Source organism: Elaeis guineensis, chromosome 2, assembly GCF_000442705.2.
Source record: "Elaeis guineensis isolate ETL-2024a chromosome 2, EG11, whole genome shotgun sequence".
NCBI classification, from domain to species: domain Eukaryota; kingdom Viridiplantae; phylum Streptophyta; class Magnoliopsida; order Arecales; family Arecaceae; genus Elaeis; species Elaeis guineensis.
In genome coordinates this window covers 116,863,734-116,935,822 of record NC_025994.2, presented here as the reverse complement: position 1 = coordinate 116,935,822, position 72,089 = coordinate 116,863,734, and the positions used below count along the sequence as shown (strand labels likewise).

Sequence of the window (72,089 nt, the reverse complement as noted above, 5' to 3'; positions counted from 1 at the left end):
CAATAATGCTCAAACATATCTAATATAATATTTTAAAGGGAACCTAACAATACAATAGCAATAGAAGCGCCACTTCACATTTGTATTGAATCTTTTAGAAGATGAAAGCATTGATATTCTTTTCCTATCTCATTCTTTAGTCGTCTAACTGCACTATTCTCATCTTCGACTTAATTATTGACCACATTTTACCATATCTTATATGCATGATTACTTCATTTTGGTGCAAATCTTTTGTGAAAATCATACACCAAGAATTAAACACCATGTAGACACAATTTGATATGCCTCAATCTTGAGGATGTATATGCTAAAAACCACATAAAACACCAGAAACCAAAAGAATGTGACAATTCTCTTTATAGGTTCCTTAATCTGCCTCTAGAGTTGTTTCTAGCTTCCTGGATTCCAAATGTTCATATTCTGATAAGTGTAAGGAAAATATCTATAAGGAAAATATCGATCACTAACCACCAAGTAAGCAAGGTAGCTCTAAGTTCCTTCATATGTTTCTACAATTCTGTCATATGCATACATAAGATATGCATCAAAGTTCTATAAGTTTCATTAGAATCCTTGCCACCTCACAAAAGCTACAGTATGCTAGAAAAATCTAGATTTTTGGATTCTCTATTTAAAATCTCTATCATTTCTTTTCTCTTCCTTGGACTCCTCATATGGACATTATTTACATAAATAACTTAATTGTCATTGAGCTTCATGCATGTTGAAAAACAAGTTGATCTGTTACTTCATGACAAATTATAGTGAACAAACAGCTAAGCATCTCCCATGTATGAAAATCAATTGGGTCTCTAGACCTGGGTTTCTATTTGGAGATGCAATACATGTTCTGAATTTAACATGTTTTCTTTGTGATTTAGAGGATTATTTTGACCCACTATGGATCAATTTGGCCACTTTGGATAGGTCTGAATAGTTTTCAGGTGTAAAAGTCGCCATAGCCACTACTCAACTGAGTATTGAAATTTCAGAAAGCCATGACTTCTAATCCGAGAAAAATTTAACGATGTGATTGAAGACAGGATGTCTAAACACGCATCAGGAGCAAAAGTCACCACATCCAGGACTCAATCAAGTATTGAAATTTCAGAAAGCCATAACCTCTAATTCGGGAAGAATTTGACAATGCAACTAAAGACAAAATTGATGTTGGAATCAAGATCTAGTTTCCTATCAAATTCAAAAATTTTAAAATATTTTTATTGTTTTTGTAATTTATATCCTCTTTTTAAGGAATTTTGCTGGATTTGGGCCGGACTTCACTAGCATTAAAAGAAGAAAGTTTTCATCCTCTTCTAACTCGTAGGGAAATCCAATTCAAACAAAAACAGTGCATGTCTATACTCTATAGAATAGTAGAGAACTTTCAATTTCTCCTCTTTGAGCTAGAACAAAAATCCAATTCAAATAAGAAGGATCTCACTAATATAAGCTAAAGGATATATGCCACGGTTTTGGAAAAAGGGAATACATAGAGAAAAAATAAAGAGCATAGACTCTACTTTCCATCCTTGATATGCACCAAAATTTGTGGATCATGAAAAAATAATGAATATAAAAAAAAAAAAGCCTTGCTTTCTAAAATTTCTATTATTTATTATTCTATTCGAGAGATTCAAGTTGAGCAGGTGGAAGGAAATCCTTCCCTCTATCACATCGCTTCGGGCAACAATTAGTTATGGGCATCAAGATTTATTATCAAATGTGGAACAATTGTGCCTGAAGTGCAAAAAGTGCCTCCATGTGTTCGTACCACAAGGGTGTGGCAGCAGGATCATGCTGCCAGTGGTTACTTTTAAGTTCTCACTTCCAGACTTCATCTATCTAAATCATTACTAGCTTAAGTCTCAAAGTACCTCCATAAAGATATCAACTATTTTTTGAAGTTTAAACACATCTTGGAAGCATTAGAAAGCTCAACTGTAAATGAGAAGGTTGTCACCCTATCCGACTTGTTTTTCTAAATGTTAAGGGTCACACTGAATCCAACTCGCAAAAATCCAACTCACCAATGATCTTTTGTAGGAATTCTGACAACTTCCTCAAAAAAAAATCTGAAGAAAAGTTTTTGTGAGGTGGAAAAAAAAACTTTTTCTTCGGATGTTCATTTGAGGAAGTTATCAGAATTCCTGCAAAAGATCATTTGTGAATTTCTTTTCTATATTCCATTCTCTAGGTTAGCAAATATTTAGTTTACAGAATAGAGCATTCTCTTGATTTTGTACGTTTCTAATACTCGAAAATTTCACCCACAATCTCGCATTCATCCAAATTGCAGTTAGCTCTCAGCAAAGCTACTAATTGATGGATACAAATAGAACTCCAAAACTAATCATAAGAAAAACTGAAGTGAGAGATTTAAGAATTACCAATGGACGCAAAAATGGGTGACAAAAAGACCGCATCTTAGAGTTCTCCACCATCTGAAGAATTGTAAGAGAAGAAGACATCTCTGGCTATCCGAACCAGGCCCTCTAAATCGGCAGCACCCACCTCCAAGCAATCCCTAATGAGCCCCCCCTCCGCTGCCTCCTTCTGAATCACCAAAACCATCTCCTTCAAAGGCCCCTAAATTGAAAAGAAGTCAAGAACTAATCAGAGACTTCAAACCGTAATCGGAATATCGATCTGACCATGCTTACCGATCGAGAGAAGGTATGGAGAAGTTTTTGAAGGAGGGAATTGGAGAGAGCGAGCAGGTTACGGTAATTCCCGAGCGCCCACCGGGCCCTCTCCGCGGGCGAATCGATGCGAGAGAATTCGACGAGGGCGGCCAGGAGTTGAGAAGCGGCGCGGGACTCCTCGGTGCTGGGGAGTCCGCCGCGCCAGGCATAGTTCCGGGCGAAGTCCCAGCCCAGCGACCAGATACCTCTGCCTTCTCCTCCACCGAGGAGGCGTAGCTGGTCGGCGATCTTCCGTACCCGGGCGGCACCGGCGAGGTCACCACGGGCAGCGCGGGCGTTGGCGACGCGGGTCAGGAGGGAGCGGGAAAGGGAGAGGAGGGTCCCCAACTGCCCTAACCAGAGGCCACTCGCCGGCGGCGGTGGCGGCGCGAGGAGGAAGAGGAGGAAGAGGGGGAGCAGGAACGGTCGGCGGGTGGTCATGGAGGTGGTGACCAAAGATTTGTCTCATCGGGTGAGCAGCAAGACCAGGGAGTTCCGGAAAAGGGTAATGGAAACCGGATTCAGGTGGAGAGGCCTGAGCTTGACGGTTGAGGAATTGGGCTACAGCGGACCGAGCCTGAAGGTAGGGCCGGTTAGTCTTGGGCCAGGCTTGAGTTCTCGTCTCAGAGTTTCGGTCTGGGACTCATTGGCATTGTCTTGTGAATTCTGGGCTCAGAATTTCTGATTCACATTGGATAACATCGTATTGGGAGCGCTAGGCTGATAAAAAATAGGACAGATTATTTGAAGCTTTATATTTCATAGCTTTTTGATGACTATTTTTTAAGTTTAGTGGAAAAAAAAAACATGGTTCATAAAGTAGTTTATATGCATTTTTTCGAAGCCAGATGTCTGTATTACATGTGGTTAATTTGTGGAGCATATGACTAATGAGATGAACTAATGGCTATCATCTCATTAGTCAAAATTGTCTGCAGAATAAATTTCTCCGAAGGTGTCTTGAAAAGAAATAAAGTGAAAAGCATAGTGATGGAATAAGAGAAAGATAAGGAAGTTACATGGTTATGATTTTTTCTTGCAACAAAATTTTTTTTATGATTTCTTTTTTACGATATAACTTTTATGATGAATATATATATATATATATATATAATTAAAATATTTTGTGTTGTAATTAGTAGAGATAAATTACCTTATGATGAATATATATATATATATATATATATATATATATATATAATTAAAATATTTTGTGCTGTAATTAGTAGAGATAAATTACCTTTACGATGCAGTAAAAGTTTGAGTTCTGCAAAATATAGACTGTAAGATTTGCCTGATATGGGATGTAGACAATGTTGTTCACTAATGATAATAAATTGACGTTTGAGTCTTGAAGTTTCGTGTATATCATCCTTCTCCCTGCATCGAAGAAAAGTTTATACGGTATATGGGAAATGGTTTTTTTTTTTTTTTCCCCTTTTTCAAATGGCTTGAATGGTGACGACGAAGCTGCCGGAGTAATATTCGAGGGAGAAAGACAGCAGAGAAAGAGAAAAAGAAATGGATGAAATTACAGTAGACTCGTGCTCCCATGGCAATCTAAAGAAGCAACGGGAAAAAATGCAGCTTCCCTGCCACCAGCCCACTACTGCAGCCTAAAATACCCAAAAACTAATCGGCAAATAGAAACTCTTTATGCACCGCCCATTAAAAATCTGACATGGAATGCAGCATTTCATCCTATCAGACATTTACTTATTATTTTCTATATTATTTTTTTTATTTAAAATTTTAAATAATAAAAATATTTTTTAAAAAATTATAATATTTTTTAAAAAATTATGATACTCCTTCTTAAAAATTATGATATATTTTTTTTAAAAAAAAATTATGACACTCCTTCACAAGATATCATAATTTTTGTGAAGAAATGTCATATTATAATACTCCTTCACGGAATCATAATATCTCTTCATAAAAATTATGATACTCCTTCACAAAAATTATGACATTCTATGAATTGGTGTCATAATTTTTTCGAAAGAAAAGAGAAATTATAATTTTTGTGAAGGAGTGTCATAATTTTTAAGAAGGACATTTTCATCATTAAAAATTTCAAAGAAAAAAAAAACTGTGGATATTAAATATGCATTGAAAAATGATAACTATATGGTCCAATAAAGTGAAGCAGTGCACTCTACATCAGATTTTTTACACCGCAGACGATGCAAAAAGAATTTTCCGTAGACAAATAAAATATACCTCCTGGGCTATGGTTGTAGGCCCATCATTTGAGTGTAACGATCGTAGGCCCATTATTGGTCTCATTCTCCCATCAAAGGCCTATCAACAGCCACAGCCAGCAGTTTTGTTTGATAAAAAAAAATTTCAAAGTGACTTTTCTTTCAAAAATAAGATAAACTCCAATACTACCAAACAAAAATTTTTAGAAATGAAATATGCAGAGAAATTAGTTTTAAAATCCATGCCTCTCTGGCAATCACCATATTGTTGTTTTTGTTTGATATTTAGAGTATGCCACATCATCATCACACACCACAAAAGGCAAATGCTACAAAAATGAAGAATAAAATTTAGATTGTGTGATATGTTGGAGGGTGCTAGCTTAACCTATTAAATGTTTCATCAGATGTGTACTATAAAAAGTTGATGAACCAGGTTAGAAAACCTAGAGCAATTGCAATTTTTCAAATAGATTGAACTCTATGATCCTGCCTGAAATAATATATAAGTCTATAGACGTCTCTAGTTGATTGCGGACTCTAACTGAATCTTGCCCTCATCAAATTTTATTTCTAACAAAAAAAAAAACAGTAGAAGATGTATGTTAACTCTGCCTTCATTGAGGTTAGAATAGAGTTGTGTATGCTATCTCTCATTATGCAGTCAATTACCCAAAAAATAGAAAATATGGATATCAATACAAATATGATTTGTTCACCTTAAATGTAGCTATACTACTAGAGCCCAGACAAATCTGTGGTCCAGCCAAAAAAGGACATCAAAACTGGTCGATCGTAGAGTGCGACAGACGCAAATAGCAACTTGCAAGCTGTTCTCAACAAGAGTCCGGCCCACCCTTGTAATGGCCCATATCGTATAGCGACCATGGGACGGGCCATGGGGCCCAGCAAGTGATTCGAAGAAGCCAATACCGGAATTCGGAGGAGCCATCCAAATTAAGGATTCCGGTCGTATTCCCGCCAAAACCATTTTTTTTTCACAGTATATAACGGATCATCCAACAGCCACTACAAGATCTGTGTGGATAAATGAAAGGGAGAGTTTGGAAGGCTTCGAAAGCTATCTGAGGCATGGCTAATAGTTGATCTTGCGAAAAAATATTAAATAAAAGATACAACCCGAACTCTCAAATCAATCGCCATCCAATGATTCGACGTTATTTAAATGAACAGCAATCTAAGTGAACTGAGGTTTCATTTTCTTGGCATTCAAATATTTTTGGATTGAAATCTAAGCTGGCATATTTGTAATAATTTGGATCCATGTTATGATGGTATAAGCAGGTCTCTCTTTTTTTCTTTTTTCTTTTTTTTCCCTCCTTACAAATAAAATAACACTCTAACAAATATATATATATATATATATATAGAGAGAGAGAGAGAGAGAGTAGATCTTCATGCAGATTGGATCATGTCAAATCTATCGTATTTGTCAGAAGGTTCAAGAAGACATCAATATGTCAAAGTTTTTGTGATCACATCCTGTCCTCCGATATCCCTTGGAATAAATCACCTACGATCTTGGTCATTTCGCTCCTCCCACTTGCAGTTTGGTCACTTTGGTGGATGCGTTGCCCTTTTGCTTTTGGACAAAAAGGCCCCAAGAACACAGCTTTTTCCTTTTGCAAGTTGGCGACCGATTCAGGATCTTTTCCACTGGTCCGGACGAGACCAGGTGATGCCTCCGATAGCCTTTGGGCAAAAGGGTACACACCAACCATGGGTTCATGTCATGCCCCTCACTCATCCCCCAAGACGGATCTCCAATCCACCATTGGTACCGTCAAGGGATCGCGATCCTCCTTTATCAATGTTCCAAAGTCCTGCTTCATCAAAACAGAGAAAATTTTGCTGCAGTACTCCATGATATGTGACTCTGTAACTAAGTTGATATGACGTTTTTCTATTTATATGCCTAGAAAGAGGAGGGATGGCATGACAGTCCCTAGCTTTTGTTTGATATCCCAAACATCTATGGAAGTTAATCATGGCTCCCAAGTATTGCATCATGAAAATGGAGCAGTCCTGAAAGGATATTGAGATATGTGGCTCTAGATGCAGCTCCATTGATATGCCCTCCCTCTATTCATATAGAACTATGGAGAGGAGGAACATCATAAATAGCTAACTTGTGGAAATGCCTTTTCTTTTTTTTTTTTAATCTTCCAAATGCATACAAATACTTAGATATATCATAAATCTATTGACACAGTCCCCATCAGGCTCCCTCTTTTCGAGGAACAGTGCCTGCCAAACATGGGCAAGTGGATGATTCGAATGACAACCTATCAATCTTATAGGTAGATTTTTCCATGATCTTCTAGAAGATTAGATGTGCATTTATCCTTGGTGTCAAAAGCCATCATGGATTTAGTTTAAAATAATTAACATGCTGCAGCAATTGACATTCCCAGCATATCAAAGAATATTCTTTTTTTGATTGAAATCAAGGAATATTCTTAAATTATAATATTTTCTCAAAGAAATAAAGGTTTTATTTTCGGTCTTACTAAATTATACAAAATATTCTATGCAAAGCAAGGAAAAAAAAAAAAAAAACTGTACAAAACCAAAAGCAGGTTCGACAAAGTCAGCTACACTGTTAAATGTTCTCAGGAAGGCAGGTTCTTCCATCTTCGCTGCAGTGCTGCAAATCCCCACTAAGCACGGCCAGTGACGACCACACTTGTCTCCTTTCCAATCACCTGCCAAAATTTTGGATTCCAAAGCTAGACACAGGTTGTGCCCTGCTGGTATTTGGTCCACCTATTTGCTGAGCCATCGGGCCCCACCAGCGACATCACCTTCACCTACACCTACGTACCACTTTATGCTTCCGCTAAAACCTTAATGGAGAGGCTCCTTCGAATCCCTCGTTATTGAACGTTTTATATATTCTATGGGAAAGGTTTAGCTTTTTCCCACTAGGAACTGCGGCAGAGACCAACAGCTTTTACAAAAGGGAGTAAGCTAGGATTCGATCAAATATAATAGTGGCGTTCGTATGATATAATAGTAATAACTAACCTATGAGTAAGATTATATTATACATGCATGACGATAGTAGAGTTAGGGGCTTGCATGGACGTGGTCCAAAAGGAAGAATGCTTGCGCATTTATATATTTTTACCCAGCTAAAAGAGTAGAGGAATGGAATACCATCCAGCTTTCCACCTTTAGACCTAATGATAATAATTATGCATGTCGATGACCATAGAAGAATCGAGAGCGAGTGCCCATCTTAGTGCTAGAGTGACGGGTTTAAATTGTAGATCATCCAAAATATTACAAATTATGGCATCGACCATGAAAGAATTAGAATGTGGGTTGTGTCGACGCCATCATGACTGTAAATTTGGGTTATGTTGTAATTAACTACACGTAATTGCATATAAAGCTGGCAAAATATGATTCGATCCATATTTGATCTATCATAAGCAGGTTTGGCTTTAAGTTCAATGGACTCGGATCATAAACAAATTGACTCGTTTAACTGATTTAATATTTGAGTCAGATTTGAGTTTCAGATATATGATCCATTTAACATATTTAATATTCAGATTGAATTGAGTCAAATGACCTGTTCAATCCATTTAAGACATATTTAATTGGTTTAAAATCTATTTAACCTATTTCTGATCCATTTAACCCGATCTGTTTAATATATTTAATCCGTTAAAAATCTGTTTAATCTAACTTGACCGACGGTTTAATAAATAAGTTAAGCAGATTGAGTTGAATAATTACCAATTTAATAAATAGCTCAGACTCATATCTGAATTTTTTACCTATTTAATAAGTAAATCGGATCTGAATTGATAATTTTTTGATCCAATCCACATCGATCTAATTATCACCCCTAATTGCATGGAGTAATAATTCAAAAATCAAGAATAAATCATGAATATAGGTTACTAGATCCAGCGACTATCATCGATTGGACCACCTATAGCAAGCTAGGGCATCTAGCAATTTATGTGAATCAATGCCTCTTCAACTGTCCTGGATATGATAGCTAGAGCATAATTTTGTGTTTATATGGAATAATGCCCCAACATAAATCATGTTGCATGCATTGTGGTGACTTGCAATTACAAGCAAGCAAGCATATTTGCTATCTTTATCATTCGTGCCAGATCTTAGAAAATTCTAACAATTGTGACTCACAATCAGGTGTAACAAGATGTTACCTAAAAAGATTTGTCGAAAGATATTATTGGGATTTTTTAACCCTATATTACTGTACGAGATCTACACCATGGGTGAGTGGAAGGAAAAGAAAGGGGTGGATGAGTGGACTCCTGTGGGCGACATGCTAGAGCATGTTGTGTTGTTTGTGGGGCTTTGGCCTTAGTGGCTAAAACCCGTCTCATGCCCCCCTCGCTTTTGAATTGCAATACAAGGATGGGACCTCGTGGCTGCCGGGAGAAAAAAATACAAAAAATCCTAACCCCACGGAACATTGTCGTCAACGCAAGCAAGAAACCAAGATCGATTTCCTACGTGGAGGTAATTGGTGGGACATGAGAAAAAAATACAGAAAACATGTGATTTAGCTTCTATGATAACTTTGGTTTTTTTGAGTAATACTGCAGGGATATTACTACCAAATTTATACCCTAAACTACTACCCAAATATATATATATATATATATATATATATATATATATATATATATATATATATATATATATATATATATATATATATATATACACCCTAAACTTCTCTCGGACATCAAGGTATGCCAAATAAATGAGCTAAGGCAGTTAAATCTGTATTTATTTTTAAGCAATTTGTTTTACTTCATTGCTAAATTGCAGGGATTAAATATTTTTGATAATTATAAGAAATTAAAGGGTGTAATACTGGAATTAGTTTGTCGATTAGATCAAGGAAATCTGAAACAATGGTTGGGTGACAGATATGCTGCTTGCGCTGAATAGTCCTGTAAATTATCATGGCATGGTCCAAAACCTTTATCATCACCCAAAAGAAAAGGAATTAGAGGGAGAGAAAGGAAAAAGGCCACTCATGCATGCCTGGGTAAAGATACACTTGAATAAAGACAGTATCTTTATAACATAATGCTGAAGAGTAATCTCCGAAGGGACCCTACAAATGGAATCGCACTTAAAAAGGAATGAAAATTTTCATCTTGAGCGTGATGCGGTATATTTTATTGGAAGGGCATGTAGCATAAAGAATAAGAATTAATGTAGCCTGGAGCTTTAATGTGAAACATTACATTCTCATATTAGTTTAATTCTTGAGATATTGTACTAGTTTATTTTATTTGGTGATTAAGGCCGGTGATATTAATAGAGAATATAATTTAACACTGCCCATCGTATTTCTTTTTACGACATCTAGACAAATGGCTACTAATACAACAAAAGCTGGAAAATGTGTCCCTCTATGATGTTTCAGATCCTTTAGCTGCCATATGATGCACAGGTGTGATGGCATAAATTGCTCCAAGTTGACTAAAAGAAAAATTCCATCAAATATTGTGGTGATAGGATTGTCGATGCCCCCATTCTACATGTACATGTAATATCGTTAGTTTCAAAGCAAACATTCGAGCCTTCGTTTATCAAAACCTAAACTATGAACATTTAACCCTTGGTTTTTGCTAAATCAATAATTCTTCTTCTTTATCTCTCTTTTCTGAGTTCTAGTGCAAGTTCTTCTATGTTTGGATTACGACAGTAATTTCATTCAGATCAAGCTGTAGAATTGTTTACTAGCTAGGCTTGGAAAAAGATTGCTTGAACTACTTTTTCAGTCAATTTGTAAATACTTTGCTCATTAATTCAGTTTAGTATTTGTGATCTAATTATGTGGTCTTGATAAGTTATACTTGTGTTGCTTCCTTGCTACACCTGTACTTTCTCTAGCTGTCACCATTTGCTTGCGTTTTATCCTCTCATGCTTCAGCAACATACGGAAAAATTCTATCATGAAAACTCTCATTCCGAAAGGAGGCATCATGTGCTCGCAGTCCCGGTGGTGAAAGGATGACGATTCCTGAAAGAAAAAGGAGAGAATTTTAAGAAAAGCTTGGACATTTGGTGCAACCATAGCAATTCTCAAACATGCATTTCCTTTTTAGCAGAATGGCAAGTGCTATATATGTTCATGTGTCAGTGTTTTTTTTCCGACAAAGGATATATTTATATACCAGTCAAAGATTTGAATGCAACAAGTGCGCTTGATGGCTGGGAAATAATGCACTCCCTAATCTACTCAATAAATTGTAGACCTTTGATTAAAAGTCAAGATATTCTATTGCTCCTCAAAGTTGCCTTTGCAATCAACGTCACCTACAACCTTTTTACTCGTGGTTAGCACTGTGTAAAGCCTAGCGTTATAATATTAAGCATATTCAAACCAAATTTATCGAGGATAAAAAGAAATCCTTCACATGCTTACCGGTCTATTTCACATTTAATTGATGTTTAGTAATCTATTTGATCAAGGGACAAAGCTGAAGCTTTTTCAAAGGCAATCCAGTAAGCGCCTAGATACTCTGGCCCAGAACCTTTTTACAGCGTATTTACATGATAAAGCCTTAGGGCATCAGAGCCTTCTCGACAAAGGAGACAGCATTGAGGCTCCAACTTTTCACCCTTTATGGGGAGTAAAATAATACAAAGCAATCTTTAGTGCCTCTTGCTTACAGGATGACACATATACCATCGGATGCTCGCTATATTCTTGTTAACTTAGCTACCAAGGAATGGCTCTTAATCCATGTATTCTTAGGTGCATGCAGTGCCAAGTGCTTACACTAGAAAGCTTCCAATCGAATTCGATTTGATTTCAGATCATGGATCCATAGCAACATCAGAAGAGATTAGATCAAGGTTAGCAGCATGAGGCTTCATGGTGCATCTGTCAAGGTGTTGCCAAACTATCATTCATTCTTGTTATAGCTCAGCTACCGTGCGATGTGGAGCAAGAGTGGTTACATGGTGTTTTACGTCAGCCATGTTTGAGAGCCTGGATCCTCTCCAATTTTGGACTGAATTCGAAAGGTCCAGTCCCACGATTTCAATAGTCTATCCATTGCATGTTGTGTGGTTGAGTGGGCTTTATGTGGTTCATGCAGTGTTTTCCCATGTATTCTATGTGACCTACTCAATTATGAACCATGTAAAATGTATGGACGGCTATGGTTGGTAATTAGACCTGGATATAGAAAAGAGAGTTTCTATCCTAACAACAGTTTACTGAAGTAACTTCCCTTTTCACATTAGCATCATTACGAACACTTGAATGGCACCAGAATGGCCCTGGTTACAACTGATAAGCATTTTGGAGGTCAGCTGCAGGCCTTCGACAATGCCGGCTAGAGGGGGTCCCTCATTTAGAAGAAGTCATGGCATATAAATGTAGGGGGAGGAGGGTACTCTTAGCTAGTACTTTCTGTATACTGATTTGTAAGCAATATTAGTTGGCATCCAGGTAAGTCAAAAATGTGACAAAGGAAAGGCCTTTATGCATGTCTTTAATTGACTTTCCGACACTATCTACTAATTTGAAACTAGCAAAGGATTCCATTTCTAAGAAAAAAAAAAAAAAGAACAAGGAACATTTGAAATTACATCAAGAAAATGTAAAGATTACCTGCATGGTTGATGAATGAAAGATAATTTTTGGTTTATCTTTTCCACATGGCTTATCAACATATGGAGCATTTATTTATCTCTCAATTGAGGTCAAATTAGGAGAGTTTCAGTTTCAAGTCACATGTTGCTTGTGTTTAGTAATACGATCAAGGATTGAATACAAGCCCAAGATTTATGTATTGAGGATCATGGGAGCCTTGCTCAATCACTTGCAACACTGCAATATACAGAGATATATATGAGTTATTTAGAACTGGATCCCTCTAATTATCCATTGCAACCTTGAATTACATATGATCCCAAGAGTTCCATTGATATAATTATTGAAAACACAACTTTGGGACGTGTTATTTTCATTGGTGATTTGTTATCGTCAGCCATAAGCTGTAATATTTCATACACATCATCTACATTTAGAAGAATTAGCTGACTCTCGGAGCTAGCATGTGTCCTTGATTTCTGTCGTTCAAACCCCGTTAAATTAAAACTCCTCGCTAACCAATTATATCATTATATGGACAAATCAAACACTCATTATAAAAAAATTTATATAAACAAGGTAATGTGAATCTCTTGTCAATTTTTTCAGAAAAAAATAAGCTTGTGTCATATGCTAGAATTAATATATAGGAGTGTGATAGAGTCTCCTAAAGTAGTTTTAGTGTGCAAGCCACTGATGCATGCACAGAACGTACATTTTGATGATGGAAGATCATGATATTACATTGGCTCTTGAATAACTAGCTTTGATTATTGGATGCATTTTAGGTGTTTAATGTGATTTTTCTCTTTGATAAACTTCAATGAATAGTTCCATTCATGAGTATGGCTGTCTGACCCACAACCAAAGAACTCCCACGTCCAAATTTAGCTTAAGAAATGTTGATTTTCCTGATATGGTACTTTTAGCATGTTAACTTTCTTTGTAGTCAATTACTCACCAGTTTTCTTAATTTGTTTGCATGCTTCTTCTGAGCTGGAACGTTACATCAATGCTTCCCACCTTATCAACTACTGGGCGTCAAAGTAAAATCCGAGGACACACGGTAATACATGAAGGGTGTCAATTAATCTTCTAGAATCCTTGCTATAGAAAATTTATACATCATGGATGTATCCATACACCTTGTTGGTTGAGAATAGCTATCACTCCTAGGACTGAGCAAATAACCAAAATCTGAAGAAATCTATCTAATCCGATCCAATAAATATCAGTTTCAGTCAGTTGAAAAATATAAATCAAATGAAATCAGATGTGGATTTGTAAAAAAATCGATAATTTACGATCGGATTCGATTCCTACACTTTTAATCTATATAAAATCGAACCCAACTGATGTAATATTTCACAAACTCACTTTCATTTTGGAACGGCATCATTTAGACTTCAATACTTCATTCTAAAAAATATCGCGTCACCTATTTGAATTGATGAAAATATTAATATTAAATTATTGATGGAAGCACATTAATTTTAGATAATTCTAAAGTGAAAACTTTTAGAGCTTTCAGACGAGTAAATCTTTTTTTTTTTTATGCAGGTTAAAAAAATAAATTCAAAATTTGTAACTTATAAGATTTAGATTTTTTTGCATTAAACTGACTAAAAAAAAATAAATAAGCTTAAGTGGACTAATATTGGACTTAAAATCAATATTGGGTCAACATTAAAATTCAAACCACCACAATCCATCTGAACCCGCACAACCTATCTGAACCCACTACAAACCGTTTGTTTCGTTGAATATTTTTCAATTCAATTAGATTTAGTTGGATAATTTTTTTTTCTCAATCTGATCGAACTCGATTCGTACTCAACCTTAATCACTCCCATTTATTTGAACTGAATTATTTTACAATAAATGAAAAAGTGTGTCCAACAATACTGCCAAGTATAGGCTTGCATGCTAAAACATATCGAATACTCAAGTTGTAAGATTTATTATAGGCAAGATTTGCTATGTTGATCGATTTCAATGGATATGTACCAACCATATCGTACTGTATCAGTATTGATGTGATATATAATTTGAAAAATATACCAACACTCAGTACATCAAATCAGATATCATATTAGACATATCGATTAAAAGTGGCAATTGAGTTGAATCGAATTAGATACAGGCCGAATCGAAGCAAATGGGATTAAAAAATCATCAATTTGAATCTGATTTGTTAATTAAACAAATAAAAAATTTAGATTTGAGTCTGACCTATTTATTAAACAGGTAATCTGAGGGTCAGATCATATTTTATCAGCCTTAATATCGATACTATCGTAGAAGAGCATCGATATGGAGTCTGATATCAAGACGGTGAATCTTGTCACGAAATATCCATTGCCTAAAATTGAGATTTTGCTATCTTGTATAATCAGAGAAGCTTAAAAAATTACTTCTATTTATACAAAAAAAAAAAAGAAATGGGAATTTATTGCATCAATTCTATGATTCATAATCTCTGAGCATGGGATAGTTCAGAGGGATACAAGTCATGATCCATCAGTTTGGAACAGCGGGGGAACATGTAATCATGCATGCTATCGTTTTTATCCGGCATCAAATTCCTATCTCTCTCTTTTTCTCCTTTCCTCCTGTCTCGCAGCTCGGTTCCTTCAATATGAATCTTTGTCCCAATCAAGTAGGCATCTCTTTCTCTTATGTTCCATCTTAGCCTTTAAGGCTTTGGACATGCATCCCTTTCGCAGTCAACCGAGATATTTGATGTAAAAGAGGGGATAAGAAGCAAACATGTGGCGAATACACTTGCCCCCATCTTTATCTTTGATATGGTGGACGCAAACAAATCTTTCTCATCGTGGAGACCAGTACTAATGAAAGGTATGCCTCCGTTTCTTTTGTGGCCACTTTTCCATTTGGAAAAAGATGAGACCATCTTAATCCCTTCTCACACTATTCTAGCGTGGAAGGATGGTATCGAACCTCTAGAAACACTGTTTTGTTCTGAGAGCAAGTGGGACGCGAACGTGATGTCCAGGGGAAGATTTTTCCTGTGCATGTGTGGCCAGCGAACGTAGGAGCGTTCGCAAACGTGTTGCTCTACCATGCCATACCATCAAAATATAATTAAGTTAATGTGATATAATGACACATCACGTTGCATTGGATCATTTGTGACACAGGGGCATATGATAGTTGGAGTTAACAAGAGACTGCCATTAACTAATGATTAGATTTGATTGCCATGCTTTTTTTAAACCTTTTTTTTTTTTTTTTCCCTTCTGTTATTGTAATGCATATTTCATGCTTTTGTCGGACATTCTAGAAATAAGAATTTAAAAGTAGCGAAGTCAAAAATTAATTGTAGGATACCTATTAAGCTATGCAAATACTATAAAACTCTAATCTGATTATAGATTTTCCAACCATTCATTCTTATTCTCATGTACGTATATCGCACGTGTTAAACATTGATATTTTGTCACCAGCTATCACTATTATGGAACATATGTGAAACATCGCTGTCCGGTATCTGTGTCCCGTCTAAATCATTTATGTCTAGGTAAAATGTTCAAAAATACCTAGAACCATCATTAAGGATTCAAACTCATGGTTACCTCATAAGGAGGTAGGATAATGACTTGGAGTTATTAGTTCATTCATTATATGAATCAAATGAAAGCAATTGGTTCCTGACTTAAAAAGAACATATTTTATTTGATTTCCCCTTCTACAAATCACATGTTTAAGGATTTCTATTTTGGATACAATAATTTAAAAAATGTAAATGATATAATTCAAGTTCTTGCCTAAAAAAAAAAAAAAAAAAAAAAATCCCTTCTTGACTAGCATGCTATAAGATGTCAATTTATATTAAACGGGGAAGGGCTACCATAGCTAAGTGATTTTTATTGGTAGCCCTTCACTTATCCTAAAACACCATGTTGGCACCTCTTTCTTTGTGTGTCGTATTCTTTTATTTGCCATCTACCCAGTGACTCTTGGATCGCGTTTCCAAAAATTAAATAGATGCATGCTACTGTATTTTTTTAAAGGATTGCCAACTATGAATCCTTATCCCCTAGCTTTGATCTGCCATGTGTTTAAAAACCAATTTCACAAATACCTTAGTTTGGCAAAGCATTTTAAAAAAGTTATGGGAGTCAAGGAACATCTTGTGTATCAGGATGCTCTTAGGTGGTATACTTCTTTCAACTAAATATCTTTAATACAATAACCTAGCCATTCCTAATGATGGCGAATATAAAAATGGTAGACATGAAAGAGTTACTGGATCCGTCGGTATTTATTGTCCCCTTTTTTTTGCGAATGACAAGTGCATTTATTGGAAGTTTAAGGATCATCGCAGTGTGAAAGTCATGATAATTTACAAAATGTTCACATATTTTTTTCTACAGAGCAACTTTGGAACTTATTTCCTACTCAGTCTTTTTTTTTTTTCTTTAGATGATTTTTGCCGTCTGATAATTTATTTATGTTTTAATCCATTTTCTCATTATAAAAATATAAAGAGCAAGGATTTTGTATTATCCAAAATCATATTAAACATGGGTCACTATATTACCTTCAAAACAAAAATATTTTCCTTAAACATAAACTTTTATTTTATTTAATATATTTTTAATTTTAAAATAGTGCTTTACATTGAATGAAATCTCTTTACTTATATTGTGTAAATGTATTTGTACCAAAATAAATAGCACCGGCTTTCTTTCGCTCATCATGTCTTAGAACCCGATCCAATCATACAGATTTTTTAAAATGAATCAGATTGGATCTAAATATATCGGATTGATTTGGATTCTGTGCCAATCCGACCCATACATAGTTTTATAGGGCATGATAACAAAAATTTTGTTATTTATTTAAAATAATACTTTGCATTGAGTGAAATCTTTTTATCTATATTATATGTATTTATATCAAAATAAATAGCACCGGCTTTCACTCACCATGTCTTAGAATCCGATCTAGCTATATGGATCTTTTAAAATATGTTGAATTATATCTAAATAGGTCAGGTTGGTTCGGATCGTATGACAACCTAATCTATTTGCAGCCTTAGGGGGCATAACAACAAAAATTCTGTAATTTATATGGGACCCACTTGATTCGGCGCTTGACATCCACAAAACAAATGGGCTGTGCTGTATAACAACAAGCCCCGCACGTGTTTCCCCATTATACACTGCAACAACTTCTCGAGCATATCTGCTAAGATTTTTCGTTCCCAAAATTAAATCTGCATAGATTTCCTGCTGATGGGTCAAATAAAGCAATCAGGCTAGCATGCATCCTGTGGTACTGTCACTTTTCCAGGGGACTAACGGGCCCAGGATTAAGACCCTTTGGAAATATCTAAAAACTCAACAATTATCACGAGTTTCTCGTGCCATTGCGCCCACCCAGTTAAACTGCCCTTCCTAACCCACTGTTCTCTCTCACACGATCTCATGCAAAGTTCGCAGGTGTATACCGGCAGCCGGACCATTTGCGTTATCCGGCAGTCTTAGTGGCTGAGTCATGGTATTTCTGATACTTATGAAACCATTTGATGGTCTCACAAAGATACATCAAGATGTGCTATCTAAAGATTTTTTTTTATCAAAAAAAAAAAAAAAGCTGCGATCGGATAAGTTCTATGTCATTTACATAGGTCCGCATGTTGATGGAGCCCATTCGAGCATGAACATTCCGTCCATCTTAGATGATTTTGCTCGGAGAATTAGTCCTCTCTAGCTCCTGTACATGATGTAATTAAAAAAAGATTCAAACTTTTGAAGTTCTTTTTAAAATCATTGCATATAATTAGATGTTAATGCGCACGACATTTACTCAAATTTTCTAACCTTCGTGATATTTTTTACATGCACACCAAATTTGTGTTCACCACGTGACAAGAGAAAATTAGGATAACCCAAAAGAGTTTTATGCAGTACAAATGAGGTGATCAGGTTTAGATTGCCAAGCCAATAAAGGTTGGGCCCCAAGAGTTTTCATATGCATCACTCCAAAATAATTCCCCTTCTTGATTGTACAAATATACTATCTGTGCACACACGATTCTATTTGTATCTTGTTACTAGAAGAGCTGTTCTTTTTTTACAATATTAACCATTGAATTGCACGTCTCATGGATCTCTATGCATTATTATGAACTTTTTATTGATCTCTACATGAATATTGGGACCAACCAAATGTTGGACTTGTGCAAAAGAAGATAAATTTCTTTTTCACATCGAAGGTACATATCCATCTCTATCGTATGGATATTTACATAGAATAACTCAACTTCGAATCATGGACTCTAAGATAAATATGGATTCAAATTGTACCTTTTTGTACAAAAGAATGATTGATCTCATTTTAAGACAGCAATCATTAGACATGGCATTCAAAATATAATGGATCACTTTCTTCCATCTATGGCTGATATATTGCATTTTGAAGACCGTACAAAACATAATTTAATAGTTAAAATTTTTAAGATTGTGAAAGAAGATGAATCATTCTCTTAGGTGAAATGTACGACTTAGATTAGATAAATATTTGTGTCAATGGGTTATTAAAAGAAAGATTGATCCTTTTTTGTAATGTTAACTATTGAATTGCACGTCTCATGGACCTCTAAGTATTATGAACTTTTTATTGATCTCTGCATGGGTATTGGGACCAACCAAATGTTGGACTTGTGCAAAAGAAGATGAAATTTTTTTTTTCGCATCGAAGTTATATCCCCATCTCTACCATATGAATATTTATATAAAATAACTCAACATCGGACTATGTGCTCTAAGATAAATATAGATTCAGATTGTACTTTTTTTTGTATGAAAAAAAATTGATCTTATTTTATGACAATAATTATTAAGTTGTATTTGACATAGATTTCAAAATATAATGAATTATTTTTTTCATTCACAGTTTCAGTTCAGATATTATATTTTGAAGATAATGCAAAATATAATTTAATAATTAAAATTTTTAAAATTGTGAAAGAAGATCAACCATCCTTTTAGGTGAAATATTCAACCCAGATCGGATAAATATTTGTGCCAGTGGGTGTCGTGTCCTCCCTAAAGGATCACGCAGTTCCCATGAAGCGCTTGGGCTTAGTGGGTCCGTGGGGTCACAACAAGCGCATTCCCCTGCTCGCCGACCCCAGCATCCTATACCCTTTGCCACTCCATTTGTTTCCCAAGCATATCCGTCGTTCTATTTCGGGCTATTTCATGTTTGGAGTACAGCTAATAATCATTTACCCCCTTTTTTTTTTTTTTTTCTGATCCCCCGTAAATTCATTTCTATCCCCACTCCCACTCCCACATCCTCATCCCCACCCTCCCTTCCACCTTCTATAGCAGGTATCCTTCGTATCCCCAAACGATCACATTCTTGCCCCAAAACCCGGAACTTAAAGTTCTAATATTGATGTTATTCCATCATCATGGATCTTACTTATATTAATCTAAAAACTTATCCATTTCATCGTATAAGATTCAAAAATATTTATTATTGAAATAAATAATTATAATTTTTTATTTTCTTAATAATAATTATTTTGATAACTTTATGGTTATATTATAATAAAATAATAATAGCATTCAGGTCCACTTGACATAAAAATTTTTCATAAAGATACTATTTTTTTTTTGAAAAAAATATTTCCTAAGGATTATATAATTTTTAGAAGAAATATAATAAAACAAAAATTCTATAAAAATATTATTCTATGCAGAAGAACAATACAAGCCATAAATAATGACACCATTATTTTCATTATACGCAGCCACTCTAGGTCATCAGGTTGACATATGACTGATTCAAATATTCATAATTTCTTTACACAGCATATATTCGTTATTTTAAATGAAGTCTCAGATATCGTTTACCGGATATCACCGGTTAGAGTGCAGTTTTCTTTACCTGGTATTGTCAGGTCAGGAGATAAAGAGCGGAGCGAGAAAGAGGTTGGAGGATGGTTATCGTGATTCGAGGTGGGTACATATATCAGCGTGCGCCGTGCGGCGAGCTTCTGCATGCGTCGGTGGGTTATATAAGGACTCAAGGGGTGGGGGAGGAGAGAGATGGGGAGCGGAGAAGGACAGCGCGTCCTCGGGTCTCGCTATCGCCGCTCCGCTGGACGGATAGCGATCGGTGGCGTTATCCCAGCTTTCCACACGGTGAATCACTTCTTCCCCCCACCACTCCTCTCCCTCCTCTTCTTCTCATCGTCTTTCTTCTTCCGTCTCTTTGTCCCCCCAAAACCGGCGTCCAAACCCTTCTGGAATAGACCGCCCCCCTCCGTACCCATCACCCACCTCATTGCGATCCAAATCCAGGTGATCCGCTTTCTTTCTTTCTTTCTCCAGCCGATTATTCCTGCCCCAATCTTGATTTTCTTGTTCCACGTTTCTTTATTACCGCGTTTCTTGCTGTTATTTTTCGAATGCCGGTGGGAGGCGTTGCAACTTTCTTTGTTTTTTTACCTCTACTTTCCTTACTTTATTATAGTTTTTTATGCACATTTTTATCACATCGATGGTGGGAGTGTATGATTTGGGTTCTTGGTTCGATCTGCGAATCACCATTGATTTGTGTGATCTACGACAAAAATAACAAAAAGATATAGGGACCACCGCCTCTCTATCTCTCTCGCGCCCGCACCATTCATCTCTCTCTACCTTCTATTTATTCCATTTATTCGTTCTTTCTCTCGTCTCAAATCTTAATAGACCCACCCAAGAACGAATTTCTTGCTCGTTAAGAAGAACCTGCTGGAGTTCTTGGTGATAACTGTAGCACTGCGGTGGCCACTGAGTTTGTGTTAGAGTTGGCCATGAGAACAAGAAAGCACCGTTCTTTAACCCAGGCTGAGGCTATTCCTCCTTTCTATCTTCTTGTTATTCTTTGATTTTGTTTTTCTTGGTGATTTGTTTGTATTTGTGTGGCGTGCCAGCTGATGGGCCGGGGCGCTGTTCGAATGCAGGGGAGCGGCGCCGCGGGTAGTTAAGCCGGTGTACAAAGGTTGCCTCCGGGCCGCCGGCCGAGCACATGCTGGGGAACAAGTACAACAGCCGCAACCCCACCAGGGTCGAGCGGCTGGTGTGGGACCGGGAACAGCGGAAGTCCAACCGGGCCTCCCACCAGAACGATGCCGGCCGCAGCAGCGATGGTGGCGGCGGTGATGATGATGCTGGGAGCTGCGGGAGGGAGCCCAGAGTGTTGCAGCGGGAGGCCGAGGAAGCAAGGGAGGTGAACTGCGAGCGCAGCGCCGTCTCCAATGGAGAGGTGGTGGATGCTGGCTTGGCGGTGGGCAAGACGGCCGGGAAGGGATGCAAGAGGTCTAATGGGAAGGCCATGAAGCAGAGGCTGCTGGTCGTGGCTAATAGGCTGCCGGTGTCGGCGGTCAGACGTGGTGAGGACTCATGGTCGCTGGAGATCAGTGCTGGTGGGCTGGTCAGTGCTCTTCTTGGTAAGTGGATTCCTCTGATGATGTCCAGATGATGTTTTTTTTTTTTTTTGTTCACTGGTCTTTGCTAGTCATAAAGTATTTTATACATGGACTGGTAGGTTAGTTGTTTTAAATTTTTGAGCTTATATTAACGTTTCTACAACAAAGAAATAGTCCATAATATCTGTATATGTTTTTTGTTCATGCATGGGTATAACAGGAATCTTTTCAATCGTAACTTGGTACTTTCTGCAGCAAAAGGAATGTTGGCCAGGGAAAAAAAATGTTTATGCTTGTTCGTTTCTTCACTGTTGTAGGTGTGAAGGATGTTGATGCAAAATGGATTGGATGGGCTGGCGTAAATGTGCCAGATGAAGTGGGACAAAGGGCACTAACAAAAGCTTTGGATGAGAAGGTCTGTTAAATTTTCTTTCTTCATCTATTTTTGTTTGTGAAGTTGTTTCTGTTTCATAGCTTGATAGTATAGCCTGGTAGATTTGTTATGGATTTCTCTCTCAACAATTGTCGTTGCGTTTTGAAATGCCTCCTGGAATGCCGTTATTTCGTTTGAAAACAGAGATGCATTCCAGTATTTCTTGATGAAGAAATTGTACATCAGTACTATAACGGCTACTGCAACAATATCTTGTGGCCACTCTTTCACTATCTTGGGCTTCCTCAAGAAGATCGGCTTGCAACAACTCGCAGCTTCCAGTCCCAGTTTGATGCTTACAAACGGGCGAACCAGATGTTTGCTGATGTCGTGAACCAGCATTATCAAGAGGGAGATGTTGTTTGGTGCCATGATTACCATTTAATGTTCCTTCCTAAATGCCTCAAGGAGTACAACAGCAGTATGAAAGTTGGTTGGTTTCTTCACACGCCGTTCCCTTCCTCAGAAATTCACAGGACCCTGCCATCCCGCTCGGAGCTGTTGAGATCTGTTCTTGCAGCTGATCTAGTCGGGTGAGCAGATATATTCTTTTGATACTTTAGGTAGCATGTTTTTGTCACACATCGCTTTCCACTCTTTGACATGGTATTCCATTATAAATTTAGATTTTCTGTTACATGACCCACTTTCAGAAGAATCTGCATGTTTGTCAAATTGAATGTGGACAGCAAACACACATGCACATATACACACTCTTTCCTTCTTATACACATATAGTATGGTTGTATGGAATTATACAGATACTCTATTCTGGTTTGTTTGACCTTATTATGGTACGTGACTTAGAGGATTGCAAAAAGAGTATTGGTACTGCATGGTGAGTGCTGTTGTCAATGGGATTTTATGGAGCATTATGGTCTGCTGATCGCCCATGCATTATACTTTGGCTTTGCTTTCCTGTTTTCTTTTAAGCAGGCAATGCTTTTCCATATGTCATCTTCTTTGTTTGCAATCCCATAATGTAACATTATTTGTCTTCTTTGACTACAATGATGGTTATTTGACTATTACATAACTGTGGTTGTCTAACATGTTCAGTGAAAGGCTGTTGGAATCAGATATTTTTTCCTGTCAATGGTTGACATTAGTATATCATCATAGATTCCTAGGGCATGGTAAGTGTGTACTGAATCTTCATACCTGATGTGTAATCCATGTTGTCCTAACAATCAAGCATTTTTATATGTACACAGTTCTAGGAGATAGCATGTTGATCAAAAAGCATTGCTACAGTTCTTGGGGTGTCAAAATGCAAAAGACATGCATTCGAAGACTGGAGCGATGTTCAAGTTCAAATGGCGATTGAGAAGAAGTGGTGGTAAAGCAAGGAAAGACATTGCATAATAGACTCAAGAACATATAAAAAAGAAGAAGAAAAAGCTATCAGTGCTCAGTATTTGAGTTATGGACATCTATAAGAAGGCGGGGAAGATGTAACACCATCTAGCTTAAAGGGTAGAGTATGAACCTATTTGATTTCTATTGGTTCTCAATTTTAGTGATAAAGATATTCCATTTCCATTGCTTCTTATTTTTAGCTACAGTTGTGGTGCTCAACTTAGGTTTGTATGAAGATGGAAGAAAATTTAATTATTTAATTGGATGAGTGCTTTCTTAGGATCTGGAGCTTTAGAATTGGGGACTAAAATTAATCCAGATTTCTTTGGGAAGTTGTGGAGATTTATAATGGAGATGGAGCTGAATCCCCTTGCATAACTGATGTAACTCATTAGTATGGTTCTCTACATGGGGCCTGAGAGTTGGAGGTAAGCTAGACACTTGGATCTAGTATATGTAATTATTTTATGGGGCTACATGTGTATGTTTGGGTACTTGGTGTATGATTTTGAAAGGATGCCTGAAAGATCTCATTAAGAAGGTTTATTTGGTAGAGGAATAGGATAACAGGGGGAGGACAGAGGTTTAATCTGTTATTGGTCTTGGGGATTTTTGCGCTAAAATTGTTGATTTAGATGTTTTAATGTTTTTTCTTCTTCTCCCAAATGTGATGCTTGACCTAGCTGGGTACCTTGCAGCTATATTATTGCCTAACTAGTTGATACAAACCTGATCACTGACTTCAGCCTGCAGCTCTGCATGAAAGGAAAAAGAAAAAGCCTAGGTGTACAAACATATTAGTGAATGGAACTGAAATGACTATAAAGATCTCTATCACTTTGAAGGAATTTGTAGAGAAGGACAAGTTGAAAAGGCAAAACAGACCTCGTTCACTGTTGAGGCAAGTTGTTTTAACCATTTGAACTTTGTTTGATCATCTAAGGGGGTCAGCCATCTGGAGACGGCCTAACTCTGTTGGTCTACATTAAGAAACAAATTTCGGTCTAAAATGCTAAATCTCATATTCTGACAGTTTTGGTTTTTGTTCTGGAAGTTTGGTCTGCTTAGTATTTTCTAGCTTCGCATCTCTCAATTTCATTACTTTCTTCCCTTTGTTTTGTTTAGTAGCCTTTCATATCTCATCTGTAACCTCTTAAATTTGCTTTGCATTTGTGTTTTAATAATTGTTGCACTATTAGAGTCCTTTGCCCATTTGCTTCCATGTATTAACCTTGACTGTCTTCACCTTCAATCTGCTGAACAGAGGTCCCCCCTCCCCCTCCACCCGCTCTCCTGGTGTCATGATTTTATAATCACTAGTGTCTGTCTGAGGCATGCCAAACTAGAGCCAATAATAGATAGAATTGCAGGCTGCATTAGTTATCTCTTGTTAATTTGTTTATTTTCCTCTGCTTTCTCTATGTTTTCACCATTTTTTTTTCCTTCATTCTTTTATAAAATTCTTTTTTAATGGCAAAAACTATCACATTTATTGCTTTGTCTTCATGACTTTAACTGCCTCGGTCAGTATATGTGTTTTCATGTTACACTAAATCAGACATCTGTAGGGACATCTTCATAGCCTCAACTGCATTAATTGGTTTCAGTTGTATTTCCGTGGTACAATTCCGTAGTAGCCAAGAATTACTAATGGCATTGCTTGAGAAGTTGATGCCACTGTTCCACAGTTGAAGTATATTGATCTTTTCGGGTGATCCTTGGGACTGCTTTACATTTCTATGTGATCTTCTTCCTGGCTTTGATGGCATGTGTTCCATTAAATGTTACTCCATGGTGCTAGCTATGCCATTTTCACACTTCTAATAGATCATTAAGTCTGGAGGTTGCTTCAAAATTTGATACGTTTCCTGATTGTTGCCGATTTCTGCTGATTGCAGTTGATTCATTTTGTCTTGCTAACATTAGATAATTGCTTGCTGGGAAAACTTCCACATATCAACCATATTGATTGTTGGTTTATTTGCATTTATTTGAGGGTTGAAATATAATTTATTCTTCTTTTAATCTTGAGTATTCATAGTTTATATCTGAGCTTACAACTTCGGGATGCTCTTTATGATTTGTTGATCAATACAACTATGTTTTTGTCATCACAATTTTTTTTCCTTGAATGATATTTTTTACTAAGTTGATTGTCCAGTTTTCACACATATGATTATGCAAGGCACTTTGTAAGTGCCTGCACTCGTATTCTTGGACTTGAGGGAACACCAGAAGGGGTGGAAGATCAAGGAAGGCTGACTCGAGTGGCAGCGGTATAGTTTTGAATTATTAAATTCATTATTTAGTTTGATACTTAGAGAAGTAACACTTAATGTTTATTACCTTTGGCTTTATAAATGTAGTTTCAAAAGCTATGTTTAATGTATGAATATTTTAAACAATCATCCTTTGCTTGAATTGGTTTTCTTCCCTGGATTTTTGGGCTGGAAATTTCAGTTTCCTATTGGGATAGACTCTGACCGGTTTAAACGAGCACTTGAGCTTCCAGCAGTCAAAGAACACATCAATGAATTGACACAGAGATTTGCTGGCCGGAAGGTAGGAAGTATAATCATCTTACACGAGTTGCTTATTTTGATTAAATTCATAATTAATCATAAATTTGGTAGGTGGTGATAAATATTTTGCATGATAAATATTTTGCATCACAAATAACCAGAGACCAGAGAGTACTGTGAACTAGAGAGGTTGGTTGTGTTGTTGGGAACTGTGAACAACTCTGACATTTTATTAAATGTTTAAGATTACATGTGTGATCATCATATTAATAAATATTATTATGATCTAGGTATCATATTCCACTTTTATGTCTTTCAGAAACTACTCACCAGCTGCCAAATGAATTTCAGTAATTACTTGCACGGATAGGTTGGCCCATCACATGAGTTATTTGGTTGTTTTTTCATTTTCATCTTAAAGTTTGCTATAGTGGGAGTACCAATATTAGCCTTAAACTATGTAGTAGTCTAAAATTTTGATTGCTGGTGTGAGCAAGGCCCTTCATTAGTTGGGCAGATTTGCTTAAAAACATTCTACATTAATCTATGATTCTCAAAGTTTGTCATTTGGTTGGATTTTTTTCCTATGTTAGAGAATGGCAGGGATGATTCAAGCGGTGTTCTACCTGAAAGTCTTAAAAGTTAGGCTGGAGTCTCTACTTTCTTGTTATCTTTTTGGTTTTTAAAACTGTTTAGTACAATATTTGCTAGAATACAGCAATCTGTTGGTTTAATTCTGGAGTCATCATTATAGTTCAAGGGTTCAAGTCCCGGTGGGACATCCTGCAGGGCACCAGGACATGGTACTATCTTGACTGAATGGGAAAATTAGGACAGCCCTGTCCCATGTGATTTAAAACCTTGGTTGTTGCTATTATTTTGTATGCAAGAGTCTGGGTTTTTTTGGAGAACTTGCTGCACAACTGTGGGTTTGTTTTGAGTAATATTGAACATTCATAGAAAGAAAATTCTTTCTGCTGGTTTCACTAGTGTCATATGTCACTGTGGCAAAGTCAAATGGAGAAGGTGCATATCATGATGGTTATAGGAGAAATGTGAAGCCTTTATAGATAAATACCTTTTTCCGGGGAAAAAATCCCTCTCATATAATGTATTAGAATCTAAAATGGGAATGTATTATTCAATTCACATACATAAATAAGAAAAAAAAATCTGATAATAAAATCCAATTTAAAGCATTTCATTCGTCAATTGGATCACAACTCTCTGCCATATACTCAAGTCATTTATTGCTTTCTTCCTCTTAGGAGGCTCCGGGTTTAAACACTAGAGGTGTTTCCCAGGTGTTTGACCTTGGTAATGCTTGCGTTATTTCTTTGAAATGATTCGTGATGCCCCTGCTGTCATTATAGACAATGGTCTCATTGTAAAAATATTAAAAGTATCTAATCTGAAACATTTATTTTTGATGGGGTCATAACAATCAATTAAATACTCTTCCACGGGACTCACGCATTTGCATTACATATTATAGATTATGTCCATCCATCATATGCTCCGTACTGAATCGGTCATGTGCATTATGGATGCTATGCAATTCGCTGAGTAAATGGCAAATATCCTAAAGCCAAATATTTATTGTTTGATGAGTCATATACTCACATCCGTCTATTAAATAATCTTTCCTATTGAATCAATTGGGTGCATTGCATGAGCTGAAACTTTTGTGTAGTAAATCGCTAATTATCTTTCATTGTCTTAGTCTTGTTTTTTGTTTAATCTAATAAGTTTATCTTTCGGGTTCTTGAAAACTTTGTTGTGGTAGTAAATACAAGATTGGGTTTTGTCAATCTACTATCCTTCTATTCTGTTTTTAAATTTTTTTTCTCTTACACACCTACTCTACCTGTGTGGAATTAGTGGATCTTGTGTTCTTATCTCATCAATAATGCATGTTCAACAACTTCCCAAATCATGCTCACCATGTACTTATAGTCTTACGTTCTTCATGATGGCTTTACCATCATGGTTCTTTATGCATGCTCATTTGAAGTTATCATATTGTGAAAGTTAAAAATAAATATGACCATGATTACGTAATGCATATATCCAGGTTGCTTTCTTTTTGATATCCATGAACTGAACTAATTATGCAATATTTGTTAATTAGATAACATAAAAGTCCTTTTGATCAATTGATGTCCTTGCCACATGTTAGGTTTCATCATTACTATATGCTCTTTTAATCTTGTGATATGGCTTCAATGCTTATTCCTATGTTCAAGCATCCTTTATTTTTCTAACTTCATTGTAGTCACAGATGATTTTCTAAAGATCAATACCATGTGGCTTTACATATTTAAAAAGTCAATATAACCTCTAGAAGATAATTAACATATCCATGTAAGACTTTATATGTTAATCTTGATCATAATATAAAAAGTTGCCCTAAATATAGGGCTGAAACCGGATCGGATATGGATTGGATACCAGCATATCCATATCCATATTTGTTTCATCTGATGAATACAAATACGGATACGGATATTATTCGGATGCAAAAATTCATATTCATATTTGTTTTAAACAGATATGGATATAATTTGGATACTGAAATTATGGATATAATTATACATATAATTTAGATAATTAAATTATATGACTACAGAATCAAAGATATTACTAGATAAATGATAAATCAAGTTAATAACATATTTATATAGTTGTATATTTTTCTTAAAAATTAATAAGTGCTATATAAAATTATATAGGGTTACATGTAGATTCGGATATTCGGATACGGATCGGATAGTTGTCTATCCATATTCATATTTATTGTTCTTAGACGGATATGGATACGGATATTAGTTGGATCTTTAAATTTCTATCTATATCCAGATCGTTTCGGATACAAAATTGGATTCGGACGGATAATATCCATACCACTTTCACCCCTACCTAAATATGAATGCTTGGCTGATGAGTATCCATAAAGCCTGCATGAAGTAATTGGAATAAGGCTTGATGGATATCATTATGATTATGATACTTCTAAGTTCCAACAATCCAACCTTTGTGTTTGCCCCCCACCCCCCCTCCCTATATATATAGTGCATATGCATTATCTATATATGTACATATATGTATAAATATGTGTATATGCATTTTTTTAAAACTTGTTTATTACTTTTCATCATGAGTGGTGGATTTGTGTACCCTTTAGTTATTGGGCCATGGACTTTTACTATGTGCTTAGCGTTAGACTATTATTACTTGTTATTTTTGGACCATAAACTTATTTGATTTAAATATGACAGGTAATGCTGGGTGTAGATCGTCTTGACATGATTAAAGGGATTCCACAAAAGATTTTGGCCTTTGAAAAGTTCCTCGAGGAAAATCCAACATGGCGTGATAAAGTAGTGTTGCTGCAAATTGCAGTGCCAACGAGAACCGATGTTCCTGAATGTATGTTATCATTTTTATAAGTAGTCTGTGCATCTTTACTTATGTATATATAGCAGATAAAATGACATTTACTTGTGCTCCTTTTAGTATTTTCCTTCCTAAGTGTTGTGATTTTTTTTAATCAATTTTATAACTATATAACTATAAAAATAGTAAATTCAGTAACAAAATTTTAAATATGCAAAAATGCCAGAATTTGCCTAATGGTATGACAATAAGTTAATTAAATACAGATCAAATTGATATATAGAATCTAGATATGCAAATAATGTTTCAATTCTCATGTTTGTAGTTGTTCAATAATAATCAAACCCTACAAATCGGTAGATTGCAAAAGATTCTTAGATTATTTTGAGTCATGCCATCTAATTCTCTCTGTATGCTTTTATTTATTCATTTTTCAATCTTAGATTTGTTATGACCTTTGAGTATACATTGCTGATGATTTTTGAATTTCTAGGAATCCCTCAATAAAGAATCTACATATATCTTGTCCTCAATTTCAATATATTTTCTTTTAAGTATCTGATGAGTTCTATAATGTCATGCAACAAAGGTTTAATTTTCAAATTCAAATATTGATCTCATTAGTAATCCTATTCTACTCATACACTATATGTTAAGTTATACCTATTTATTCAAGTTAGCTATGGAAGCTTGAAAATGATGATGTTGATGGCAAAGTTTTAAGTATCAACATGCATTTGAAATATGAGGCATACCATATCCATAGTTACAGTATTCTCTGAATCATTGAAAAATTATTGAATTATTTTCAGTTTTTCTCTTGCCCAAATAATTCTCTGAATTATTCTCAAAAAACAAATCATACTCAAATTATACATAAATTTTACAATGCACTCATGATTAATTTTTACTTTTTTATATATTACAAAACAAAGATACCATATATTGTTGCTAGTACTAACTTTTTTGCTATCATTTGTTACTTTTGCCTCTCCTATGCTTATGTCTAAGTAAATAATTCTATAAATATTTTAGAAAGTTCATATTTTAAATTTTATTTTTTATAAAAAATCTTAGCCATCCTAACTCTTTTTTAACTTTGATGAATTTTTTGAATTTTTCTGAATCTTGAATCACTACATGTAGCTGAATTTTTCCTGAATGCCGAAGTTGTGACTATGAGCATATCGGCAGGGTATTCTACTAGCATAATTCTGTGGCCCTGTGGGTCCCTTACTGGCATATGGCATAGGTTCTGTGCTGACTGCATTACCGCACCATATGTCGATATGGAGGCATACCTGTTATTGGTAAGGCATCCATATACTGTGGCTCTGTGGGTCCCTTACTGGCATATGGTATAGGTTCTGTGCTGACTCCATTACTGCACCATATGTTGATACGGAGGCATACCTCTTATTGGTAAGGCACCCATATGGGGCCCAAAACCAAGACTTGAATTCTTGGTTGATGGTTGCAATAATGAGCTGCAATTGCAGTTACCCTTCATCAGGTTGCATTTCATGTTCATGCCTGGCTTATTCATTTTGTATAATTTCTTCTTTCTCTTGTTTATGATTGTGAAAGAATCTGTGCATTGCATTATGCCATGTTCATCTTAGTGAAATATATGGATACCTACTCAGCCCTGAATTTTTGTTACATCAGATAACTTTGGGCATTTTATTAGGTTCTTGCAAATGAATGATAACAAATGGTACTTCTGCACTGCATTTCTTTTCATTCTTATGGCATCAGTTTATAAGGGTAAGTTGTAAGAAGTTCATGCTAAGATAAACGTGCATTTTTATAACTTGCATAAATGGCTTTTCTTCCCATTTAGTTGAGTAATCAAAAACATTTATATGATAAAATCATCTTAAACATTTGATCATTGCTAACTTTATGCTCTTGTTGAATGCTGAGTGTACTTAGTCAGGATGATCTACCTTTCTAGTGGACTACACGTTTAACTGCTAATATCTCTTTTCTGTTAACCAGATCAGAAGCTTACCAGCCAGGTTCATGAAATTGTTGGACGGATAAATGGCCGCTTTGGGACACTAACTGCTGTTCCCATACACCATCTGGTTTGTAGATAGCACTGTTGTTATAGCTTTCTTTGTCTTGAAACATTGAAGGTATCTTAATTTTTGTTTTGTGGGAATTGATATTCAATAGATTCAGTTCTCATCATTGAATTACTCTTTAGTTAAAGATTTCTTCAATCTGAATTATATTTTCTTTTAATGCAGTACAGCCTGAATTTTTGCAGGTTTTTTTTTTCCATTTATACATGCTAAATTTTGTTGCAGTTGCTTAATACTGTAGCTGAAGGCTGCAAATGTCTTTATCTTTACCATTATTCTATTTTATTTTCTTTGTAGAGAGACTGAGACTTATTGATCTCTTATTGGGTTAATTTCTGGTAAGTTTCTTACTATTTAGGTCATCAACTAACAACATTTCTTATGAAACCATTAACATGATGCCTTTGTTCGCCGAACAATGCAATGACAATCTGACAGATTTGGTGGGAGAGGGGAAATATAGGAAGGACTGGTCAGAGGAGAGAGAGGAGAATGGAGATAGGAGATTTAGGAACATTTCTCAAAGGTCATATATGCTTAAGAATCCATCATGTCAATTCAGCAGGATTTGTTTCTTCTACAGAAAGTTAGATGTGGGATAACATGACAAGGCATTGGAGAAAAGGTAAACAACTGGTTGTTTGAGTGGTATCTATGTAAGGTACATAACTTTGATGTGCATTTTAGTTCTAAAATTTCATAGAAGGCATCAACATTAGTCTCCTTGTATGCGACACGTCATCCCAGATTTTCAGTCCATTGTTTGTCCATCATTTGTTCTATGTTTGTTGTCTAACAATTTCATTCAGTAACGCTGAGAAGGCATACTGCTGCAAAGATAGCATACAATGGTAAAACCATTTCTGTTGCTATTTTGACTAACCTGCACAAGATGAGCACATGTTTCGTCTATTGTATTAAACTTTATTGCTTACTAAGATCCATATTAATGTTTAAAGCTCTTGAAACGCAAAGATGGCTTTTGTAGTTAAATTTTCCCAATTCTATGTAGTGCTGCTGCCTTCCTCCATTCCCTTTCTAACTCATCAACATTTTTCATGACATCTCTCCATCTAACTTTGACTAAATATGTGGGTCCTTCATCACAACCATTTCCCAATTGCACTCATAATTTTCTGCTGTCTTTTTTAACTTTTCTACACAGTTGCTGCCCTCAGGCTTGTCTTTCCCCAGCCTTGGTTTCCCCTTCAAGTTTAGAGGACTGATGCAACATTCTCATTTCAAATATGTGAGCCCACTTGGGGGTATTAGCAGTTCTAAGCATGACATGACTACGATTTCTTTTATTGTGGATAAGCAGTTCCATTCATCTATTTTATGCTTTTGTTTGCTGGGAGGATTGATATTTCACATATAGTGTGGCCAAGACACCATGTTATAATAGTTATTGCTTTGAGAATAGGAACTTATTTCTCCTGTAAGAAAATAACAAGTATTGGGTGAACCAATTCTCTCCATCCTTACATTGAGAGTGCTAGCAACTATTGAGGTATCATGTGGCATTGTTGTGCCAACTTTGCACTGGAAGATTATGTGCAATGTTGTGCGAGTGCTCAACACATGCTGGCACCTGTGTGTGCAAAACATTTTCATGCAGTTAGTACCTAGCCAGTGCTATGTGCTGTAAGCTGTTGCATGGTGTGTATATGCCATATTGACCAGTTATACCATCATTTTAACCCTTGGAGATAAGCAAGAATTGATGAATGGGGGAACAACTTAGTGTCCCAATCAGCTCAATATTGAAACTTCAATTAAATTTTTAGATTGCTCATATGCCAATGTGTGCAGTCAACGAGAGCATGTTAGTTTTTGGGATAGTTGTTCAGGTTAGTAGTTTTTATTTTAAAGTACCTTGAGTTGTTCTTAAGCAGTTCAATCATTTGAAAGTAATATATGCTTGTCGGTTATTCATATTTTTCTACTGTTAATGTATTATATGCCTCATATAATCTCATCTTGATTTGTTTATATACCTATTGGTCTTACTCTCTCTATGTGTGTTTGTAAGTGAGGTATCATGTTTTCTTATGAAATTTCTCTTTGGTACAGGACCGTTCTCTTGACTTTCATGCATTATGTGCCTTGTATGCTGTCACTGGTAATTATTCTTTCCCCTTAAAATTCATCATCTCCTTTCCTTTCTCGGTTTGTATGTCTAATAATTCAATGAATATTTTAAGTGGAAGATGAATTTGGCTTCTGTTGAAGAAAATTCACAATGGTTATCCATTCATTAGCTATCATCTTTGAGTCCCACCCTATGACCATGAAATATATTTTAATTGAATATATTTGTTTAATTTTTTACAATCGTAGTTACTATAAAGTGTTGTCAGCTTTAAAAATTTTTAAGTCGTATAACTAAAATGCAAAAACCATGATACATATAATTTGTGCATGATTATTGCAATCATAACTCTGAAATTCTCAAGTTGGAACCTCATCCATGTAGTATGATTGATGAAGAGAGAAATGATTGATATCCCATTCTGTTGTCGGCCTGAGGTTATAAATAATCCTTTCAGATTCTCTAGGCTGTAGAAAAATTAATTATGGTTCTTGTGACATGGCCACCTATATGTATATCCTCATTTATAGTTGATATTATACGTAGTAGTTTCATCGTACTCCTTGAACTTTGACCCTAATGAAGTTTTCAACTTTCAAGTTCTGGTCTATGCTGGCCTGCACATACCATGCCAGGCTGCTGATACCCGAGGTGGCAAGGCACCCATTATTTTTTAAAATATTTTTTTATTGGAAAGGATGTCAAGTCAATTTTTATTTTTCTTATATTGGTGTAATGTTGGCATGTGTACCTGCACCATGCCATTTTGTCCATTGGTACTTTTAAATCCTTGATTCTAACCGATACTTTATCTCTTTTTATTCCTTCACAAGAGTCTATTGCTCTTGCTTATCACATGGCAATTTTCAAAGATTGGATTTTCTGTTGAAACATGTTCCTGGATGTCAATATCCAATTCTAAGATCTCTAGCTATAGATTTCAACTAGTGGGCCTTGATTCATAGGATCATTTACTTGTGGATCTCTGATGATAAGGTCTTCGGCTTATAGTTTCTAAAGAACATGTCTCTATTCACCAAAGATATGTCATGACTGGATTTCCATCGGTTTGATTCACTTGATCGGTTAACAACTAGGATTGGGTAAATTATCCATTTTTTAAAAATGTAAAATGACAGTGCGTAGCTCAATCATTTAACCTATTATCTTATATATGCTGTTTTGAAACTTCTTTTGTTGACTCGCGTCAATTGTAGTTCATTCACAAGACCTGAGTAATTACTCAAATCTATGCTTTGCCATGAGCATATTGAAGCTCTGATATCAGGTTCACCTCAAGGCTCAGGTATCATAAATAAGAGATGATGGACATTAGGATTTGATGTGGAGGTGAATGGATGCTAGTATTCTAGGATCGTATGGCATATACACTTTAAGAAGTTTTAGGGATGTTTGGTATTGTTTTGTTTTCAAAAACTCTAGAAGAAAAATGTAGTCTGAGCAATGTGTAAGATGGAATTCTTTGTTTTTGAAAATTTTAGTAAAAGCTTTAGAGCTTTTGAAAGCAAAGATTTATTATTTTCAGGAAAAGAGTGAAAATAAGAGCTATGTATGGCAGAAGTTTTGTGCAGCATCTCCAACATTAATAATATCCATCTGGTATTTTACTAATCTGTAGAGAAACAAAAACACAAAAATGATGCCAAATAGGACCTTTGTGCATAAAGGAAATTAAACTTTTCATCAATGAATTTGTTTGCCATCTGTTTAAGAATTAAATGTCCTGAACTCCTGATGTTTAGGATAGACATAATGCTGTTTTCATTATTGTAGTCTTTATAATGGTATTTCATGGGAAAAAAATACCCAAGGCTTTGTTTCTTAAAGGTTTGTTTTCTGGTTGTCATTTAGAGACGTCCGAGAAAATAGGAAAAGAAGCTAGGATTTCCAAGAAATATGCTTTTGTTTGTTATTGACATTAGGTGGGAAAATTTTTTGCTTATTTAATGGTTTAATTTGAAGGATCTCCAGGGAAATTTATGCACAGATCCTGTGCACAATAGAGAGGATATATTGGGGAATAAAGACAAGAAGAGTAGAAGGATGAAAGAGCAAGTACAAGGAAGAGAAGAAAAATGAAGAGATTGGAAGGAAGAAACTTTGATGATAAATAAACACTCCTAATAACAGCAGAATGATGATAAAAGAAAGGGCATATTAGCAGGGGAAGAAGTTTTGCAGTTGTCAATTTGTCGTTAGATCCACGCATGGGTTATATTTTCACCAAACAAGATATTTTGGTGAAAAATGATAGTGATGAAGTTGAAGATAAGGAAAGAAGCTGGAAGAAAGAAGAAAAGGAAAGGGATTGAAAAGTTTCAAAGGAATAGAACAAGTCTGCTGCTCAAACTTGTCCTACATTTTTCCCACAAGTGGTATTGGCAATTCATAACTAGGCAACTCTTTTTTCATTTTATTCCCTAACTTATTGCCCAAGCAATCGCATGTGGTAATCACCTGACTCTCACATTGGCTTCGGTCACCTTTGTGCATAGTGTGGTTACCAGCCATAAGATGACCACATTCACCCTGCTTCAGAGAAAATTGAAATCAGCACAAAACTGAAAATCTCTATATCACTTCAGGAGAGTGAACATATGGAGAAGTTTATCCAATATAGTTGCAGCAATGTTTGGCTTTCATAATGATAGTAAAATTTAAGGATGACACATTTACTTCTATATTACATCATGGAATGTAAAGCTCTGGCTTCATATGATAACTTGTTACTTGCATTTTATTTATTTATATCTAGGATAACATGGTGTTATTTGATGGTTGCCTTACCATTTATACCTGTTTCTTGTTGTGGATATTTTGCACTGTGCTAATTTTGTACTCACCTGGTCAGTTAGGTTGCATCTTTCCAAAACATTATTAGTGACCATGATTTGCTAATATAGTTGTTTAACATTTGTTTTATTTGTTTCAATATCTGATATCTAACCAAGCAGTCATTTTGCTTTAAGTCAACAAGTTGATTGATCCTACACTCCCAGGCACTATCTGTAGATAAATAAAGTTTTGTAGAATGCAATATATATTTGTTCATAAGATAGATAAACTAGGCTGTGGCCATATAGGGAGAAAGAAATCCAGTAAGTAGCAGTTATGGTACACCTTTTTGTGCAAGTTGTATTGATAGGTAGGACATAATTATATGGTATGTGAGCAAAATCTCTTTCTATTGTGTCTTGAAACTTACTGCAGTTGACACTACGACAACTGAACCATTAGGGAACAGAATATGTGATTATGTTTTTGGCCTTTAACTTACACTTCAACTTTCTAGACATTAATGTTGCTAGTTATAGTTTTGTTTGGTTTGTGTTCTAGGGTGCTGTTTTCGCTTGCTTTCTCAATTGTATTCATTTTCCCCCATTATATATTTTTGTAGATGTGGCACTTGTAACATCACTGAGAGATGGGATGAATCTTGTAAGCTATGAGTTTGTGGCATGCCAGGGTGAAAAGAAAGGCGTTCTTATATTAAGTGAAGTATGTATCGACGACTTCATCCATCTGCATTTGCTTTATTTTTCTTTGCATAAACTGAGCTTATTCTTTTTCCACATTCTGGTCACAATTTTCAAAGATCTGTATGAATGCTGTTTTGGATAGCAAGAGGCTCTGCTGTTTTGTGGGGCATCGTGCGATGAGAATTTTTCTTATAAATATATTTTTGTCTGCATTTCATAATAATGGTGGCTGGGAATGTGTTTCTCCTGAAAGCATCTTATTCAAAATGATTGGATTGTCTTTTTCAAAGAGTTAATGTGATGCTTCTTTTCTTACATCTAGATTTATGCCATCATGTTTGGAAACTACCTGTTGTGCTTAAAAGCTTCACGTTTTATTATATGCAACATATCAGATTTATTGACTACAGCCAGCTAATGCAACAATGACTTGGAATTCATTAATTTCAACTTAGTAGGTATTTTCTAATTGCCATGTCTTGCTGTTTAATATAAATTTTGGCTATCTTGAATTTAATGGGAGAAAAACATCTGTTTCCACAGCAATGCACACTTCTTGGCACATGTCAATAGAAAATAAAACTATGTAAACTTTGCAGTTTAATTGCTGAAGTTGTTGAAAGAAACACCTATAATAGTAATATACTTCTATACAATAGAAAATGCTATGACTTCATTCTGTCTCATTATGGTGTTAAAGTTTTGTTATCTAGCTTTGCATTACCGTGGATAGATGATGAGAAATGATATTTGACAATTGATAACCTGTCTTTTGTTCATTCATCTTTAAAATTCTGGTAACTCTTATTATTGTCAGTGCACAGTTTCATGGATGTTTATTCCAGTGTCATATTGTATCACCTGTATTCACTATTCTCAGTGGACTAATAAGACTTTGATAATCTAAATCTCTCCTTCTGTGTGTTTCCGCTTTCCATATTTTCATATTTGTTGGCATTGTTTTTGAGGTTGGCTTAAGCCTTATTTTAGTGGGTTTGATATATAGTTTGCAGGGGCAGCCCAATCTCTAGGAGCTGGTGCCCTCCTGGTAAATCCTTGGAACATCACAGAAGTTGCTGCCTCGATAGGGTATGCATTGAATATGCCTGCTGACGAGAGAGAAAAGCGGCATAGACACAACTTTGCGCATGTGACTACACACACTGCCCAAGATTGGGCAGAAACTTTTGTAAGGTAAGGATCCGGCAGTTTCTTAAATTGCGCTTTGCAACTGATCTTCTTTTAAAGAGTGTGCATGGTTTATGCCTATGATAAGATGGGTGCATTCTTTCTAATTGCTTGACATATCTAAAGGTAATCACTTTATGGGAAAAGTGGGGCATCATTGTTGTATGTGGCGGTAAGCATGCATGGGAGAGTGATCATATATTTTTCTTCTGTTTGATAGCAAAATGAGCCCATTTACATTAGCATGCCTGCCATGCCACTATGATGACGTGCTAACATCCTTTGCACTATTTGATGGTTCTAACTGACTTCAGTTCTAACTGACTTCATTGCTTGTGTTGATCTAGTGAAGCTCAAGAAACACAAATAAGACTACTACTAACATTTTCCATTCAATACTGTTGAAATGAGATAAGAAAAGAATAATATGCTTGTTGGCTTGAATAGGAGAGAAACAAGCATCATCCTTCATTTTATCAAAATATGCTCTACTCCATCAAACAGATTATGCAATTAACGTGCGCACTTTTGCCAAGGCCTAAAACTGTTGAACTTCTGGAACAAGATATTATTCATGGTACCAGTTGCTGATGGATGCTTTGAAGAAGGATATGAAAGGCCAATGCTAGATTTGCACCAATTGTAACCTGTTACATCCAATCAGCTGATGTTGTGTAATTAGGATCCGAATCTGTGTGTTCCATGCAGCCGCATAATTTTCCATTTGGGCTATTTATAATTACTTCCTTGATGTAAGTAGACATGTTAAATTCTCTAACATGATTTTTGTCCATCTAAACAAATTAGGCATTTTAAGTGATGCTAACAATGTATGTTTTATTGCTGTTAAGCATCCTCTGAGGTTCTCTATATAGTATTTTTATTGCTGTTAAGCATGCTCCGATGTCCTCTATGTACTATCTAAAGATGCCAAAACACACTCATTAACATAAAATTGCGTTATATTAGATGAAAGAAAGAAACCAGGTTCTAAGGTACAATTGTAAGAAATCATTTACTTTCTAAATAACAATGAGAGGTGTCATGGAGAAACCTACTTGCATGCATAAAGCTATGAACAAGCCAATTATACAAAGCAAGCCAACCACAAAATGCACATCACATGTTGCATGTTAGCTCATCCCAGGTAGAAGAACTATGTCATACTGTTTGTCCATCATGTTGTTCCAACATTAAACTAACATGTTGCATCTAACATGGTACAAAGTCAACTAGCAAGGTTTTAAATCCTGTGGGACGGAGCTGTCCAGGTTTTCCCATGGAATGGGACGCATCGCCATCCCGTCCCATTCCGATATTTGGGACAGAGGATGTCTCAAGGCATCTCAATCGGGATGTTGGAATGCTAGCAGGATGGTCTGTCCCAACACGTGGGATGGTACTTCGTCCTGGTGTCCCATAGAATGTCCTGCTGGGATCTGAATCCCTATCAACTAGTACTACAACGTTAGTTTCTGTATGTGTAGTGGGTGATGTTTTGTGAACTATTTTTGGTTGCAGTATATACTATAATGTTTTGTTGGTTTTGCATGACTTTTTTTAAGTGATTTTTTTCAAACCTCAAGTTGCCATTGACTCTGTTTTAGTAGATGAAAATATAATAATCATCCTCTCGTCTCTAAAACTGACTTAGAAGACTTCATCAGATCCACTCTTGGCTTGTCTTCTGTTTAATTTATTTTTGCCTTTTCTTTTTAAACTGTTTTTAATTATTTAAACGTTGTTACAAACTTACAATGTATTACAACAAAGTATTAACTGGTTATAAATATCAACTTGTATTGGCAATTGACCTGTTGTGTTGCAGAACATTAATTTGGTCACTTGTGATCCTACCATGGGCTTATATATGCTTTGTTGATTGATGTAGTGCTTATTGGTAGATTCAACTTGTCCTATGAATGAATTTCACTTCTATCTTTTCTGAAGAACATGCTTATGTTTTTACAAATTCTGTATTGGAACATACCCTTTGTCTTATGGTTCATTTTGAAATTACTCTTGCCATTTCATTTTTCTCTTCAGTGAACTAAATGATACAGTTGTTGAAGCTCAACTTAGAACAAGACAAGTTCCACCTCTACTTCCTACCCAGATAGCAATGGAACGATATTTGCAGTCCAAGAATCGATTGCTCATCTTGGTATTCTACTCGTAATGTTACATTTTATTTATTTGAATGATGATAGCTTCATGGGCTGTATTTCCTTTCTATCATTTTCATCATCATGTTTGAGTGAGATGGGGATACTACAGGTTCAATTGTTGATTATTAAAATTTTTTGCCTCTTTCTGCTATGTTTCTTTTTTCATATCTTTCTATATAATCAGATCTTTAGAGAAGTAAATTGAACTTGTACTGGCACACACTAAGAGCACGGATGGTTAGCAACTTTTCATACTAGCAGGAAAATCCAATTTATTTGCAATTTCTAACTATGTTGTATAATGTATATCAACTGTCACTGTCCAGTATGGATTGCTAAACAATTGAATGATGTAACCTGGAAATGTTCCATAGCACATCCTGCAGTTGGATAACTTACTTTGAGAAATGATTATTTTCCAGAAATACTTAACAATATATAATCATCATAATTGTTATTGTCAGTGTTGACAGATATGTAAACACTGCAGAACTTGTTAACAAAGAATGAGGAGTGATTATTTACTTTGTCTAGCCTAGGCAGTGTACATGGGACACTCAAAAAGTGCATTATATTTTTAAAAATATTAGCATGTGCATTTTATGGGATATGATTTTACTTAATTCTCTATGTTGCAAGTGTTTCGACTTTCACGTGCTAACGATCTATTATTCTCTCAATCCATTTTTTGAAGCTGAACAGAAGCAATTCTGATTATTTTTGAAGCTAGCTGTTTGCAGAACAAGATTACAGATGCATAAAGATCAGATTCATCAACCTGTTTTTTGATCTCTAAACAACTATTGACTAAAGAACTAATCCACAACCAGCACACTTGCAAGTTTGAATGGCTAGACACGACAGATCAACTTATCTTGGTATACAAGTTCTCCTAAATTTGTCCAGGCAGCAAGGGTTTGCTGAGTGTTTTACACTGGTGCACAACATATTTTGTCCTGGCACTGGAAGGAGGCCTGAGTAGGACTAACACCCATTGTGTTGACCTTTGGTCACTCTTGGCTGGGCTGTATGTTAATGAAAAGTCCTGAATTGAAACGAGGCTATAGGAACTAGCCCAACTTTCCTCTCCTGCATCGGCGTTTCCTTCCCAATCGAGTCAAATACAGATTTATGAATCATCTCTTCACTGTACATCTTCCACACTCTCATGTCTCATCTTCTCTCCTCTTCTTATCTCCATTTCTCCTCTCTCCTCTTGTTGCCTGTCCTCTCATCATCCTTCTCTCATGTCTCCACATGCCTGTTCATCTCCCCTCCTTTATTCTCTTCAATTGCTACAACCTCGGCAGTGCTTATTACTAATGCCCTCTCCATGTTACAGAACCACATTTTCTATGACATTGCCTGTGTTTTGTGCCTTGTGGCATCATTGGATCACTGGGTTTTAGCTAATCACCCTCTCATTTGTTACCAGACTTTGGCCACATGTAGTTCCCAAACTCCATGAACCATGCCTTGAATTTAATAAGTTGATTGCCTTTCTGGTTGGGTCAATATGGGCTGAAGCCAGACTTGCTCATGTCCAGCAATATGGGACTGGTACTGCTGAAGATGGATTTGGCCAAGATTGGCCCATTAGTAGTTTTAGCTTGAGTTGTCCCTATGGTTCGATAACAAGTGCTTCTCTAGCATATGCAAAATCATTGATCGAAATATCTGTGGAAGATGAAGAATAATCTATTGTTCCACTGGAAGTCAACATATTTACAATATGAAAAGTTTAAATAACATGGAGATTGAAGGGGCGTATAACCCTTTTTTCACATCTCATCCACCTGTGCATGTTCCTCACTGTAGGGATTCATATTTGTAGGATATGCAACCAACTATGAGATGTCGATCTCAATTCCATTGCTCTGGGGTGAAAAGCTAAAATTTTTAGCCTAAACTCTGTAGGTGTTAGAATCTATATAATTAAAACTCCCCTTTCTTCAGGAGCTTCTGCACACCTTGAAAGAAAGACTCAATGATCTGTGCTAGGGCTGAGCAATTAGGATAATAAACTCAAACTTGTATATGTGGGCGCTATGCCTATGAACCAACACTCAGCCCACGAATTGGTATGTCCTAAATCATCAATGCTATGTCAGAAACAAAATCAGTGCATCCTACCATTTCAATTCTCATGGCTTGAAATGAAGCAATGCTTTTTGTGCCATGTGTGCGGTCTCTACCTTTCTGCATTTAAGAGGACCCTATGCCTATGTATGTCAGCTTGAACTCCAGGCTCACATTCTGCTTGTGTGTGGACTGCTCTTATGCTGATTGACCTTGCTATTTGTGCAAGGGCCAGAATCATGTATCCTGTAGTCTTGAGCTCTGTATTTGACATTGCAATAGAAATTCCTTGCACATAGTGGACCCTTTTTATGAGTTGGATTTGTGGACTTTTTGACCTTGTGTCAAATATGCAAAGCTTTCTTAAGAATGCTGCAAATATGCGGGAACTAAGTGAACTTGGGGTCGATTGAGCTCTAGCCCGAGTTTGTGTGGGGATCAAATGTTGGTATTGAGAATTATGAGCCTATGCCAAATGCATGTTGCATTCTGTCCGTATGTTTATTCCACAACTTATGTCAAGGTTGGACCAAGGCTGATATTGTTTGTGTCATGGGTGTGTGTTAATGCTTAAACATGCATTTGTACTACAACACTAGAAGGAATTTGTTGAGAGCCCTACAAGCAGCACTCCATTGTGCACTTTTGGAGTGCACTTAGACATGACTTGCCCAAAACGTATACATGCTCTTCAAGCTTGAATTGAGTTAATTTTTAGTTTCATTCATGAAATAAGTTTTGGTGCTGCGGTGTGCCTTCAACAAAAAGAGGTTCTACTAAAATCATAGGCTAAAATTTGAGCATTTAGTGGAGCTGTGGAAAAATTATTGTAGCTTTTTAATGAGCTATCCTTGATCATGGTTATGCGTCTGGGAGCATTATGGTTAGACATAAGGTTTTTAACTTGGAAATATGATAGGTTTTAGGAGATAACTAGTCTGACTGATATAACAGAGGTGGTTAAACTATGAAGCTAATCATGCAACAGTTCGTATGCCAAGATGTCAGATACATTAAGAACAAGAGATGCTTATCTTGAACTTGATGTAAGGCATTTATTTATGTTGAACAAGAAATGATGTAGGATATGGGATTTGATGAAGAACTTAACCGGTAAGAAGTGCTTGAACACATTAACTTTAACTAAACAATAAGTGACATCCCATGAGGATGTTGTACTACCTCCTTTCCTTTTCTTGGGAAAAATCAAAAACAAGCCCTTATTCTTTCTCTCTGTCTGCATCTTTGGCCTGTGATGCTCATCTTTAACTGTCTAAAGTCCCACCATTATTTTTTCCTTTTAACCCTCTTATGGTTCTTAACCTTTCACTAAGGTGTTTGTCTTTGGCTCTGCTGCTCTACATCTAGACTTCCTGCATATGTATAAATATAACAATAATATAATATAATAAAATATAATTTAAACAATTGTTGCTACTACCCAACATTCTGAAAATATACAATAAAGCTGGTCTGCTGACACTTCATTAAATTTTACTGCCTCAATTTGTGACTGTTACTTGCACAGCACTTTAGATGAGTACCATCCTTTTTATCCTCCCTGCTTTGGCCCTACTCTTTCCTTTTATTAGAACAGGTCCATTTTAGCTAAAGCAACAATATTTTGGCAATCTATACTGCCTGTACCACTGTCTGATAACCATCTAGGTTGTATTAATGGAAGAGGTGGGTGCACATGCTTCCTTATCACCTCAGATGCTAGTTTTGGTACTATATACAGATTGAATGGTGAGGGAACATCTCTTGACTTTAAACTTACCTGTTAATAAACCTTTGGTTGACTCTAAAAATTCTGTTCCTTTGTCTGCAGTCCCTAAAGTTTCATTGTTGACAATTGATTCTAAATAACTAAGGTTTAAGAAGTCTTTTCCCCCTTTTTATGTCAATAATAAATCATCTGTTTGCTATTTTCTATTTCCTCTAAATCCTGAATTGAGCCTATCAAGATTGCTGATTCAATTTCTGGTTTACTTAAGTTTTTACAGAATATATTGTGGAATAATGACTTGTCTTGAAGTTCTTGTATGATGTACATTTTACTTTATTTTTCCTTTTTTTGATGTATGCATATACTGCCAAATTGTAGGGCTTCAATGCAACATTGACAGAACCAATTGAATCTTGTGGAAGAAGAGGTGGAGACCAAATCAAAGAGATGGAGCTTAAATTGCACCCAGATTTGAAAGTCCCTTTGACAATTCTTTGTAATGATAAACAGACAACTGTTGTTGTTCTCAGTGGAAGCGACAGAAGTGTCCTAGACGATGTACAATTTCAGAAATATATTTTTATATTTTCCAACAATTATTTTAGTGCTAACTATCTTGTGCTTTTTCCAGAATTTTGGAGAGTACAGTATGTGGCTGGCAGCAGAAAATGGGATGTTTTTGCGCCTTACAGGTGGAGAATGGATGACAACAATGCCAGAGCATCTAAATATGGATTGGGTTGACAGTGTAAAGGTGTGTACACTGTCCAGGATTTTGTTTTCATTGGAGATACCTTTCGATGAACTAGATTTGTAATACTAACTGAAATTTTGCAGCATGTTTTTGAGTATTTCACTGAGAGAACGCCTAGGTCTCATTTTGAACATCGTGAGACATCACTTGTATGGAATTACAAGTATGCAGGTATAGTTTTGATCTTTAGTAAAATATTGTTATACTAGCACATTGAATGCTCATAATTTCATTTTTCTTATAATATTGTTATTGTTGCAGATGTTGAATTTGGAAGGCTTCAGGCAAGGGATATGCTGCAGCATTTATGGACAGGCCCGATTTCTAATGCAGCTGTTGATGTTGTCCAAGGTAGCCGGTCAGTCGAGGTTCGTTCTGTTGGAGTCACCAAGGTATGTCAGTATATGTTTTCCTTTTCACAAGGTCAGATTAGAATATTTCTTGGTGTAACTTGTGCTGGTCCAGTAGCTCTTTTGTCTGCACCGGATCTAATGATCACCGTGAATATGTGATGCTGAGAGAATATATGATCTTTATCTTGAACATGATGCACAGTAGTTTATCTTGATGCGTTGTCAGAATGTGTTGCATTTTGAGGAGAATTGTTTTATGCACTAATATATTAAAAGCAATCTTTTATGTGGAAGGATCCTATTGTATATCATGCAAAAACATATATTTTTCTATTTTGGGTGTACCTACTTCCTTTCATTTATTGTGTACTTTTCTTTGATTGCAACTCATCAGATCTTGCTTCTCGAGTAATGCTCATATCAATTTTTGAGTACAATATAATCAAATTAAAACGGATTGGGTATTTTGTATAGTGTAGTTCACAAATGGTGAAAGAGGTTTGCATCCATAGGAGGAAAGGAAGATAGTCATAAACATTCTTATTATGGATGCATGTGGTTGGAGACTTAGCCATAGGATCGTTGCAGGCAATTGAGGAGCAACCTGATCGAATCTAGCCCGGAGGGCACGTCATTGTATATTATGTAACTAGAGATCTAAATGTTGAAAGTCTTAATTGAAATAAACTTTTACAGGGCAATAGTATAGTGCAAGGTTCGTGGAACCATTATTGGGATCCGTAGTAGTGGGTTGATGGGACGGTACAATATAGGTCTGCATCGTGCTATTCTGGTCCATTTCAGACTTTTTTTATTTTAAATTTTGAACTGAAGTTGGCATATGGTTTGTTGACTTCAATTCAAAATTAAAAAAAATAAAATAAAAAAAAAGTGAGAGCTGGTTTGTTTTCTTTCTCAGAGTGAGGGAAAGTGAGGGGGAGAGGAAGAAAAGGAGGGAGGGCTGCCTCAGCAAAGCCTAACCCTAAGCCGTGCACACGAGAGAGAGAGAGAGAGAGAGAGAGAGAGAGAGAGAGGGGGGGGGAGGGCTGTCTTTGCAAACTCTAAGCTGAAGCGCATGGCTGCGCGCACTAGAGAGAGAGAGAGACCTATTGGCGAGAGGGCGGTACCATCGGGAGGGGGGCATGGTGCTCACGAGCTAGGGTTGTTCTCTCGTGCTCTCAATGCTTCTAAGCTGGGGAGAGGATCAAACCGAATATATAGCTTAAATCGTGCCAGTCCTTGATCGATCCTGCTCAGTATGCCCTCAACCGGCTGGTTGGGCATTCCTTGTAAAGTTATGCAACTATCAGAAGCCAAGGAGCCTCACATAAGTTGCAAGTCACTAGTTTGTGGAAGTTATGAGATAGTAACACAAAAAAAAGTACTTTTATATGTGCAAACATATTATGTAGTAGTACATAAATTCGACATAGACAATTGTTATCATTTGAAAACAGTTTGCAAAGCATCTTGCAAGCCTTTAATGAGCCCTTTCAGCCCATGTGCAAACCTATTATGCAATAATAATACACAAATTACACATAGAACGTTGCATTATCAAGTGCAAACAGTTTGCAAAGCATCTTGCAATTCTTTAATTAGCTCTTTCAGGCATGTTTTCTTCTACTCAATGACCCTTCCGTAATTCATCTTTGAACTTCTAAGTATGACTTGATATTTTGCTGAACAGCAAATATTTGTCCTTGAAAAATCATCCTGCGGTTTGTGTTGTGATGATAATGCTTATGCAAACTGTTTGCAAAGAATTTTTGCAATTTCTTCAACTAGTTGTTTCAGGCATGTTTCTTCTATTTTAACTATTCATTCTTCACTCTTGATCCTTCATGTGTTATTTTAGATTTCCTGAACAGCAACCATTTGTCCCTGACAAATCATCCTGCAGTTGGTGTTGCAATGATAATGCTTAGGCAAATACAGAATCTTAAGCTGCACTTTCTTATGGATGAATCAGAAAAATGAATCTAGTGCATCCATTGCTTTGTTTAGGTGAATGAATGTGGTTATCATATCTGAGTTCAATGAGAATCAACCTCTCTAGTTTCCATTCGGTTCAGTTAATTTAGGACTCGTAATATTTGTGGTATTGTAATGGGTGATTTTTACACATGGGCATGTGTGTGTGAAGGGGGGAGGAGGGAGCGTGGGGGGTGGGGGCGGCGGGGGGCAGAGAGAGAGAGAGAGAAAGAGAGTTAATCCTAAATGCCATCAATTGAAAATAGATGATGGATCATCCAAATTGAGTACTGTTAGAGATGAATAACAGCAAGCACCCAAAAAGAAAGGGATGCTGTTTTGCAACCTCATTGTGGATTATGATCTAGACATATTTACAGCATATTTGAAATTAAATTCTGCAATGCTTATAGTTCTGAACCAAAATTATGTTGCATTAGAATTTAGAAAGTTATCCAATCTCTGAGACTCAATGAGTAGGTAAGGAATATCTAAGACATTTGATTTCTGAGTTTTTGGATTTGATATGCAGATAAACACTAGGGGAAAGATGTTTATATATTTTACTTGAGAAGGCTTGTTCGGTTAAAAAAATTCTGTGTTATATTCATGCAGGGTGCTGCAATAGATCGTATATTGGGAGAAATAGTTCATAGCAAAAGCATGGTCACGCCCATTGATTACGTGTTATGTATTGGTCACTTTCTTGGAAAGGTAATTCTTCTCGTGATAAGTCGATACTTATGACAGTGTAGATGAAGTTGTGCCTTTGTTTGTATAACTTTTAACAATGAAATTTTGTTTTTGTTAGGTTAGGAAACAATAAAACAATAACATCATAATTTTTTCCTAAAAAAGTTAGGAAAAAAGAAAAGGATTAGCATTAAAGTCCCTTCATTTATGCTCATGAGACCATAAATCATTTAATGTCTGTAGGAAATAAAAGAATGTTTTAACTGTAAATTGCATAAATAATTTTCCAAGATTAATTGTCATGTTTGACAAAAAGGGATGATTGAAATGAAAGTAAACATGCAATAATGCTTATTATATTTCTTCAATAATTCTTATTTTTTGTTATATAAACTCTTGAGACAATTTTAAACCCCACCCTGCTCATCGCCCAAGCCCAGCTTTGGACAAGCCCTGGAACAATGGGCCTGAGGCTGGTCAGAAATTAGAAACCTTTCTGCACTTGGTCACATTAGCTCCTTAGCCTTTTTAGGATGCTTTCGCAAGCTGAAAATGATTGCTCTGTTGCTTAAATACTGGAGTTGGTAAATTCATAATTTACTTGAAGAATAAAGAAGCTAAATTTTGCCTGGTCACAATGGATGAAAGGATTAACTTCACCGACTAGCCTTTAGTTTCTTGCCCAGGCCAAAACAGAAATTCGACTTTTTTGCTGCTGTAGGTACGATATTGAAAAAAAATGTAGTAGTTATTGTTATTTGTTGTTTCCACCATGTGTGATTTCTGTGTTGATAAAATATGACACTTGCGAGTGGTATCGCTGTGTTGCTAGTTTATTAAAGACTAAATTCTTAGCAAATCATATAGGATGTTGGAGCTAAATAGTTTTAATTACCAAAGCAAAATGTTTCGATTTCCTCAGCTTGATATTACTTTCAAGGGCTTAACACCTGCAGCTTTAAGTCTTGCACATCGTTGTTCTATGCTATAGCTTTAGCTATCTAATGTCAAAATGGCATATCCATGCGTGCAACTCTATTGAGGTCAGGTATAATTCTTTTTCATGTAATGCAGAGTCAGGTCATCCTTGTCTTTCTTCCTCTGTTATGAAAGCATGTCTATATGTTTAGACAAATTTGGAGTATTTTTATGTCTGATAAATGAGTAGCTTTAGTCAACTGGGAACTAGCATGGTGGTTGCACTGCTCCAAATGCAGGAGGTTCTGAGTTTGAAACCTGGGAGGCGTTTTCCCAAGTATTAGGACCTGGGTAATTTTTCTAGGGGGTTCTTCCCCACCTCTCCCTTAAAAAAAAGCGGAAGGGAAAAAAATAAGCTTCATATTTTACTCCTGATAATTCCTGTTATGCATGCATCTTTGTAGAGAACAGTTGGTACTTGTTACAACTTATTGTTAGCATTGAGTAATTCAATGATTATAAAAGATTTTCAATCTGTTTCTCATGCAACTTGCTCAATTGTTTGTGCTAAATCATGACATTTTGTCTGGTTACCTGTCAGTTTTACCTTTCAGAATTACCCTAAATGTATGATCCCTGGGGGTTGGCCTGCATTGCATGAGAGGACCATTGAGATAGGATAGTTTAGGGTGTAAAGAAGTTTATTGCTTGCTTGCAAAGTCCTAAGAACAGGATGGCAGATGATAGAATTGAATTTATCAGCAAATGGTAGTGAAGAAAAGTTCTGTTTATGGTTTTCAAGTGAGGAGCTGGTAGGAAAAAGAAACACAAGGAATTGAAGGGCTTAATTGAAAGGTCTACCGTATAAATACTGAGTGCAGAAATTTGTAGAATGCACCAAAACACCAAGAGAGGAGCCAATATAGATTTTAGAATGAACATTTGGATATATTAATCAAATAAATCATAATATGGAGATGCAGAATTTGTTGACAGAAATCTGACATAAAATTAAGCTACATCAACGACCAACAGTAATAGAACATAGAATAATAAAGTAGACATAGAAGAGGAAGAAGGGAGAATAATAAGAAAGATAGGGAGAAATAAGTATGAGAGAGAAATAAAATACATCAGTTACTGAAAGAAATAAAATAACTCCTTGTTATCTTCTTATTTAAATACATCATTACTAAAGAAATAAATAGATAAATCAGACCTAAACAATTTCTAAACCAAATAAAATAGAAAAGCTTGGATGGTTGGACTTTTTGCCGAGTACTATAAGTATAGACCCAAAAGACTCTCCTGCATATGTGCTTACATTGCACAGAACTGGTTGGTAAGATGCTCTCCGGTCGATGACCAGCAAGTTGTGAATCATTGGATTGATCATAATCCTTGATGAATCCAGCAAACAAATGAGAAATGGATCTTCATATTGCTCCTATCTCCATCATTGCTTTTAGGAGTTGGGGCTATGACTCAATCTTGCCATGATGCTCTTCATGTAGATCTTCATTGATGCGATCTTTTACTCTCAAGATACCTAATAACATCTTTTGCGCCATTTTCAATCAAGAAATCTTCGATTGTAGCATCTTTTCATGATGGATCCCCTATGATAGGTTTTCCATGTGTTGAAATCTTAATTATGGGCACTCTTGATATGTGGGCCAATCTCAGGAAGTTTTCCAACTCCTAGTACTGCTGCACTTGCCTGCAATGTGCATTTATTGATATCATATCATTACTGATAGATGCCAATATTGACATGTTGGTGAAGATCATCAATGTTGGAACTCAAATCCACATTCGATAACATGACAAAAGGGGGGAAAGAAATGAGGAGTATAGAAAGGGACCAAGAAGAAGAATGGAAGAGCAAAGTAGAACCCTTCGATCTGGTACCAAATTGATGCAAGACCGCTTATGGGTGGCCTTCATTGTGCAAGAGGAGACCTAGAGACAGGATAGATTAATGTGAAAAGCAATTTTGTTGCTTGCTGTCCAAAGTCCTGAGAATAGGACAGTAAATAATAGAATTGAATTTATCAGCAAATGATAGTGCAAAAAAATTCTGTCCAGGGTTTTTGAGTGAGAAGATGGTAGGAGAAAAGAACACAAGGAATGTAGAGATTAATTGAAAGGTTTCCTATGGATTTTAAAATAGATTAGAGTAAATATTTTGTGCACAAAAGTTTGTATAATGCATCAAAATACCAAAAGAGGAATCAATATAGATCATAGAATACACAAATTGATATATTAATCAAATAAATCATAATATGGAGATGCAGATTTTGTGACAAAAATCTGATATAAAATTAAGCAACGTCAGTAGTCAACCATAAATAGAACAAGGAATAATAAAGCTCCCATAGAAGAGGAAGAAGAGAGTATAATAAGAAAGATAGGGGAGAATAAGTATGAGGGAGAGGGATGAGGAGATGATCGAACCTTAGCCAAAAGGGTTTATCCATTCCTTCATAAAATTCAGTGCGTCATATTTTTTTGCCCAATAGCCCTTCGAGACTCTTTATAGGCTCTACCAATCCCTTAGTCCAAGTCATCTAGGACTTCTATAAATGTAGAAAGAAAATATCCTTGAAACCCTACTAATTAACAACATATTTGACTCCTGGACTCCTAAAAGATTAGGATTGCGGTAGCTCAAACTGTTTATGCTACAGTGACATAGATAGTAACTCCTAGTTATTTTCCTATCTAAATACATAAATTAAATAGATAAATAAGACAAACAATTTTTAAACCAAATAAAATAGAAAAGCTTGACTGTTGGGCTTATGTTAACTATATGGACCGAAAGGATGCTCCTGCATCAACTATTGCCACAGCTGGTTCTTCATGAAGTTTTAACTCTTTTTTTGCATGCATATAGCCATTCTTTTTTTTTTTTTTGGCTAAGCACATACAGCTATTCTTGAAAAACAAAAAATCATAATGTGTTGTGATTTGATGTTTTGAGATCACAAACAATTACTTTACAAAACTAGTGGTTTTGTTGAATTCAAAATTCATAAAATCTCTTAAATCAGGCATTAGATATCTCTTGAGTAATATTTTTCATTTTCCTAGTTCTTCCCCAATCATCTTTCAATTTTTAATTTCTAAACTTTTTCTACAACGAAACTCCTAAGATATTCTCAGCGGTCAAAATTAAAAGAAGTTTGAATCAAGAAAAGAGATAGAATCATGATATTGAAATTTCAACCCTTCAAATAGAGCCTTAGTGAAATCACACACCAATGAAAAATATTGTTGTTTCCTGCCATTACTATTTGGTAACAGCATTAACATGACAAGCACAAGCTTTCAGAATAATTTCATTCATGGAATGTGGGTAATGTGGTACAGGATGAGGACATCTATACCTTCTTTGAGCCAGAACTTCCATCTGAACCTGTAAATTCCTCAAGATCAAAATCAAACGATAGCAATAAGCAGTCAAATGACTGTAACAAGCCATCTCCAGACAAGAGGCCTGCAGAAAGGCCACCAAACAGCTACAAGAACAGCTCAAGGACTTCCACTCATAGGAGTCAAAGGACTCTTCTAAGATCTGAAAGGAGAATGCCAACAAATCACAACTCCTCGGTTGGATGGCGATCTCCTCAAGAGAACATGTCATGGCGTGAGGGATCGTCAGTGCTTGATCTCAAGGGAGACAACTACTTCTCATGTGCGGTTGGTCGGAAGCGGTCAAATGCAAGGTATCTGCTTAACTCATCTGATGATGTGGTCTCCTTCCTTAAGGAGTTGGCAGCCACAGCTAGTCAAGGGGTCCCTCAGTGTTTAACCCAAACCATGCTGGTCAGATGTCATCAAGTTGGGAGTAGCTTCTAGCTGAAACAGTTGGTAGAAGGAAAGGTTAATCTCTCTGGTCTCATGAGACAATGTCCGATTCATTTACAGAGACGGGGTTTTTTTAACTGTCTAACTGGGCTCAAAGGTTGATTAATTCATAGAAAAATGTGTACATGATCTTCATAGGCGCTACTTCATAAATGATCTTATATAAAGTAGTTCTACATATTATTGTGCCATCAAAGACCCACTGATATAGGCATGTGATGGAATGAAAGCCCAATGTGTGTATGCCCCTTATGCCAAAGCTGGTGGCTCAATCATGTATTGTGCACATTTACATATCTAAGAGTTGCTTTCAGAACAAGGCGGTTTTTCTGAATGGATGTTTATTTGAGACTTACAGGCATATTGAGTCTTATTTCTGATAATTTCAATATTCAGGATATACTATAGTGAATGCCCCACGTTACTTGTATCATAGTGTGAGAGACCACAATCCAAGTTTTAATCACCTGAAAGTAGTTCTACATCTTGTTGTGCCATCAAAGACCCACCGATGTAGGCATGTGATGGAATGAAAGCTCAATGTGTTCTGCACGTTATGCCAAAGCTGGTAGCTCAACCATGTATTCTGCACATTTACATGTCCAAGAATAGCTTTCAGAACCAGTGGTTTTTTGGAACGGATGTTTATTTGAGACTTACAGGCGTATTGAGTCTTATTTCTGATAATTTCAGTATTCAGGGTGAACTATAGTGGACGCCCCATCTTACTTGTCTCACAGTGTGAGAGACCACGATCCAAGTTCTAATCACCAGTGGACATATTGGCTGACGAAATTGTTGGTGTTTGTTGGTTTTCTTTCATAATAATCTCAGATCTGCCTAGAGTTCGAGAAAATAGTAGAAGAATACTGTATAGCAGTGAAGCTGGGAAATGATACGAATGTATGGTTGTTGTATGAAGATTTTGTAGTAAAACTGGTTGTAGTAACCATACTATATTGTGCTGTTTTGATGCTAATTGATGGCTCGCTGTTCCATTCATCCCACAATGTGGGTAATCTGATGGTGAAGCTGGATTCCCTAAGTTCTTTTAGAATTTTGATGGGAGGAGGGTTCTGTATCAAAAATCGTGTAATACAGGGGTCTTATTTTTAGATTGCGTGTGAATATTCTGCAAATGAGTTTTTCTTTTCTGAGTAAAATATGTTATTTTCAATATAATCCTGAGCAAAATATTTGAACATCGGCATGATCTTATTTAAGCTTCCATGTTTCAGGAGGTATATCATATTAGCCTAATTACTTCAGCAGTTGCATCGCTAGATCTAACAATTATATGAGACCTAATTTGTTTTTTTTTTTTTTCCTGAATGGAAGAGGGACTATCTGCTTCATGATTCATTGCATTTTGGTGGTTGATACTTGGCCTGATGTTATCTAATATCATCGAAGCCATTTTATTAGTATTTTGAGATATGTCTTGTTCCAATGAACACAGTATTTTGGGTTATGTTTTGTTCTTGTGGATGCAGTATTTTGGATATCTTCTAGTGAATTTTGAGGATGTTTTGTTTGCCATCTTATGGTTTTTGTTTTGCAGGTGGTAGTCTGTCTGTCTTCCTTTTTTGGGGGGGGTGGATTTTTTGCATCTCGATGAATTGGTAAGTGCCTGTCAAACTGTGTGTCATTCGATGGATTTCCAAAGGTGGGAGTGAAAAATACAAGGAATTTAGTGGATAAATCAGTGTCAGAATGCCTGTAGCATGAACATGAAATTTTGAAATTTTAGATGACAGTCCACCCTCTGAGACGAGTTTGTTAAACTTTTTCAATCCACTTATGAAAATTTTCAGCCTCATCATAACTTTTAATCATCCCCTTTTCACAGTGGAGTGTTTTGCTTTCCACAACTAACCATGGCATGGCTACTTTGAAGTGCTTAAACTGAGGATATCGCATAAATTCTCTGATGTCACAGCAATTGTTTGCAGGCATGACATTATCCAGGTTAGTCATTAAGATCAGCAAGATGGAAGCGTTTTCCAGTCTTCCCTTGGGATTGGGAAGCTTGGTATGGAGCCTCTGGAGAGGATGCGGGCATGACATGGTGTTCTGGATTTCTACTCGTGCCATTTTGGATATAATAAAATTCTGCTTCTTTGCAGGAGATATTGTGATGACGCTAGATAGACAATTGGCAAACCAGGCTATAGTCATTCTATCCAGGAAGTCCTGGTTTCAAACCTCGGGAGGTGCTTTCGGGGTATTTTATTTTATTTTAGGGTTGAAATTAGATCAGATACGAATCGGATATTAGTGTATTTATATTCATATTTATTTTGTCTCATGAATATAAATATGGATATATAAATATGAATATGGATATTATTGTGATGCAAAAAATTATATCTATATATGTTTTAAATGGATATGAATATAATCTGAATACTGAAAGTATAGATATAATTTAGATAATTAAATTTTATAATTATAAAATTAAAAATATTATTAAATAGATGAAATTATGTTAATAATATATTTATATATTTATATATTTTTTTAAAAAATTAATAAATATTATATAAAATTATATAGGATTATATGTATATTCGGATATTCGAATACGGAATGGATAGTTTTCAATTGATATCTATATTTATTTTTTTTTGATGAATATGGATAGAATGGACATTAGTCAGATTTATTTATATTTAGATTGATTCAGAGCTAGATAAATATTATCCATATCACTCTCATCCTTAGTTTATCTATTATTTTTTATTTAAAAAAAAATACAACCGAACAACCCTCATATTCATCTGGAAAAATAATGAGCGGATAACCGAACAACCCGTCCCGCGAACCAACAAGCAGTACTGGTAGCTTTGTCAAGGCTTTGTTAACTATGTCCTCCTGGTTTTGCCTGACATGTGATGGTATTTTGCACAGGCGATGAATGTGTATTAGAAAGGGAAAAAAAAAGGGATTGAGAGAAGGGTGTTGGGGAGAGAGCATATTTGAGAGAGACGTATTCATGGTGATCTTTTGAAAGAAAGCAAAAGATACCATGAGAAAAAAAAGGGCTATGGTATTTAAGGGGGAGACGGGGAATGGTGATCTAAATTATTGAATATGACCTATAATCTTTAGATTATTTAGATATCAAAAAATTATATAATTTGAAAATTTCTATATCGAATAGTCAAAAGATATATGCTATTTTTTAATATTTAACTATTTATTTTTAATTGTCTGAGATATAGGCTAGGAATCTCTGCCTATATATCAAATGATCGATAACAAGCATTACTTTGTGTTATTCTAATTGTTCATTTGAGCACTCAACACGTAAATTAGGAGTCTTTAAATTGTACGATGTGATTTTGGGCATATAAGCAGTTTAATTAGATGTAGATTATATCGAACCGCTTGGATCATTGGTATTGGATCCGTCCCTCAATCAAGAATTGACTGAATCTGGTCTAAAGTTCGGTTGACCAGAATTTAGTCCACTCATTATGTATGTGTATACGTGGGTATGCATATAGATATGTTCTCTTAGTTGTTCTTACGCAATGTAGGAATATTTTTGTTAGAGGTATGTTCACGGGATGTCCAAGAGAATATGAATAACTAAAAGTTAAAAAAAAATAATAATAATGAAAGTTTACTAAAATTCTATATACTTGTTCATGTAGACACAAGCAAGGGAGTGGGAAGAAGCAACAGCGAAAACATCAGCACCAACAACAATCTTAAAGCATATCGAGGGTAAAGCTGCTGAAGGGTTGAAAACCGGCCGCATGATTTCAAATCCATTTTTTTTTCCTTTGTGGGGTAATTGAATCACTCTTAATTTGTTTACTCGGAATAGTTCAGAGGATCTTTTGGTAAAGGAAATCCTAGACTAATTCAAGTTTTTTTAATATGATATGCACATGAGGCAAATCTTACCTTGGTGTAACGGTCCAAACTCAAGGTGCCGGCCTTTCCGAATCTTTTTTCAAGTTGTCCCCGAACGTGACACCAGTTGCATAGCTTTCTTTTTTGCAACTGTTCTTCCCCAAGCAAGATAAGCAAACTTTACACGCGTGCAGCATGCATGACATACCAAGATGGGAACAGGAGTTGACGATTGAGATGCTGGGCAGCGAGAGACGTATGGAGAAGGGAACTTGGACACGCGTATACGTTCCCCAGATTGAAGGGCACCACCAAATGGGATGCTGGTTCCTAGAGACAAACACAACTCTCCAAAATGGTGAAAACATGCGTTCCCATTTAACATCCAATATGATCCCTCTGCACAGCACCTAGGAATTTTATGGTTCAATAGGGCAGGCCCATATCTAATTTGGCTCCTTTCTCACTCTCTAGCACGCGTGCATTGGGATGATTGAATCTTTTAGAGGCTTGTTTCAAGATCTGGCATTTTGCAATCTCTGGACCTTAGGCTCAACTCATATTGTAACAACTTAAAACCTCATCCAAAAAAGAAAGCCGGAAGTAGGGGTGAAAATGATATGGATATCATCCATCCGGATTCATTTTCGTATCCGAACCAATTTGAATATGGACAAAAATTTAATGATTCGATTAATATCAGTATCCATATCCATATCCATATCTGTCAAAGAAAATAGATATGAATATAGATAGACAACTATCTGATCCGTATCCGAATATCCAAATATAGATGTAACCTTATCTAATTTTATATAGTATTTATTAATTTAAAAAAAAAATATAACTATATAAAATATTGTTAACTTGATTTGTCATTTGTTTAATAATATCTTTGATTCTGTAGTCATAACATTTAATTATCTAATTTATATCTATAATTATATCTATATTTTCAGTATCTAAATTATATTTATATTCGTTTAAAATAAATATGGATATAAATTTTGGCATTCAAATAATATTAATATATGCATTCATATTCATCAGACAAAATAAATATAGATATACTGATATCTGATCCATATCTGATCTATATTCGATCTAGTTTCAACCCTAGCTGAAAGGTATTATTGGAGTTTCTCAATCTTGTATAAGTATCTAAGATCTATGTACTGCATAGTTGATATAGGATTAAATATATATCCTTATGTTTCTCACATATTTTTCCTATTCAAGCCTTGGTGTCGTGGCCAAGCTAGTGGTCTAAATCCATTCAAATTCAATTATAACCACCACCAATCTAGACCTATCTATGTTACGGTATTCATAAATCAACATGGGCTCTAACATCATTTATACTAACCCACGACTTCATCCAAAAAGATGAGCAGAAAGATATCATATAAGTTTCTTGGTCTTGTATAAATGTTTAAGATTTATCTAATATACAACCGATGTTGGACTAAATGCATGCGGATATAAACCTCTCTCTCTATCTCACACACACACACACACACACACATATATATATATATATATGTGTGTGTGTGTGTGTGTGTGTGTGTGTTAGCTCGGTTCGCGTGTCATTTTACTAGTATCTTCAGTCGGCAGTAATTGGACAATAAGGATGGCAAATTCATGAACTTAGATAACAGTTTGACTTCTCCAACTTTTAGACATTTGCAACTTGATCATATTAGAACAAGCAATGGGAGGAAGGAAAAAGATCGAACACCATATATATTGCATTGCAAGTGGACATGCGCTCAATCTATGCGGTAATGCATCAGTCAGACCTCCAAAGGTAGTGGCAGTCGGTATTGTGCCCTGCGGTAGAGATGGGCCGTTGTATCCATTTCTGCCGGGCTACAATTTGGTCTTGTGGTTGCCACAATCTGTTGGGGTTTGTGAAGAGGACAACCTCCAACTTATACTCTTGGATGTACTGTGAGGGGGGATATATTGAGAAAAAGTAGTATTCACTTGGCTTCAACTGGTCCAGTAACCTAGATGTTGAAAACCTCCACTAGAGCGACCATAATTGGAAAAATGTCCAAAATAAAACATGCCTAAAAATCTCTTATGTAAGTGGTGGGGCTCTTAAAATGAGTACAGGATTCAGATCCGAGTGCTGGGGCTCTTTATGAATCTAGGATTTAGACCTGCTAGTTTTAAAAGACTTTACCAGTTTAGCAAGCTCGAACCTTGGTGGAGTAAATAGTTAAAATTTAGAATATCAGATTTTTTATGGATGAAACTAGGTATCTGGTTTTGCAAGTTCTTGAGATTTGACTTGAAAGGTAATTAATTTTTTTTAGTAGCAGCCAAGCTCAGATCATGCTCAAGCCAATATGAACTGAGTGCTTGCAGTTACAGGCAGTAATAATTTGTTCCCAAAAATAGGCAGGAATAATTTAGCATGCTAGGGTGGTGTATATAGATTAGTCTCTTAACTATTCATTGATAATTGGCCAGATTTTAATACCTTGACCAATTTAATGCTCGGATAAATGCTATACACCTTGAACATTATAATACAATTTATATGAGTTTCTATATGGAAGAAATGTGGAGAAGGCTGGCAATAGATCTCGATATCTCAAATTTAGACTGGAAGTTGGCTCAGATATAAGCTTGATCGAGCTTGGCTCGGATTTTTTTTTTTTTTTTTTTTTTTTGAGCCAAACTTAAATTGGTCTTTAAGGCTCAAAATTAATTTTGAGACAAATTGAAAAATGCTTGGCTCAGTTAGGCTAGGCTCAATCAGACTTGACATTAGGTGTGCGCTATATTTTTCAAAAAGTTAAAATAAATAAAACTTTCAGTTTAAACTTGAAACAGATTCTTCTGAAAAAAAAAAAAAAAAAATGAAGTGAGTTGGATTTAAGCTTTACCTAAGCTTGAAGTAATTTTGATGGAACATCCCATATGTAGGTTGATTTGATATTACATTTGATGGAGTTCAATGAAACAATAAATGAGTCCAGCGTGATCAAAATCCAAACTCAATCAAGATCAGTCTGCTTCCAGGTCTATCCATGAATCTAAAGATGGCAGTTTTTAAAATCTTATTATAAAAGCATTCTATTTTTGTGAGATGGCCTTACAGTTGACCATATAAAATCCCACCAAAAGCATTCCCTCCCCAAAAAGTGCACCTTATACGTCAAATCACCCCTCCTTCTAAATGCGTCTTCTTGAGTAAAACCATCGTGCCGAGATCCAATATGATGGTCGACAAGATCCAACGACCAAAGTTCTATTCCTTAAATTTTTACGTGCACATAGAAGATACGCTTCGCGTTTGGTAGATGAAGAGAAGACAATCGAATAGAGCCGCTGGGATGGCAGCCGCGGATCCTTCGCGGTTACTTTCTACTTTGGTATTCCGAATTCTTTCTTGTCCCCATCCTTCCCTTCTTGCCTATATAACAACACCAGGTCCCAAAGGACAGCAGAACAAGGCCCAGGGCCGGCCACGAGACTACTCGCTCCCCGAGAAGATGATGTTGAGGGTGCTTCTTTCTCTCCCCCTCCTCCCTCTCTTGATCCTCTCCTTTCTCTTCACGGCCTTCTCTTACAATCAACGCCAGGTCAGTTGGATTCCCAGTCCCCTGGTCTTATGGTTGGCATACACTGGCAAAAGAGCAGGCGAAAATTCTTGATATAAAAATATAGCGCCTTAATTTGCCTTGTGGAAGCAGGTCTACATCGTGTACTTGGGAGAGCACAGTGGAACCAAGACCACCCAAGAAATCCACGGGGACCACCATTCTCTCCTGCTCTCTGTTAAGAATAGGTGCCACAGTGATGCCCAATATATATCAGTAACCAATGATGATGGCATTCCTATCTATATCTGTGTTGTTCCTTTCATCTTTTCTTTTCCTTGTATCCATGTCTCTTGTTGCGTTTCTTTCTAACCAATCTCTTTTTTTTTATACTTTTTGGCTTTGCCCTTTGATGTGTTAATTACTACTATTTTGTGTCATGTATTAGTGAGGCAGAGGCACGGGAATCTCTTCTCTACAGCTACAAGAATAGCATCAATGGATTTGCTGCACTGCTCTCCGATGAGGAAGCTACAAAGCTTTCGGGTAAGGGGAAGATTAGCGCCATCTTTTTAATCTGGAGATTGACATTATGGATTGGAATTTGGTTTTATGTGTTTAATTAGTACTGGTGTTGTATATATACCGCTAAAACAGAGATGGGTGAAGTAGTTTCGACTTTTCGAAGCGAGGGGAGGTGGTCGCCGCACACGACTAGATCTTGGGAGTTCATAGGTGATGAAGAGGGACTGAAAGGTTCGGAGAGGAATTGGTTGCGCTCCAGAGCGAAGTATGGCAAAAATGTCATCGTCGGCATGGTGGATTCTGGTTTGATACTGTGCCTCCTATAATTTTGATCAGACACGGCAACCTCATCTTGGTTTTTTTTTTTTTTTTTTGGCTTGTTTCTTTGTGGTTGTCGTTATCCTCTGTTACGTGTGGATGAGTCTCTTAGCCTCACAACGGGGTGAGAAGAGAAGCATAAAGGTTTTGTGGCTTGGGATTGCTAGGTATTTGGCCAGAGTCTGAAAGTTTCGGGGACAAAGGGATGGGACCCATCCCTAAACATTGGAAGGGAATCTGTGAAGAAGGAGACGCCTTCAATTCATCCCACTGCAACAAGTGAGTAGTCTCTCTCTCTCTCTCTCTCTCTCTCTCTCTCACACACACACACGCACGCAAACACAGAATGGTTGATGAGGATCGACTTGTCTATTTTTTATCCATTTGCTCATGTTTGTGCCAGTGGTTGTCATCTTTCGCAGTTTTTGAGTCCTTCCGCATCGTTCTTTTTTTTCTTGCAATTTTTGACTAGAAATGCATACTTTTTGTATGCTCCATTTTACCCAACACTCCTTGACCATAAACGTACGGACAACTTATGGAATGGAATTTGATTGCATACAGTCATGTCCTGCTGGATGCTTGGAGCAACCAATACCTCATCTCTATTCCTGTTAATCAGACAGGTGAGAGAATGTTCTTCTCTCCCCATAATTGGAGAAAAATTTTAGAAAAATTTTAAAATTATCAAATATGCCGTGTCATGGACCTATTATCGGTGCGAAAATAAGTTATACTTTTTAGAATTTTACTAAAATAATTTACATTCTTTAGTTAGAAGTTTTATTTATCTAATACTAAGCTTTTATAATAAAAGAGATTCACAAATTTAAAAATATAAATTAATATATTATTCTTAAAATTATGCACACACACTAGTAATATGGTTGCCGAATTCTCTCTCTCTTTTCCATGTGACGTTATATGCAAAAGACTCTAAATTAGAGCTTCTATGCCCCAACATGGCCTTTTAACACCCAATAGCCCTCTACTTATTTGCATGTTCGTATTTAGTAGAAAAGGAATAAAGTAGTAGAAAGCGACTCATAGGACGTTCCCAATTTGCATGATTGCTGCCAAAATTGTCAATCCACGCACATCATCTTTTTATAGTTAAAAAGGATCCAAAAAAAAAGAAAAGAAAAGAAAAAAAAATTCATCAAAGCCATATACCTCTAACTCCCATTTCCTTATGAAAGTGAGATTTAATTTCAGGTTATTTAATATAATTGCCAAAGATTTTACCAATTTACCAAGCTATCAAGCTAAAGCTTCTTAATTTTATTAGGGGGTGCTTGGTTGGGTGGAGTGGGGGTCTTGAATCGAAATGGGAATAGGTGACTCCCATTCCAATCGTTTGATTGGAAGAAATTTCATTCCAATTCTGAGTTCAGAGTGAAATGAGAATGATCCAATCTACATAATTCATTCTCTACTTTCTTCTATGGATTCAAATTTTCATTTCAATTTCAATTCCGATCACGAATCAAGTATTTTGAAGGATTTGATCATTCTGATTTCTATTCTGATTCTTATTTCAAACCATTTCGATTCGATTTTGATTGTGAATCAAACATACCCGAATTTTAATCTTCCCTTCTCATTGTCTTTCTTTTTTCAAATCTGTCTCTTTTTTTAACTCTTCTTTCACTCAATAAAGCAAGTGAAGTTCTCTCCTTTGTTTTTCAAGAATATTTACATTTTAATCTTATTTAATAAAATTAATTATTAGTTCTCCATTTTTTTGTCTATAATATAAATACAATATATTATTTTATCATGATATTTTTTAGTAATTTTAATCTTAATGATGAAGCTCGTGACAACAAAATTCACAAAGAGACTCGCAAGTATAGTCTTACTCTTATATCATGTGCGTTGAGTCCATGATCTATAATGTGGTTGAGGAAAACTGCAGTATAAGGCCTACATTGGAAAGGTCTTAAATTTTAAATAGCATAAATCACAAGTATCTCAAATAATAACTTGTTATCTTTTAAAACTGAGAAAATTCTGAATATTTAAATAAAACTAAGAATCTCAAACAATAACCGTTTAGTTAGTTCTTTTTATATAATCTGGTCCTAGATAGACGAGGGAGAATATTTTGTCAAATAAATGAAGAAGCAAGAATTCCCACCCGTGACCTTAGGACATGATTAAATAGATCCAAAGAAGTGAACGCTGACTTACAAATAGAAAAAGGTCGGCAAATACAAAGATGGCAATGTTTTTGTCTACATGAGAAGCAGGTGTGGAGATAAATCCACGAACCTTCACGTCCTCGCAGCTTTTCTGCAGCTCTGCTGGCTATCTCAATTATTGGAGGCCTAGCAGTCCGGCTTTGAGCTCCTATTGGGGGGCCCTCTGTCCGTTTGTCCCACGTCCAAACAAAGCCATTCGTCCTTGGCCGGCCGGGAGGTTTCACGGAGCCAGAATTGGAGAACTGGAAAGAGATACCGAAACCAGAGAGTGGGATTGAAGAGGGCTTGTTTTCTGATCGCAACTATTCACCACAACATGATTAAATTGGACTCATTAGAGTACGCATCACCAGCCAATCCCGACAAATCCATGCATGAGGTCTCGTGACCTCTTTGGGCTTGGAGGGTCCATCCTCTGCTCTTTTTATTTCTCCTTCAGGATTTGTTTGGATATTTCCATATGGTGATACTGAAGATTCTATATAATTTGTAAAGTAAGCTATCTATTTAAACATGATATAGTATCGATCAATATCATAGTCCAAATCCCGTCCGAATCCCACAGGAATTATTAAAATAAAAAATTCATGGATCTTTTCCTTTCTTCCTACAGTCCAAATATTAGGATCTCACACTGGATTTGGACATGCTTTTATAAAATACAAGATGGACGAGCTAACAGGCCCAATTATTATAGAATTTTCTGTACAATTGAATAGGAATATCCAAATAGATGATTGAACCAAAAATTCTATTGGTTGGAACGGTCAATAAGATCATAGAATTATAAATTGGAATAGACTTATATTCATCAATATTTAGAAATAGTTTTGAAGTGGGCCGGCTCAAATCTTATATGAAGAAAGAAAGGGATTTTTTTTTGCTCTCTATATCGGCACACTCCAAAACTATTTCTGAATATTTATAAATATAAATCTAGCCTAGTATATAATCCTATGATTTTATTGATTGTACTGGTCCAATCTGTAAATAAGTTGTAGCTTCCATCATCCAAACAAGATTTTTTTCTCTCTCGAGTTTGCTCCTTGCAACCACATATTAATTTTTATGCTCTAATGTCAATATATATGGCTCAGGTTTTGTCTTCCCAACCAAGAAAAGAAAAGCAAAGCTCGAGTTAATTTCTAGTAGATCAGCATACCAAGGTTCCGGGGTGATTTTAGGGGTATCGCGGCCACCGGATTGTAGGATATTCACTTCCAGACCTTCATGGAAGAAAAAGATTGGAGTGCCTTGAAATCTATACATTGATCAATCCTTTTTTTTTTTTTTCCGCACGGTTTTAGGGGCTAATTTTTTTATTCTGCCCTGGGTGGAATTTGTTTTAAGTGGAACTGTAGGGACGGTCATCTTTTTCCTTGTCCCCTACTTCCCTATTTATCCCCGACCACGGGCAATGGACAGCACCCCCCTGCTTGGTTCTTTTTCTCTGACTCTCGGATAAAACAAAGACAAAAAGTCGTCAATCTTCTTGGTTCTTTTTCTCTGACTCTCTGATAAAACAAAGACAAAAAGTCGTCAACAAAAAAAAAATAATTTTGGATGTTGTTTTTTCGCTAAGATCTTGGGTCTGTGGCTTTAAAACTTGTGATCCGACACAAAATTTATAGATTTCACAATTTTAGGATGCATTTTAAGTGAAAAACTGTCATACATTAAAACATTGGGGTTCATATATGTGACCTTAAAATAGAGTTAACATAAGAAATCTCATCATCACAGCATAGCTTACCCAAAAAAGAAGAGAGTAAAGAACCTTTAAAGGAAGCGGAGTTAGAAAGTACCAATTTATCTAGCTGGTAAATTTCATGGCAATTAGAACAAATATAGATATAATTTTCTTACTTTTTTTTATTAATATTTATATCGATATTCATATTTTCTTAATAAAAATAGATATGGATATTGTTATGCTCACCACAAAATGTAAATTTTGTCAGGAAGCTGATCGGTGCTCGGTACTACGTCAAGGGCTATGAAGCCTACTATGGCTCTCTCAACACAACATACGCCTTCCGCTCCCCCCGGGACAACGACGGCCACGGGACCCACACAGCCTCCACCGTCGCCGGCCGGGTGGTCCGCCGCGTCTCCGCCCTTGGCGGCTTCGCACGTGGGACTGCCTCCGGCGGCGCCCCGCTCGCCCGCCTCGCCGTCTACAAGGTGTGCTGGCCAATCCCAGGTCCCAACCCAAACATCGAGAACACGTGCTTCGACGCCGACATGCTCGCCGCCATCGACGACGCCATCGGCGACGGCGTCCACATCCTCAGCATCTCGATCGGGGCGGTGGGCACGCCGCCAAAGTATTCGGAGGATGGGATCGCCATCGGGGCGCTGCATGCGGCCAAGCACGGCATTGTGGTGTCATGCAGCGGAGGGAATTCCGGGCCGGCGCTGGCCACGGTGTCCAACCTTGCACCATGGATGATAACAGTCGCTGCCAGCAGCATCGACCGGGCTTTTGATTCTGCCATCTTGCTCGGCAATGGCATGACGATAAAGGTACCACCACCACCACCTAGTAGCCTAGTACTAACATGAGCTGAATTGTTGACGTACCATATATTCTTCCATTATATGACAATTTGCCAGGGTCAAACTGTGACACCATATGAACTGAAGGGCAATGAGTCCTATCCCTTAGTTTATGCCGGCGACGCCGTAGTTCCAGCCACTCCGAGCAATGTCTCCGGGTACAATCTAAGCTTCCTAGCATTACCAGATCTTACAATTAGTATGTGACATTTTTAAGTTTGCTGGCAACGTTGAGTTAATTCTAAGTTTGGAACATCAGTTTGGAGATGGTTAATTTTAATCTTGGGCATGGTGACCTGCAGGCAATGTCTTCCGAATTCTCTTTCGGCAAGGAAGGTGAGAGGAAAGATAGTGCTGTGCCTGAGAGGGAGCGGTCTGAGGGCGGCCAAGGGATTGGAGGTTAAGAGGGCAGGGGGAGCTGCCATTATATTGGGGAATGCTCCGGCTAATGGGAATGAGATCCCTGTGGACTGTCACGTCTTGCCGGGGTCCGCCGTGTCGTCGGATGATGCCATCACCATTCTGAAATATATCAACTCAACCGGGCAGCCGAGCGCTACGATAGGCCGGGCCAGGACTACTTTGGACGTGAGGCCGGCCCCGGTCATGACGGCCTTCTCCTCCCGGGGACCAAATCGTGTTGAGCCAAATATTCTCAAGGTGCACTCAAGCTTCGTAACTTTCCGATTTTTTATTTTGTGCAACATTTGTTAAGAGATTTATGTGTTACTCTCGCATTCCTCATGATAGTTGTGCCTTGCTATCTAAATCAATGGAACTCTTAGGCAGCTCAGGCATCTGGGTACATTTAGTTGGAAGAAGTTGAACTCTGAAATAAAAATGAAAATGAGCGTCCGTCATTTTAGCTTTTTGGTTGGAAAGAATTCGATTTCTATTCTGAGAGGGAATGGGTTTGCTCCAATTATTCAAAATTCAAAATTCAATCCAGACTTTTTTCTAATATTCAAATCTTATTTCGATTTAGATTCCGATTCCAATGATGAATTAAACATGCTAGAAAATATAGTTATTTCGATTTCCATTTCAATCTATTCCGATTCCAATCATGAATCAAATACACTTCTATTCGACTTTGCTTTAGCTAGACTGGTTTTGAATTTTGATACCCAACTCTTTTTCTAAAGGAAAACATGGTCACTAAGAATCTAATCACCTCTTACTAACAATCTCAAGACAACTGGAAGAAGTTTTGGAAATTCTCTGACGTATGGTGTTTAAATTCAAGTTAGAGCTACAAATGGATGCATATTGTTACCTACCAGTGCTATTTGCAGTAATTAGACACTTCGGCTCTTTGTACCATCGAAAACATTATCAATCAGATAGTCAAACTTAAAACTTTAATTACTAAAACTATGCATTCTCTGCAGCCGGATATTACAGCACCAGGTTTGAACATATTGGCAGCTTGGAGTGAATCATCATCACCTACAAAGCTTGAAGATGATCACAGAAGCGTTGCGTATAACCTTCTTTCAGGGACGTCAATGTCATGCCCCCACGTTTCTGCAACTGCTAGTCTCCTCAAGTCCATGCACCCTCATTGGAGCTCAGCTGCCATTAGATCTGCTATGATGACCACTGGTACGTATATATACCTCTTTCACATTTTGTCTCATAGAAAGGGTTATATAGATACAAATAGGGGTGAGCATGATCCGATTTGGACCGGTTTCATGCTCAAGTTTAAGCTGAAATAGTTCTAAATGATTTGACATTTCTAGGAACCAAACTGAATTAATAGAAGAATGAAATCAAACCAAATCAATATGGTTTAAAAGGTTTGATTTTGTTTGATTTACTAGTTTATATTATCATTATTATTATTATTATTATTATTATTATTATTATTATTATTTTGTCATTCATGAAGACTTGTTTCTTTTTCATATAAGAGTATCATCAAGAGAATTTATCAAGTAAAATAATTTAAATTGACATAAGATATTGTCACTCAATAAAATAAAATTTTTAAAGAAACATCATTATTAAGAATTAAGACAAAGATCTCCAATACATTACAAAAAAGATAAACAATCCAGTAAGTAAGTCACTTAGGATTTAAGGCTAATCAATACAAAATCAAATTGATAAATAATACCATAAATTCAGAATTATTTTTTAATATATTAATACTTCAACATAAATAATATTTTAATTAAAATGATATTATTTTATTAAAATCGGTCCGATTAAATTTGAGAATAATTTTATTTACCGACAAATCTGAATCAATCCAAACTTATTTTTTATATATCAAAAATCAACCAAACCAAATCGAATAAAATTTTAAACCAAACCAAACCTGCTGTTTGGTTCGATTTTACCGATTTGATTGATTCGGGTTCGATTTTTATTCACCTTTAGATACAAACATTCACTTGGAAATTAATATTGGGCAAATGCTTACAGTTTTCTGAGAAATTGAAGTTTGTAAGTAATATATCAAACATTTGATTCAGTAAACGGTAAACAGGTTATGTTGTTAATTTAGGACTAGAATGTGCCATCGTTTTACTCAAAAGAAGGAGAATGCAAAGAGGGGGTCCTGGAGAAGAGGATAGCTAAAGGTCAAAACTCATTTGTCCTTGTCAAGTAGGTCCTATAGTTGTTTACCCCAGCATAATTTAGACAAGCATACAGCAGTCAAGCACCAATTCTACCACTCCAAAAGTGGATAATGCAATTTTTCATGGACCCAAGATCCTCTCGATAGTTACCACACCATTCATCTTAGAAACGGATGGCTCTCACTTATCTGGAACATCTACCGTGTATAGCATCAAGTGCAACCTCTCGAATTCTTGCAACGAGCAGTAACCGTCTATCTTCGAGATGAGTGAAGCGGTGGCGGTATAAGAGATACACCGTACAGAATCAAAATCTTTTTCTTATGCTATGAGGCTCAACCCTGGAATCAAAACTTTTCTGTTCATGACTGGCATGCCAAGTCACATGATTCGACCAGCGTGATTCATGGGATATATTGATGCAATTCACATTAGAATTTATGGTACAAAACACGAAACCTTTCACTTCACATGCCATAGAAGGGGTCAAGGAAATATTTTTGGTCTTAGAGTTGGGTCTGGTAGCATTTTCTTATAAAAATAATATAAATTGCTATCACGCGCTCAATATCAATCATCATCATTGCTTTTACGTCAGCTATTTTTCCTTGGTAGTGACGTCACGCAAGAAAGCATCGTCCTTGGTCAAAGTTTTGACACCAACACAGTTACCTTGTGTCGCCCTCCAAACTCTCTTCCTTTTATTATTATTTTTTTTAAAAGCTGACTTCCCTTTCGCTGCATTTGTTCCAGCCACGGTGCGAAACGCCCAGAAAGGCCTGATAAAAAATGCGGCCGGAGAAGTGGCAGGACCGCTGGAATATGGATCGGGCCACCTTAGGCCCACCCACGCCTCGGACCCGGGCCTTGTCTACGAGGCCTCCTACAGAGACTACCTCCTCTTCGCGTGCTCCAGCATTGGGGTTCAGATGGACCCCACCTTTCCATGCCCCGAGAGCCCGCCATCCACGTTCGATCTCAACTATCCATCAGTCTCTGTCTCCAATCTCAATGGGTCCATCACCGTCCATAGGACTGTTACCAATGTGGGCCAATGGAAGGCCCGGTACCATGTTTCCATTGTGGAGCCCAGTGGCGTTTCAGTGAAAATTTCACCAAAAATTTTGAAGTTCAAAGAAGGTGAGGAGAAGAGCTTCAGAATCAAACTCCAAGTAGATGGAAGCAAAGGAGCACGGAGTGGGGAGTATGTGGCTGGTTCGTATACGTGGAGTGATGGGACCCATGATGTGAGAAGCCCTATTGTAGTTTCTGTTGCCTAGCTTTTGTTTCCTTTTCTCCTCCCCAAGCCTCCTAATAATACCAATTTAAAAATAGCTCAAGGAACAAAATTTGCATAAAGGAAAAAAAAGGAAAATGTTCTGAGACCTCGAAGATAACATCTGATTTAAACATTGTTGTTGGATTGTATTTACAGGGTCATAAGTACTACATAAACTCTACTTTGGTCTCAATTTTCACTGGATTTGGCCCAATGGAATATGTATAGGCTTAATAGGCTTAGAAGTATAGAGGTTAGGGACGTGTGAGTTTGCTGGAAGAGCCACCTAGAATATAATTGAGTCAAGTAGTTGGAAGCTTGACTCGATTCAAAATATTTGAGTTCAAAATTTGATTTGAAATTAATCGAGTCTTAATATCTTAGCCTTGAACTTGACTCTATGAAAAATAGATAAAATTCGAAATCGATTTGACTTGACTCAAATATCAATTGAATCATATTCGAACTTGAAATCGAGTCCTAACTTACTAATAATATATATATTATATATATATATATATAAATATAATATTATAAATAAAAATATTATTATTAAAAATATATATAAACTCGAATAGGCTCGTGAGCTTTTGAATCGAATATCTTACTATTCGAACTTGACTCAAAAAATTATTTGATCTATTCGAGTTTAATCATAACCGAATCAAGTTAAGATAGCGTAATTCGTAAGCAATTTGACTTGTTTGCATCTCTAGAGCCGCCTACATGGAAAACTTGCAAACATTGTACATGACAAAAATGATTGCATTTTTCTCATGCCGATTATATAAACTGAATGGCAAATATTTCAATCTTTATATGCTAGCATTTTAAAAATGATAAATTTTTACTAAAAACATGTCTTAAAATTATAGTGGATTATAACTTGTCCAAATTGTAATACTACTCTGATCGGCGGTCAAAGATTTTGAGTTTGAATCTTGGATGATATATCCCCATATATTTAGACATGGATAGAGGTGAATATCGGTTTTTTTCAAAAAAAATAAAATTATTGTTTGATAATTAAATAAAATAAAAAAAATATAAGAAAACTAGCGATGGCCTTATGTGTTTTTTTTTTTTTTATTATTATTATTTTTTTTGGGAAACGAATGAAGGGAATGAGGCACCCCCATAAAATTTTATTTGGGGTTGCGGAAAAATGCAGGACTGGTTGTTTTGACAGATTGATGCTTGACAATCATGGTGGGAAAGGATCGGTGCTTTGTCCCCATTATGTAGCGGTCAAAAGGCGTGCTAATGAGCTTTTGCAACGAAGTTTCGTGACGAGTTGATCAAAAAGGGGATCTTTGCACATGTTAAACTAACATGATGCCCCCACTACACCGTGGATGTTAATAAACAGGAGATAGAGTCAAAAATATTTTTCAATCATCGATATTTTTAAAATATTTATTAAAAATATTATTTTAAATAATAATTATATATTTAAATTATAAAAATATTTATGAACTATTAATATCTATCAAAAATTGAAAAATATATTTTTAACCGATGTTCCTAATCCGAATACATAATCAAAAGAAATGATGAGTAACGTGATGCCCCCACTACACTGATGTTAATAAACAGGAGATAGAGTCAAAAATATTTTTCAATCATCGATACCTTTAAAATATTTATTAAAAAATATTATTTTAAATAATAATTATATATTTAAATTATAAAAATATTTATGAACTATAAATATCCATCAAAAAATTGAAAAATATCTTTTTAATCGATGTTCCTAATCCGAATACATAATCAAAAGAATAAAAAATTAAATAATAAATAGAAGAGCTATAATTCTTTTCCTTCATAAGCATCATGATTAGTTAATTTAAAAAATATTTTTATAAAAAAATTTTCATAAAAAAGAGGATTAAGAAATAATCGATCCATAATTTTTATTACAAATTTATGTTCATTAAAAAATCTTAAATGAAAAAATAAAATTTTTATGTCTCATACTAAAAATTAAACAAAAAAAATTTAAAAAAGCTAAAAAAATTATTTAAACATAAAAAAAGAACCATGTTGATTCAGTTATAGAAATGCAAAAAATCAAACCATATATATATATA

General features: G+C 36.1%; 3 protein-coding genes across 6 annotated transcripts in view; 2 read left to right on the top strand and 1 right to left on the bottom strand.

Moving 5' to 3' along the window:
• LOC140855838 (uncharacterized) overlaps window positions 1-3,372 on the bottom strand; it is a 4,410-nt gene extending 1,038 nt beyond the window's left edge. Inside the window, exons 1-2 of one of the 3 annotated variants that reach the window (XM_073252928.1) lie at window positions 2,667-3,372; window positions 2,394-2,592 (exon numbers count right to left, since the gene is read on the bottom strand). In XM_073252928.1, the coding sequence (XP_073109029.1) occupies window positions 2,431-2,592; window positions 2,667-3,128 (624 nt within the window). In that variant the 5' untranslated portion in view covers window positions 3,129-3,372 and the 3' untranslated portion in view covers window positions 2,394-2,430. The remainder of the gene's footprint in view (window positions 1-2,393; window positions 2,593-2,666) is intronic. The other 2 variants (XM_073252927.1, XM_073252926.1) reach the window with 2 other exon arrangements.
• A 17,723-nt stretch (window positions 3,373-21,095) lies between these two features.
• LOC105041111 (alpha,alpha-trehalose-phosphate synthase [UDP-forming] 1) lies at window positions 21,096-54,107 on the top strand. Its single transcript, XM_010917935.4, is given in 18 exon segments — window positions 21,096-22,002; window positions 22,299-22,396; window positions 22,559-22,947; window positions 25,935-26,049; window positions 26,234-26,335; window positions 29,574-29,724; window positions 31,693-31,781; window positions 33,855-33,903; window positions 37,292-37,392; window positions 38,380-38,567; window positions 40,608-40,725; window positions 44,916-45,095; window positions 45,169-45,291; window positions 45,375-45,462; window positions 45,553-45,683; window positions 48,234-48,332; window positions 52,608-53,034; window positions 53,037-54,107. Coding segments are annotated over 18 exon segments (2,922 nt in total). The 5' UTR covers window positions 21,096-21,581; the 3' UTR covers window positions 53,090-54,107.
• Window positions 54,108-60,198: 6,091 nt separating this feature from the next.
• Window positions 60,199-70,105, top strand: LOC105041100 (subtilisin-like protease SBT5.6). 2 transcript variants are annotated; one of them, XM_073252925.1, is made up of 10 exons: window positions 60,199-60,565; window positions 60,677-60,833; window positions 60,972-61,069; window positions 61,150-61,351; window positions 61,534-61,645; window positions 65,532-66,096; window positions 66,187-66,287; window positions 66,432-66,789; window positions 67,521-67,734; window positions 69,474-70,105. In XM_073252925.1, exons 1-10 carry the CDS (start codon window positions 60,284-60,286, stop codon window positions 69,998-70,000), a joined length of 2,616 nt encoding a protein of 871 aa, XP_073109026.1. In that variant the 5' UTR covers window positions 60,199-60,283; the 3' UTR covers window positions 70,001-70,105. The 2 variants fall into 2 exon arrangements, with proteins under 2 accessions (XP_073109026.1, XP_010916207.2); XM_010917905.4 differs by having other exon boundaries at window positions 60,206-60,565; window positions 60,677-60,771; window positions 61,181-61,351.
• Window positions 70,106-72,089: the final 1,984 nt, after the last annotated feature.

What these genes read in the sequence shown, in the direction of transcription:
- LOC105041100 (XM_073252925.1), top strand. Translation starts at nt 60,284, where the DNA reads ATGAAGAGAAGACAATCGAATAGAGCCGCTGGGATGGCAGCCGCGGAT. An exon ending in AATTCATCCCACTGCAACAA is followed by an intron (nt 61,646 to 65,531) that starts GTGAGTAGTCTC and finishes AAATTTTGTCAG; the next exon opens with GAAGCTGATCGGTGCTCGGT. An exon ending in TTGAGCCAAATATTCTCAAG is followed by an intron (nt 66,790 to 67,520) that starts GTGCACTCAAGC and finishes CATTCTCTGCAG; the next exon opens with CCGGATATTACAGCACCAGG.